The 55,050-nt window shown below is 45.9% G+C and overlaps 5 protein-coding genes across 6 annotated transcripts; all 5 read right to left on the bottom strand.

The window, feature by feature from the left end:
* Window positions 1-8,964: 8,964 nt before the first annotated feature.
* Window positions 8,965-9,781, bottom strand: LOC115207159 (nanos homolog 3-like). Its single transcript, XM_029774142.1, has one exon. It carries the CDS (start codon window positions 9,639-9,641, stop codon window positions 8,967-8,969), a length of 675 nt encoding a protein of 224 aa, XP_029630002.1. The 5' UTR covers window positions 9,642-9,781; the 3' UTR covers window positions 8,965-8,966.
* A 6,712-nt stretch (window positions 9,782-16,493) lies between these two features.
* Window positions 16,494-17,324, bottom strand: LOC115207160 (nanos homolog 3-like). Its single transcript, XM_029774143.1, has one exon. The coding sequence runs from the start codon at window positions 17,168-17,170 to the stop codon at window positions 16,496-16,498; it is 675 nt and encodes a 224-aa protein (XP_029630003.1). The 5' UTR covers window positions 17,171-17,324; the 3' UTR covers window positions 16,494-16,495.
* An 11,723-nt stretch (window positions 17,325-29,047) lies between these two features.
* Window positions 29,048-29,864, bottom strand: LOC115207161 (nanos homolog 3-like). The gene has a single exon (XM_029774145.1). The coding sequence runs from the start codon at window positions 29,722-29,724 to the stop codon at window positions 29,050-29,052; it is 675 nt and encodes a 224-aa protein (XP_029630005.1). The 5' UTR covers window positions 29,725-29,864; the 3' UTR covers window positions 29,048-29,049.
* A 3,708-nt stretch (window positions 29,865-33,572) lies between these two features.
* LOC115147634 (uncharacterized) lies at window positions 33,573-34,432 on the bottom strand. Its single transcript, XM_029689917.1, has one exon. The coding sequence runs from the start codon at window positions 34,407-34,409 to the stop codon at window positions 33,765-33,767; it is 645 nt and encodes a 214-aa protein (XP_029545777.1). The 5' UTR covers window positions 34,410-34,432; the 3' UTR covers window positions 33,573-33,764.
* A 3,862-nt stretch (window positions 34,433-38,294) lies between these two features.
* si:ch211-286b5.4 (afadin- and alpha-actinin-binding protein) lies at window positions 38,295-50,805 on the bottom strand. Of its 2 annotated transcripts, none has more exons than XM_029774147.1 (12): window positions 50,661-50,805; window positions 50,017-50,135; window positions 49,253-49,321; window positions 49,041-49,164; window positions 46,593-46,662; window positions 46,332-46,452; window positions 43,579-43,732; window positions 43,316-43,419; window positions 41,309-41,470; window positions 40,856-40,967; window positions 38,890-39,073; window positions 38,295-38,524 (listed from the first exon to the last, which is right to left on the bottom strand). In XM_029774147.1, the coding sequence occupies exons 1-12, from the start codon at window positions 50,728-50,730 to the stop codon at window positions 38,425-38,427; spliced, it is 1,389 nt and encodes a 462-aa protein (XP_029630007.1). In that variant the 5' UTR covers window positions 50,731-50,805; the 3' UTR covers window positions 38,295-38,424. The 2 variants fall into 2 exon arrangements, with proteins under 2 accessions (XP_029630007.1, XP_029630006.1); XM_029774146.1 differs by having other exon boundaries at window positions 38,295-38,527.
* Between the last annotated feature and the right edge of the window lie 4,245 nt (window positions 50,806-55,050).

Genomic DNA, 55,050 nt, shown 5'->3' on the forward strand with positions numbered 1-55,050 from the left:
GCTCCATAACGCTCTCCAGACCCTGGATGTGAACTGGGAACCTCGATCAGAGACAATGTCCTCCGGCACCCCGTAGTGCCGGAAGACGTGGGTAAATAGGGCCTCCGCAGTCTGCAGGGCCGCAGGGAGACCGGGCAATGGGAGGAGACGGCAGGACTTAGAGAACCGATCCACAACCACCAGAATCGCCGTGTTTCCCCTGAGAGGTGGGAAGATCTGTCAGGAAGTCGATGGACAGGTGCGACCATGGTCGTTGTGGAACGGGGAGGGGCTGTAACTTCCCTCTTGGTAGATGCCTAGGAGCCTTACTCTGGGCACACACCGAACAGGAAGAGACATAGGACCTCACGTCCTTAGCTAAGGTGGGCCACCAGTACTTCCCCCGTAGACTCCGCACTGTCCTCGCCTCACCAGGATGACCCGCAGTGGGTAGCGTGTGCGCCCACCGAATCAAAACGATCACGAACACCGAGCGGCACATACATGCGCCCCACGGGCACCTGCGCAGGCGCAGGTTCCAACACCAATGCCCGCTCGATGTCCGCGTCCACCTCCCATACCACAGGTGCCACCAGCCTAGACGCTGGAATGATGGGAGTTGGATCGATGGGCCGGTCCTCCGTGTAATAGAGATGGGACAGCGCGTCGGCCTTAGTATTCAGGGAACCCGGTCTATAGGAGATGGTAAAACCTAAACCGGGCGAAGAACATGGCCCACCTCGCCTGACGTGGATTCAGTCTCCTCGCTGCCCGGATGTACTCCAGGTTTCGGTGGTCGGTCCAGATGAGAAAGGGGTGTTTAGCCCCCTCAAGCCAGTGCCGCCACACCCTCCAGAACTTTGACCACTGCTAGCAACTCCCTGTCCCCCACATCGTAGTTACGCTCCGCCGAACTGAGTTTCTTCGAAAAGAAAGCGCAGGGGCGGAGTTTCAATGGCGCACCCGAGCGCTGTGATAGCACGGCACCCACCCCAGCCTCGGACGCGTCCACCTCCACTAACGAACGCTAAAGACGGGTCCGGGTGCGCCAACACGGGTGCGTCGGTGAACAGCGTCTTCAACTTCTTGAAGGCTCCGTCCGCCTCCGTCGACCATCGCAAACGCACCGGCCCCCCCTTCAGCAGTGAGGTAAATGGGAGCCGCTACCTGGCCAAAACCCCGGATAACCTCCGGTAGTAATTGGCAAAGCCTAAAAAACCGCTGGCACCTCCTTCACCGTGGTTGGAGTCGGCCATTACGCACGGCCTTAACGCGGTCACACTCCATCACCACCCCCGTGGTGGAAATGCGATAACCCAGAAAGGAGACGACTCGCTTGGAAAACTCACACTTCTCAGCCTTAACGTATAGGTCATGCTCCAGGCAGTCTACCAAGCACCTTGCGCACCAGGGACACATGCGCGGAGCGGGTGGCGAATATATCAGAATGTCATCGATATAGACTATCACTCCCTGCCCGTGCAGGTCCCTGAGAATCTCGTCAACAAAGGATTGAAAGACGGCTGGAGCATTTTTCAACACATACGGCATGATGAGGTACTCATAATGGCCTGATGTGGTACTAAAGGCGGTTTTCCACTCGTCTCCCTTCTTGATACGCACCAGATTATACGCGCTCCTGAGATCCAGTTTTGTGAAGAACTGTGCTCCGTGAAATGATTCCACCGCCGTAGCGATGAGAGGTAGTGGGTAACTAAACCCACCGTAATAGCGTTTAGACCTCGGTAATCAATGCACGGACGCAGACCTCCCTCCTTTTTCTTCACAAAAAAGAAACTCGAGGAAGCGGGTGAGATGGAGGGCCGAATGTACCCCTGTCCCAGGGATTCCGTGACATATGTCTCCATAGCCCGCAGTCTCCTCCTGTGACAAGGGGTACACGTGACTCCTGGGAAGCGCAGCGTCAACCTGGAGATCTATCGCACAATCCCCCTGTCGATGAGGTGGTAATTTAGTCGCCCTCTTTTTACAAAAAGCGATCGCCAAATCGGCGTATTCAGGGGAATGCGCACGGTGGACACCTGGTCTGACTTTCCACCGACGTGGGCACCTATGGAAACTCCTAGACACCTACCTGAACACTCCTCCGACCCCCCTGGAGAACCCCCTGTTTCCACGAATACGGGGATTGTGACCAGCCAGCCAGGGGACCCCAGCACCACCGGAAACGCAGGCGAGTCAATAAGGAAAAAACAATGCGTTCCTTATGATTCCCCTGCCGTTACCATGTCCAGTGGCACCGTAGAACTCCCTGACTAACCCTGAACCCTAATGGTCAGATATCTAGGGAGTGCACGGGAAAGGGGAATCTATCGGCACCCGCGGAATGCCCAGCTTAATGGCAAGTCCACGGTCCATAAAATTCCAGCTGCGCCTGAATCGACTAGCGCCCTATGCTGGGAAGAGGAAAAAATGTAGTAAACAAAACAGGTAAAAACACGTGACCAACAGGGGGTTCTGGGTGAATCTGGTGCTGACTCACCTGAGGTGACCGGAAGTGTTCTGCCTGCCATCTCAGACTCCCAGACTGGCTCCTCCAGCACCGGTCCGGCCGTGTGACCTCTCCGACCACCAGCTGGTGCAGGAGGAGCCACTTCCTCCGGTGCCCCGTGGCACGGCCCCCCCTACCTCCATAGGGGTAGGGGCGGGGGGTGCACGGGGCTGGAACGGGCAGGACCCTCTCCGAACGCCGCGGACAGCCAGCAATTGTCCAGTCGTATGGACATATCTATGAGCTCGTCAGGGACAGAGCTGTATCCCGACAGGCCAGCTCCCTGCGGACGTCCGCCCGGAACTGCAGCGGTAGTGGGTCTAATGAGGGCCCTGTCGTTCCACCGCGCCCCCAGCGCCAAGGTCCTGAACTCCAGCGCGAAGTCCTGGGCACTCCTCGTCTCCTGCCTGAGGTGGAAAGCCGGTTCACCCCCGCTCTTCCTTCCGGAGGGTGGTCGAACACGGCCCGAAAGCGGCAGGTGAACTCTGGGTAGTGGTCCCTCGCCGAGTCTGGACCGTTCCAGACCGCATTAGCCCACTCCAGAAGCTCGGCCCGTCAGGCAGGAAACGAGGGCACTCACGCTCTCCTCCCCCGTGGGAGCAGGTCTGACGGTGGCCAGGTACAGCTCAGCTGGAGCCAAAAATCCCTGGCACCCAGCCGCCGCCCCATCGTACTCCCTCGGGTAGCGCCAAACGAAGCACGCCAGAGCCAGACGTCATGGGAGGCGAAAATGGCTGTATCGGGGGAGGTGGAGGTGGGAGAGAGGATATCACTTCTCTCCCATCGGTCCATCCTCTCCATCATCTGGTCCATTGCCGATCCGATGCGATGGAGGACTGTCGTGTGGTGGAGTACGCGTTCCTCCATCGAGGGCAGAGGAAGTGGCCGCTGCTCCCGCTGATTCCATGACTTTTATCTTGGTGCGGGATTCTGTTACGGCTTGGTAATCGTGGAGGAGGAATGAGGCGCAGGAAGCAGCGAACCCAGGGTAGTGGTGTTTTTAATATACACTCACACAAAAAACAAATGTTCCCACACACAGGGGAGAAAATACATACGGCGTCAAACAACGTCGACACGAACATAAGCCGTCTGTCAAGAAACAATCATTAATCCCGCACGAACAGGAGCGGCCAGCTAAACTAAATAGCCCCTCTAATGGCTAATTTGACCACAGGTGTCACAAAATAAAAAATGGAGAAAGCAAAAGGGAATCGGTGGCAGCTAATAGGCCGGTGACGACGACCGCCGAGCGCCACCCGAGCAGGAGGGGGGCGTCACCGTCGGTGGGAATCGTGACATTATGTCAGCTTTTATTCCTTTCATCACTTCCCAGAGGGTCAGAAGTTTACATACCTCAATTAGTATTTGGTAGCATTGCCTTTAAATTGTTTAACTTGGGTCAAACGTTTCGGGTAGCCTTCCACAAGCTGGTGAATTTTGGGAGTGAATTTTGGCCCATTCCTCATAACAGAGCTGGTGTAACTGAGTCAGGTTTGTAGGCCTCCTTGCTCGCACACACCTTTCAGTTCTGCCCACAATTTTCTATGGGATTGAGGTCAGGCTTGTGATGGCACTCCAATACCTTGACTTGTTGTCCTTAAGCCATTTTGCCACAACTTTGGAAGTATGCTTGGGGTCAATGTCCATTTGGAAGACCCGTTTGCGACGAAGCTTTAACTTCCTGACTGATGTCTGAGATGTTGCTTCAATATATCCAGATAATTTCCTATCCTCAGTGCATGCCATCTATTTTGTGAAGTGCACCAGTCCTCCTGCAGCAAAACACCCCATAACATGATGCTGCCACCCCATGCTTCACGGTTGGGATGGTGTTTTTTCGGCTTGCAAGCCTCCCCCTTTTTTCCTCCAAACATAACAATGGCCATTATGGCCAAACAGTTCTATTTTTGTTTCATCAGACCAGAGAACATTTCTCCAAAAAGTACGATCTTTGTCCTCATGTGCAGTTGCAAACCGTAGTCTGGCTTTTTTGTGGCGGTTTTGGAGCAGTGTCTTCTTCCTTGCTGAGTGGTCTTTCAGGTTATGTCGATATACAGTGGGGGGGGAAAGTATTTGATCCCCTGCTGATTTTGTACGTTTGCCCACTTACAAAGAAATGATCAGTCTATAATTTTAATGATGGGTTTATTTGAACAGTGAGAGACAGAATAACAACAAAAAAAATCCAGAAAAACGCATGTCAAAAATGTTAAATATAGTGCCAGCCATCACTAGCCGCTATCACCCGGTTACGCAACCCTGCACCTTAGAGGCTGCTGCCCCATATAGATAGACTGCTGCCCTAGACTTAGAACCACTGGCCACTTTAATGTTTAAATAATGCTTACATACTGCTTTACTCATATCATATGTACTGTATTCATTCTACTGTATTTTTTGTCAATGTCACTCCCGACATGTCACAATGTCACTCACTTTCTCTGGACGGTTCTGACTTAGAATTTGTGGACAACTACAAATACCTAGGTGTCTGGTTAGACTGTAAACTCTCCTTCCAGACTCACATCAATCATCTCCAATCCAAAGTTAAATCTAGAATGGCTTCCTATTTCGCAACAAAGCATCCTTCACTCATGCTGCCAAACTTACCCTCGTAAAACTGACCATCCTACCAATCCTCGACTTCGGCCGATGTCATTTACAAAATAGCCTCCAATACCCTACTCAACAAGCTGGATGCAGTCTATCACAGTGCCATCCGTTTTGTCACCAAAGCCCCCATATACTACCCACCACTGCGACCTGTACGCTCTCGTTGGCTGGCCTTCGCTTCATAATCGTCGGCAAACACATTGGCTCCAGGTCATCTACAAGACCCTGCTAGGTAAAGTCCCCCCTTATCTCAGCTCACTGGTCACCATAGCAGCACCCACCTGTAGCACGCGCTCCAGCAGGTATATCTCTCTGGTCACCCCTAAAGCCAACTCCTCCTTTGGTCGTCTCTCCTTCCAGTTCTCTGCTGCCAATGACTGGAACGAACTACAAAATCTCTGAAACTGGAAACACTTATCTCCCTCACTAGCTTTAAGCACCAGCTATCAGAGCAGCTCCCAGATCACTGCACCTGTACATAGCCCATCTACAATTTAGCCCAAACTACTACCTCTTCCCTACTGTATTTATTTATTTTATTATTATTTTGCTCCTTTACACCATATTATTTATATTTAACTTTGAAGTTTCTTCAAATTATAATCTACCATTCCAGTGTTTTTACTTGCTATACTTTATTTACTTTGCCACCATGGCCTTTTTTGCCTTTACCTCCCTTATCTCACATCATTTGCTCACATTGTATATAGTCTTATTTTTTAAATATTTTTTGTTGTTGTCTACTGTATCATTGATTGTATGTTGTTTTACTCCATGTGTAACTCTGTGTTTTTGTATGTTGTCGAAACTGCTTTGCTTTATCTTGGCCAGGTCGCAATTGTAAATGAGAACTTGTTCTCAACTTGCCTACCTGGTTAAATAAAGGTGAAATAAAATAAAATAAATAAAAAACATTGTTCGATCTAATGTGTACATATTTCTTAATTACATTATATTACTTAGATTTGTGTGTATTGTTGTGAATTGTTAGATACTACTGCACTGTTGGAGCCAGGAACACAAGCATTTCTCTACACCCACAATAACATCTGATAAATATGTGTATGTGACCAATAAAATGTGATTTATTTGATATGCCGAACAACGCAGAAAGTAACCTTCCCTGCAGCCGATTGTGTTGACGAGCTGGAACGCGCTCTGCATTACATTGGGTTGAAAGTTGCCTATGTACAGCACTGATCTTGGGTCAGTTTTCCATTATTTTCTGGTCGGCTTGGGGAGAGAAAGCTGATCCTAGATAAGTTATTACACTGCCATTCAAAAGTTTGGTGTCATTAGAAATGTCCTTGTTTTTGAAAGAAAAGCCCAAAAAATTGTCCATTAAAATAACATCTGATCAGAATACAGTGTAGACATTGTTAATTATAGAGCATTGGTTAAAGGAGGACATTCATACTATGGAAGAGAGGAGTGGTTAGACTGAAAGAACTGTATTTAATGGAAAAGATCACCCATAACATAAAACTGCAGACAGGTGTAGACTATGTGAAAAAGATCTGAACCGCTCCTTGTAAATAATATTGTGTAGACACGACTCAGTCTCAAAGCAACCAAACATATGATAATTGTATATATATAATTATATATATATATATATATATAATTTTTATATATTATTATATATTTATTATTACTTTAGTTTCTTAGTTCTAAAGTCATCTTGTTTATTGTATAGCCTACTTGTTGGCACGTTCACGTTGCCATCGGAGGTTATCGGAAATTCCAAGTTCCGACTGGGAAGTTTCACTTGAATGACCCTCAAAATTGGGATAACAAGTGGGAAACGGAGGAAAATGTTGTTGCCAATCTATTGGGTTAAGAATTATGTCGGAGTTACGGCTTCCCATTTTCCAGTGTCCCAGGAGAATATGAAGCCAGCATGATACAGCATTCAAGTGCTAGTCGTTACTAGGAAACTGACATTTCTGACTCGCTGACATGATTGACACCGTAAAAATCATCATAAAACGGCCTTGGAAGAAACATAAGTGTAAACCAACATAATTCATTATTTTACAATAACCTGTTTAACTTGTATTAAATGTATTATGAAGAAAACTGTGTGATTTAGGCTCCACGAAATATTATATGCGTTATGTAGAATATCGTGTACTGTTGCCTTCACGAAAAAAAGGCCTTTCTGACTACAAGTGCACCAGTATCGCAAAGTATTAAGCGAAATCAATCATAGAAAACAGCATTGGAATTAATAAAATGGTTTTCCCACGGATTAAGTCGCACATAATGTGTGTCTTTTCTCACAAATTCCGTTCAGAAAGTCTGCTCAGAAACATCGAAAACAGTATATATAGCAATACAAACACCATTTATAAAACGGGATTAAATAAATACAACATTAAGGTATATTCATAACGTTCAATAATGAAGAAAAAAATGGCTATCGTGTTTAAATTCTTGTCTTTTTTCACGAATTAAGCAACAAAAAATGGGTCTATCGTGTTTGTCTTTTCTCACGAATTAAAACCACAAAAAACGCACGAAATCTGCTGAAATACATTATGTACATGCACGAATTGAATATGAGATTGTGTTGTCAAATTGGCCTGAACCGGTTTTGATTGACCATTTACAATTTATTTACATTAAATGTATAGAATAATAGCAAACCACTCAAGTCAATTGGACACATCAATTCACGGGAGACTTCCAGGGTTGGGTCACTAACCTTGATTTACAGAAAGTGATGATGAACGGCCCATCTCAGGGTCCTAGACTCATATGGTGATTGGGGCCTAGACAACAATGGTTTGATGACTGTCTATCTGTGGAGCATTCTAGAAGGACTGGGCTGATCCAGAAAGCTGGTTGTGTGTCTTGTACTGCCCTACTTAGTTTGTTCATTTGGGAGTTTAAAAAGATGGCCTATTGACAAGATTGAAACGTGTCTGTTTCCTTACATCAGTGTTTCCCAACTCCAGTCCCCCAACAGTACATATTGTTGTTGTAGCCCCGGACAAACTCACCTGATTCAACTCAATGAGGGCTTGATGATTAGCTGACAAGTAGAATCAGGTGTACTAAGTATTTTATAAAACACAATGGAAACAGAAAGTATTATAAAACATACAATGGAAACTATATAAACAGCCATCCTACTGAAATGACCAGTCCAGTCAGGGAAGGGGGACGACTGGAGCCCCTCTGCCCCCACATACTTGAGTAAAAGTAGACACCTTAATATAAAATGACTCAAGTATAAGTGAATGTCACCCAGTAAAATACTACTTGAGTAAAAGTCTAAAAGTAAATGGTTTAAAATATACTTCAGTTTCTAAAGTAAATGTAATTTATAAAATATACTTATGTATGAAAAGTAAAAAGTAAAGCAAACCAGATGGACCTTTTTGTTGTTCTTTATTAATTCACAGATAACCAGATAACACTCCAACACTCAGACATCATTTACAAACGAAGCATGTGTTTAGTGAGTCTGCCAGATCAGATACAGTAGGGATGTTCTCTTGATGTGTGTGTGAATTAAACTATTGTCGTGTCCTGGTAAGCATTCAAAATGTAAACAATAGTTTTGCGTATCAGGGAAAATGTACGGAGTAAAAAGTACATCATTTTCTTTAGGAACGTAGTGAAGTAAAAGTAAAAACCTTCATTTAATTAAGAATAAATTCGTTTTTACAATGACGGCCAAACCCGGGACAATTGTGCGATACCCTATGGGACTCCCAATCACGGCCGGTTGAGAGACAGCCTGGATTCGAACCACGGTGTCTGTAGTGACACCTCAAGCACGGAGATGCAGTGCCTTAGACCGCTGCGCCACTCGGAAGCCCAAGTAAAGTACAGATCCTCCAAAAACTACTTAAGTAGTACTTTCAAGTATTTCACCAAAGTACTTTACACCACTGGACATGACATAGACAGAGCTGTAGGTGGTTTCGACCAGGGGACAATGGTGCTTGGTGGCGGCTTGGGCCCCGGTGACCCCGCAGAGAGGGCAGACATACAGCCGCAGGTACAGGCACATCATGTCCCCATCCTGGTCCTTGAGGCTGTGGGACGAATACACAGACTCAGACTGCCCGTTGTATTTGCAGAAGCTGCAGAACTTTCGCTCAGGTGATGGCACCTCCTCCGGCGTGTTTCTCCCACTCTGGCCCCGGGTGCCCGCGGGGGATCTGGACGCTGCTGTAGGGGGCTCGGGACCCTCGGTGCTGCTCGGCCATAAAGGAGCGTCTTCATGCAAGAGGACGATTTCGGAATCCAGGGGTTCCATTTCGTGCCATAGTGGTGGTGTCGCCACAGGTGTTATCGGTGACAGCAAGGCTCGCGGCGGGAACTCTTCAAATTCCACCATGGTCGAGCATATCCCGGAGTCATGACCGTCAACGGTTAACGGTTCTGGGGTGAACTTGCCTAACTGCATCTCCCGCACTAGGTCAGCTAGCTTCATGTAGTCACGCCACGGTTGGAAACTCTTGTTTTCGGACTCCATGTAAGGCGGTAGGTCTTGGAGTTGACAAATCATAGCGTTCATACTATCACTTGTATTTTTTATATCCCAACAGACTAGTGTCTGATAACGATCAGAATGTACCAGAATAAAGAACGCTGGGTCTAAACTGACAACTCAACTGAAGGCAAATTTGACAACGTTCACGTTTTAACCTGTCAGTGTTTTGTTAAACAGCCAATCAGATGGCGTTGTGCGGAGTCCGTGGCACGTGACAACAGCCAATCAAATGGTTTCAACTGACAACTGCTAAATTGGCAATTTTAGAAGATCAACTATTTGGGATAAAATGTTACACCTCAACAGTATTAAAAACTTCAAATATAACTGTTTAATCTATTCTAGGATCTAAATGGATAGGATTTAGATTATAATTCTTAGTTATATGAAGCTGTTTGATAATAGCCAATTGTAATAAGAAAATATCAGTAAAATAACTGCTAAAATTCAAAACTGCTTTTTTTCTTTTTTTAATATTTATTTATTTCACCTTTATTTAACCAGGTAGGCCAGTTGAGAACAAGTTCTCATTTACAACTGCGACCTGGCCAAGATAAAGCAAAGCGGTGCGACACAAACAACAACACAGAGTTACACATGGAATAAACAAACGTACAGTCAATAACACAATAGAAAAAAAGTCTATATACAGTGAACTTCCTTGTTGTTCACTATGCTTCGACGTCCTTGCTGTTCACTACTACCAAAACGATGTTATAACACAATGGAAATGACAAAGAAACAACATCTGAAACAGACAATATTATAAAACACACAATGGAAACGACATAAACAGGCATCCTACTGAAATGACCAGTCCAGGCAGGGACGGGGACGGGAGTTGGGGTAATCGGGGTTTGGAGAGAGCGATGGGGGACGGAGGGGAATACCGGGATTAGAGGAATGGGGAGATGGAGGAATTTAGTTACACTCAAATAAATACACACGCAACACTCTATACAAAGTCCTTCTGTTATCATATAAGATCAATGATTACCTCAATCACCAATAATGGTTTTCCCTTGGGGGGGATCAATAAAGTTACGTTGAAATCCATCGAATTGAAGAAAGATGGCAAAGAAGGAAGGATTTAAACAGTTTAGTAACTAAATTACACCCCATTCCCATCCAAAGTATCAACCCAGATTTGAACTGAAAGTGTGTGAAGTTATATGGACACAACGTTATAATAATAATGCAGCTCTATAAATCACATTTTATTGTGTCACATACACATATTTATCAGATGTTATTGCGGGTGTAGAGAAATGCTTGTGTTCCTGGCTCCAACAGTGCAGTAGTATCTAACTATTCACAACAATACACACAAATCTAAAATTAAAATAATGGAATGAAGAAATATATAAATATTAGGACGAGCAATGTCAGAGTGGCATTGACTTAAATACAGTAGAATATAATATAGTATATACATATGAGATGAGTAAAGCAGTATGTAAACATTATTAAAGTGATTATTGTTCCATTATTAAAGTGGCCAGTGATTCCATGTCTGTGTGTACAGTTGAAGTCTGAAGTTTACATACACCTTAGCCAAATACATTTAAACTCAGTTTTTTACAATTCCTGACATTTAATCCTAGTAAAAAATCCTTGTTTTAGGTCAGTTAGGATCACCACTTTATTTTAAGAATGTGAAACGTCAGATTAATTGTAGCGAGAATGATTTTTGTCAGCTTTTATTTCTTTCATCACATTCCCAGCGGGTCAGAAGTTTACATACACTCAATTAGTATTTGGTAGCATTGCCTTTAAATTGTTTAACTTGGGTCAAACGTTTCGGGTAGCCTTCCACAAGCTTGGTGAATTTTGGTGAGTGAATTTTGGCCCATTCCTCATAACAGAGCTGGTGTAACTGAGTCACGTTTGTAGGCCTCCTTGCTCGCACACGCCTTTTCAGTTCTGCCCACAAATTTTCTATGGGATTGAGGTCAGGGCTTTGTGATGGCACTCCAATACCTTGACTTTGTTGTCCTTAAGCCATTTTGCCACAACTTTGGAAGTATGCTTGGGGTCAATGTCCATTTGGAAGACCCGTTTGCGACGAAGCTTTAACTTCCTGACTGATGTCTTGAGATGTTGCTTCAATATATCCAGATAATTTCCCTTCCTCGTGATGCCATCTATTTTGTGAAGTGCACCAGTCCTCCTGCAGCAAAGCACCCCCATAACATGATGCTGCCACCCCCATGCTTCACGGTTGGGATGGTGTTTTTCGGCTTGCAAGCCTCCCCCTTTTTCCTCCAAACATAACAATGGCCATTATGGCCAAACAGTTCTATTTTTGTTTCATCAGACCAGAGAACATTTCTCCAAAAAGTACGACCTTTGTCCTCATGTGCAGTTGCAAACCGTAGTCTGGCTTTTTTTGTGGCGGTTTTGGAGCAGTGGCTTCTTCCTTGCTGAGCGGTCTTTCAGGTTATGTCGATATACAGTGGGGGAAAAAAGTATTTGATCCCCTGCTGATTTTGTATATTTGCCCAGTTACAAAGAAATGATCAGTCTATAATTTTAATGGTGGGTTTATTTGAACAGTGAGAGACAGAATAACAACAAAAAAATCCAGAAAAACGCATGTCAAAATGTTAAATATAGTGCCAGCCATCACTAGCCGGCTATCACCCGGTTACGCAACCCTGCACCTTAGAGGCTGCTGCCCCATATAGATAGACTGCTGCCCTAGACTTAGAATCACTGGCCACTTTAATGTTTAAATAATGCTTACATACTGCTTTACTCATATCATATGTACTGTATTCTATTCTACTGTATTTTTTGTCAATGTCACTCCCGACATGTCACAATGTCACTCACTTCTCTGGACGGTTCTGACTTAGAATTTGTGGACAACTACAAATACCTAGGTGTCTGGTTAGACTGTAAACTCTCCTTCCAGACTCACATCAATCATCTCCAATCCAAAGTTAAATCTAGAATTGGCTTCCTATTTCGCAACAAAGCATCCTTCACTCATGCTGCCAAACTTACCCTCGTAAAACTGACCATCCTACCAATCCTCGACTTCGGCGATGTCATTTACAAAATAGCCTCCAATACCCTACTCAATAAGCTGGATGCAGTCTATCACAGTGCCATCCGTTTTGTCACCAAAGCCCCATATACTACCCACCACTGCGACCTGTACGCTCTCGTTGGCTGGCCTTCGCTTCATAATCATCGGCAAACACATTGGCTCCAGGTCATCTACAAGACCCTGCTAGGTAAAGTCCCCCCTTATCTCAGCTCACTGGTCACCATAGCAGCACCCACCTGTAGCACGCGCTCCAGCAGGTATATCTCTCTGGTCACCCCTAAAGCCAACTCCTCCTTTGGTCGTCTCTCCTTCCAGTTCTCTGCTGCCAATGACTGGAACGAACTACAAAAATCTCTGAAACTGGAAACACTTATCTCCCTCACTAGCTTTAAGCACCAGCTATCAGAGCAGCTCCCAGATCACTGCACCTGTACATAGCCCATCTATAATTTAGCCCAAACTACTACCTCTTCCCCTACTGTATTTATTTATTTTATTTATTATTTTGCTCCTTTACACCATATTATTTATATTTTAACTTTGAAGTTTCTTCAAATTATAAATCTACCATTCGAGTGTTTTACTTGCTATACTTTATTTACTTTGCCACCATGGCCTTTTTTGCCTTTACCTCCCTTATCTCACATCATTTGCTCACATTGTATATAGTCTTATTTTTTAAATATTTTTTGTTGTTGTCTACTGTATCATTGATTGTATGTTGTTTTACTCCATGTGTAACTCTGTGTTTTTGTATGTTGTCGAACTGCTTTGCTTTATCTTGGCCAGGTCGCAATTGTAAATGAGAACTTGTTCTCAACTTGCCTACCTGGTTAAATAAAGGTGAAATAAAATAAAATAAATAAAAAACATTGTTCGATCTAATGTGTACATATTTCTTAATTACATTATATTACTTAGATTTGTGTGTATTGTTGTGAATTGTTAGATACTACTGCACTGTTGGAGCCAGGAACACAAGCATTTCTCTACACCCACAATAACATCTGATAAATATGTGTATGTGACCAATAAAATGTGATTTATTTGATATGCCGAACAACGCAGAAAGTAACCTTCCCTGCAGCCGATTGTGTTGACGAGCTGGAACGCGCTCTGCATTACATTGGGTTGAAAGTTGCCTATGTACAGCACTGATCTTGGGTCAGTTTTCCATTATTTTCTGGTCGGCTTGGGGAGAGAAAGCTGATCCTAGATAAGTTATTACACTGCCATTCAAAAGTTTGGTGTCATTTAGAAATGTCCTTGTTTTTGAAAGAAAAGCAAAAAAATGAGTCCATTAAAATAACATCAAATTGATCAGAAATACAGTGTAGACATTGTTAATTATAGAGCATTGGTTAAAGGAGGACATTCATACTATGGAAGAGAGGAGTGGTAGACTGAAAGAACTGTATTTAATGGAAAAGATCACCCATAACATAAAACTGCAGACAGGTGTAGACTATGTGAAAAAGATCTGAACCGCTCCTTGTAAATAATATTGTGTAGACACGACTCAGTCTCAAAGCAACCAAACATATGATAATTGTATATATATAATTATATATATATATATATATATAATTTTATATATTATATATTATTATATATTTATTATTACTTTAGTTTCTTAGTTCTAAAGTCATCTTGTTTATTGTATAGCCTACTTGTTGGCACGTTCACGTGCCATCGGAGTTATCGGAAATTCCAAGTTCCGACTGGGAAGTTTCACTTGAATGACCCTCAAAATTGGGATAACAAGTGGGAAACGGAGAAAATGTTGTTGCCAATCTATTGGGTTAAGAATTATGTCGGAGTTACGGCTTCCCATTTTCCAGTGTCCCAGGAGAATATGAAGCCAGCATGAAACAGCATTCAAGTGCTAGTCGTTACTAGGAAACTGACATTTCTGACTCGCTGACAGGATTGACACCGTAAAAATCATCATAAAACGGCCTTGGAAGAGCCATAAGTGTAAACCAACATAATTCATTATTTTACATTAACCTGTTTAACTTGTATTAAATGCATTATGAAGAACTGTGTGATTTAGGCTCCACGAAATATGAAACGCGTTATGTAGAATATCGTGTACTGTTGCCTTCACGAAAAAAAGGCCTTTCTGACTACAAGTGCACCAGTATCGCAAAGTATTAAGCGAAATCAATCATAGAAAACAGCATTGGAATTAATAAAAATGGGTTTCCCACGGATTAAGTCGCACATAAATGTGTGTCTTTTCTCACAAATTCTGTTCAGAAAGTCTGCTCAGAAACATCGAAAACAGTATATATAGCAATACAAACACCATTTATAAAACGGGATTAAATAAATACAACATTAAGGTATATTCATAACGTTCAATAATGAAGAAAAAAATGGCTATCGTGTTTAAATTCTTGTCTTTTTTCACGAATTAAGCCACAAAAAATGGTCTATCGTGTTTGTCTTTTCTCACGAATTAAGGCACAAAAAACGCACGAAATCTGCTGAAATACATTATGTACATGCACGAATTGAATATGAGATTGTGTTGTCAAATTGGCCTGAACCGGTTTTGATTGACCATTTACAATTTATTTACATTAAATGTATAGAATAATAGCAAACCACTCAAGTCAATTGGACACATCAATTCACGGGAGACTTCCAGGGTTGGGTCACTAACCTTGATTTACAGAAAAGTGATGATGAACGGCCCATCTCAGGGTCCTAGACTCATATGGTGATTGGGGCCTAGACAACAATGGTTTGATGACTGTCTATCTGTGGAGCATTCTAGAAGGACTGGGCTGATCCAGAAAGCTGGTTGTGTGTCTTGTACTGCCCTACTTAGTTTGTTCATTTGGGAGTTTAAAAAGATGGCCTATTGACAAGATTGAAACGTGTCTGTTTCCTTACATCAGTGTTTCCCAACTCCAGTCCCCCAACAGTACATATTGTTGTTGTAGCCCCGGACAAACTCACCTGATTCAACTCAATGAGGGCTTGATGATTAGCTGACAAGTAGAATCAGGTGTACTAAGTATTTTATAAAACACAATGGAAACAGAAAGTATTATAAAACATACAATGGAAACTATATAAACAGCCATCCTACTGAAATGACCAGTCCAGTCAGGGAAGGGGACGACTGGAGCCCCTCTGCCCCCACATACTTGAGTAAAAGTAGACACCTTAATATAAAATGACTCAAGTATAAGTGAATGTCACCCAGTAAAATACTACTTGAGTAAAAGTCTAAAAGTAAATGGTTTAAAATATACTTCAGTTTCTAAAGTAAATGTAATTTCTAAAATATACTTATGTATGAAAAGTAAAAAGTAAAGCAAACCAGATGGACCTTTTTGTTGTTCTTTATTAATTCACAGATAACCAGATAACACTCCAACACTCAGACATCATTTACAAACGAAGCATGTGTTTAGTGAGTCTGCCAGATCAGATACAGTAGGGATGTTCTCTTGATAAGTGTGTGAATTAAACTATTGTCGTGTCCTGGTAAGCATTCAAAATGTAAACAATAGTTTTGCGTATCAGGGAAAATGTACGGAGTAAAAAGTACATCATTTTCTTTAGGAATGTAGTGAAGTAAAAGTAAAAACCTTCATTTAATTAAGAATAAATTCCTTTTTACAATGACGGCCAAACCCGGGACAATTGTGCGATACCCTATGGGACTCCCAATCACGGCCGGTTGAGAGACAGCCTGGATTCGAACCACGGTGTCTGTAGTGACACCTCAAGCACTGAGATGCAGTGCCTTAGACCGCTGCGCCACTCGGAAGCCCAAGTAAAGTACAGATCCTCCAAAAACTACTTAAGTAGTACTTTCAAGTATTTCACCAAAGTACTTTACACCACTGGACATGACATAGACAGAGCTGTAGGTGGTTTCGACCAGGGGACAATGGTGCTTGGTGGCGGCTTGGGCCCCGGTGACCCCGCAGAGAGGGCAGACATACAGCCGCAGGTACAGGCACATCATGTCCCCATCCTGGTCCTTGAGGCTGTGGGACGAATACACAGACTCAGACTGCCCGTTGTATTTGCAGAAGCTGCAGAACTTTCGCTCAGGTGATGGCACCTCCTCCGGCGTGTTTCTCCCACTCTGGCCCCGGGTGCCCGCGGGGGATCTGGACGCTGCTGTAGGGGGCTCGGGACCCTCGGTGCTGCTCGGCCATAAAGGAGCGTCTTCATGCAAGAGGACGATTTCGGAATCCAGGGGTTCCATTTCGTGCCATAGTGGTGGTGTCGCCACAGGTGTTATCGGTGACAGCAAGGCTCGCGGCGGGAACTCTTCAAATTCCACCATGGTCGAGCATATCCCGGAGTCATGACCGTCAACGGTTAACGGTTCTGGGGTGAACCTGCCTAACTGCATCTCCCGCACTAGGTCAGCTAGCTTCATGTAGTCACGCCACGGTTGGAAACTCTTGTTTTCGGACTCCATGTAAGGCGGTAGGTCTTGGAGTTGACAAATCATAGCGTTCATACTATCACTTGTATTTTTTATATCCCAACAGACTAGTGTCTGATAACGATCAGAATGTACCAGAATAAAGAACGCTGGGTCTAAACTGACAACTCAACTGAAGGCAAATTTGACAACGTTCACGTTTTAACCTGTCAGTGTTTTGTTAAATAGCCAATCAGATGGCGTTGTGCGGAGTCCGTGGCACGTGACAACAGCCAATCAAATGGTTTCAAACTGACAACTGCTAAATTGGCAATTTTAGAAGATCAACTATTTGGGATAAAATGTTACACCTCAACAGTATTAAAAACTTCAAATATAACTGTTTAATCTATTCTAGGATCTAAATGGATAGGATTTAGATTATAATTCTTAGTTATATGAAGCTGTTTGATAATAGCCAATTGTAATAAGAAAATATCAGTAAAATAACTGTTAAAATTCAAAACTGCTTTTTTTCTTTTTTTAATATTTATTTATTTCACCTTTATTTAACCAGGTAGGCCAGTTGAGAACAAGTTCTCATTTACAACTGCGACCTGGCCAAGATAAAGCAAAGCGGTGCGACACAAACAACAACACAGAGTTACACATGGAATAAACAAACGTACAGTCAATAACACAATAGAAAAAAAGTCTATATACAGTGAACTTCCTTGTTGTTCACTATGCTTCGACGTCCTTGCTGTTCACTACTACCAAAACGATGTTATAACACAATGGAAATGACAAAGAAACAACATCTGAAACAGACAATATTATAAAACACACAATGGAAACGACATAAACAGGCATCCTACTGAAATGACCAGTCCAGGCAGGGACGGGGACGGGAGTTGGGGTAATCGGGGTTTGGAGAGAGCGATGGGGGACGGAGGGGAATACCGGGATTATAGGAATGGGGAGATGGAGGAATTTAGTTACACTCAAATAAATACACACGCAACACTCTATACAAAAGTCCTTCTGTTATCATATAAGATCAATGATTACCTCAATCACCAATAATGGTTTTCCCTTTGGGGGGATCAATAAAGTTACGTTGAAATCCATCGAATTGAAGAAAGATGGCAAAGAAGGAAGGATTTAAACAGTTTAGTAACTAAATTACACCCCATTCCCATCCAAAGTATCAACCCAGATTTGAACTGAAAGTGTGTGAAGTTATATGGACACAACGTTATAATAATAATAATGCAGGTCTATAAATCACATTTTATTGTGTCACATACACATATTTATCAGATGTTATTGCGGGTGTAGAGAAATGCTTGTGTTCCTGGCTCCAACAGTGCACTAGTATCTAACTATTCACAACAATACACAGAAATCTAAAATTAAAATAATGGAATGAAGAAATATATAAATATTAGGACGAGCAATGTCAGAGTGGCATTGACTTAAATACAGTAGAATATAATATAGTATATACATATGAGATGAGTAAAGCAGTATGTAAACATTATTAAAGTGATTATTGTTCCATTATTAAAGTGGCCAGTGATTCCATGTCTGTGTATACAGTTGAAGTCTGAAGTTTACATACACCTTAGCCAAATACATTTAAACTCAGTTTTTTACAATTCCTGACATTTAATCCTAGTAAAAATTCCCTGTTTTAGGTCAGTTAGAATCACCACTTTATTTTAAGAATGTGAAATGTCAGATTAATAGTAGCGAGAATGATTTATGTGTTACGGCTTGGTAATCGTGGAGGAGGAATGAGGCACAGGAAGCAGCGAACCCAGGGTAGTGGTGTTTTTAATATACACTCACACAAAAAACAAATGTTCCCACACACAGGGGAGAAAATTCATACGGCGTCAAACAACGTCGACACGAACATAAGCCGTCTGTCAAGAAACAATCATTAATCCCGCATGAACAGGAGCGGGCCAGCTAAACTAAATAGCCCCTCTAATGGCTAATTGACCACAGGTGTCACAAAATAAAAAAAGGGAAAAGCAAAAGGGAATCGGTGGCAGCTAATAGGCCGGTGACGACGACCGCCGAGCGCCACCCGAGCAGGAGGGGGCGTCACTGTCGGTGGTAATCGTGACAGTACCCCCCTCCTGACGCGCGGCTCCCGCAGCGCGCCGACACCGGCCTCGAGGTCGACCCGGATGGCGAGGCGCAGGGCGATCCGGACGGAGGTTGTGGAACTCCCTCAACATAGATGGGTCCAGGACGTCCGCCGCCGGCACCCAGCACCTCTCCTCCGGGCCGTACCCCTCCCAGTCCACGAGGTACTGTAGGCCCCACTCCCGGCGTCTCGAGTCCAGTATGGCCCGTATGCTGTACGCCGGGGACCCCCCGATGTCCAGAGGGGGCGGAGGGACCTCCGGAACCTCATCTTCGTGAAGGGGACCAGCTACCACCGGCCTGAGGAGAGACACATGAAACGAGGGGTTAATACGGTAATAGGAAGGGAGTTGCAACCGATAACACACCTCGTTTATCCTCCTCAGGACTTTGAAGGGCCCCACACACTGCGGCCCCAGCTTCCGGCAGGGCACGCGGAGGGGCAGGTTCCGGGTCGAGAGCCAGACCCTGTCTCCCGGTGCGAACACGGGCGCCTCACTGCGGTGGCGGTCAGCACTCCTCTTCTGCCGCGCACTGGCCTCCTTTAGTGAGTCCTGGACGACTCTCCAGGTCTTCTTGGAGTGCTGGACCCAGTCCTCCACCGCAGGAGCCTCGGTCTGACTCCGGTGCCATGGTGCCAGGACCGGCTGGTAACCTAACACACACTGAAAGGGTGATATGTTAGTAGAGGAGTGGCGAAGTGAGTTCTGGGCTAACTCAGCCCAGGGAATATACCTCGCCCACTCCCCTGGCCGGTCCTGGCAATACGACCTCAGGAACCTGCCCACCTCCTGGTTCACCCTCTCCGCCTGCCCATTGCTCTCGGGGTGATAACCGGAGGTCAAACTGACCGAGACCACCAGCCGCTCCATAAACGCTCTCCAGACCCTGGATGTGAACTGGGAACCTCGATCAGAGACAATGTCCTCCGGCACCCCGTAGTGCCGGAAGACGTGGGTAAATAGGGCCTCCGCAGTCTGCAGGGCCGCAGGGAGACCGGGCAATGGGAGGAGACGGCAGGACTTAGAGAACCGATCCACAACCACCAGAATCGCCGTGTTCCCCTGAGAGGTGGGAAGATCTGTCAGGAAGTCGATGGACAGGTGCGACCATGGTCGTTGTGGAACGGGGAGGGGCTGTAACTTCCCTCTTGGTAGATGCCTAGGAGCCTTACTCTGGGCACACACCGAACAGGAAGAGACATAGGACCTCACGTCCTTAGCTAAGGTGGGCCACCAGTACTTCCCCCGTAGACTCCGCACTGTCCTCGCCTCACCAGGATGACCCGCAGTGGGTAGCGTGTGCGCCCACCGAATCAAACGATCACGAACACCGAGCGGCACATACATGCGCCCCACGGGCACCTGCGCAGGCGCAGGTTCCAACACCAATGCCCGCTCGATGTCCGCGTCCACCTCCCATACCACAGGTGCCACCAGCCTAGACGCTGGAATGATGGGAGTTGGATCGATGGGCCGGTCCTCCGTGTAATAGAGATGGGACAGCGCGTCGGCCTTAGTATTCAGGGAACCCGGTCTATAGGAGATGGTAAACCTAAACCGGGCGAAGAACATGGCCCACCTCGCCTGACGTGGATTCAGTCTCCTCGCTGCCCGGATGTACTCCAGGTTTCGGTGGTCGGTCCAGATGAGAAAGGGGTGTTTAGCCCCCTCAAGCCAGTGCCGCCACACCCTCAGAACTTTGACCACTGCTAGCAACTCCCTGTCCCCCACATCGTAGTTACGCTCCGCCGAACTGAGTTTCTTCGAAAAGAAAGCGCAGGGGCGGAGTTTCAATGGCGCACCCGAGCGCTGTGATAGCACGGCACCCACCCCAGCCTCGGACGCGTCCACCTCCACTACGAACGCTAAAGACGGGTCCGGGTGCGCCAACACGGGTGCGTCGGTGAACAGCGTCTTCAACTTCTTGAAGGCTCCGTCCGCCTCCGTCGACCATCGCAAACGCACCGGCCCCCCCTTCAGCAGTGAGGTAATGGGAGCCGCTACCTGGCCAAAACCCCGGATAAACCTCCGGTAGTAATTGGCAAAGCCTAAAAACCGCTGCACCTCCTTCACCGTGGTTGGAGTCGGCCAATTACGCACGGCCTTAACGCGGTCACACTCCATCACCACCCCCGTGGTGGAAATGCGATAACCCAGAAAGGAGACGACTCGCTTGGAAAACTCACACTTCTCAGCCTTAACGTATAGGTCATGCTCCAGCAGTCTACCAAGCACCTTGCGCACCAGGGACACATGCGCGGAGCGGGTGGCGGAATATATCAGAATGTCATCGATATAGACTATCACTCCCTGCCCGTGCAGGTCCCTGAGAATCTCGTCAACAAAGGATTGAAAGACGGCTGGAGCATTTTTCAACACATACGGCATGATGAGGTACTCATAATGGCCTGATGTGGTACTAAAGGCGGTTTTCCACTCGTCTCCCTTCTTGATACGCACCAGATTATACGCGCTCCTGAGATCCAGTTTTGTGAAGAACTGTGCTCCGTGAAATGATTCCACCGCCGTAGCGATGAGAGGTAGTGGGTAACTAAACCCCACCGTAATAGCGTTTAGACCTCGGTAATCAATGCACGGACGCAGACCTCCCTCCTTTTTCTTCACAAAAAAGAAACTCGAGGAAGCGGGTGAGATGGAGGGCCGAATGTACCCCTGTCCCAGGGATTCCGTGACATATGTCTCCATAGCCGCAGTCTCCTCCTGTGACAAGGGGTACACGTGACTCCTGGGAAGCGCAGCGTCAACCTGGAGATCTATCGCACAATCCCCCTGTCGATGAGGTGGTAATTTAGTCGCCCTCTTTTTACAAAAAGCGATCGCCAAATCGGCGTATTCAGGGGGAATGCGCACGGTGGACACCTGGTCTGGACTTTCCACCGACGTGGCACCTATGGAAACTCCTAGACACCTACCTGAACACTCCTCCGACCACCCCTGGAGAACCCCCTGTTTCCACGAAATACGGGGATTGTGACCAGCCAGCCAGGGGACCCCCAGCACCACCGGAAACGCAGGCGAGTCAATAAGGAAAAAACAAATGCGTTCCTTATGATTCCCCTGCGTTACCATGTCCAGTGGCACCGTAGACTCCCTGACTAACCCTGACCCTAATGGTCAGATATCTAGGGAGTGCACGGGGAAAGGGGAATCTATCGGCACCCGCGGAATGCCCAGCTTAATGGCAAGTCCACGGTCCATAAAATTCCCAGCTGCGCCTGAATCGACTAGCGCCCTATGCTGGGAAGAGGGAAAAAATGTAGTAAACAAAACAGGTAAAAACACGTGACCAACAGGGGGTTCTGGGTGAATCTGGTGCTGACTCACCTGAGGTGACCGAGAAGTGTTCTGCCTGCCATCTCGACTCCCAGACTGGCTCCTCCAGCACCGGTCGGCCGTGTGACCTCTCCGACCACAGCTGGTGCAGGAGGAGCCACTTCCTCCGGTGCCCCGTGGCACGGCCCCCCCTACCTCCATAGGGGTAGGGGCGGGGGTGCACGGGGCTGGAACGGGCAGGACCCTCTCCGAACGCCCGCGGACAGCCAGCAAATTGTCCAGTCGTATGGACATATCTATGAGCTCGTCCAGGGACAGAGCTGTATCCCGACAGGCCAGCTCCCTGCGGACGTCCGCCCGGAGACTGCAGCGGTAGTGGTCTATGAGGGCCCTGTCGTTCCACCGCGCCCCAGCAGCCAAGGTCCTGAACTCCAGCGCGAAGTCCTGGGCACTCCTCGTCTCCTGCCTGAGGTGGAACAGCCGTTCACCCGCCGCTCTTCCTTCCGGAGGGTGGTCGAACACGGCCCGAAAGCGGCAGGTGAACTCTGGGTAGTGGTCCCTCGCCGAGTCTGGACCGTTCCAGACCGCATTAGCCCACTCCAGAGCTCGGCCCGTCAGGCAGGAAACGAGGGCACTCACGCTCTCCTCCCCCGTGGGAGCAGGTCTGACGGTGGCCAGGTACAGCTCAAGCTGGAGCAAAAATCCCTGGCACCCAGCCGCCGCCCCATCGTACTCCCTCGGGAGCGCCAAACGAAGCACGCCAGAGCCAGACGTCATGGGAGGCGAAAATGGCTGTATCGGGGGAGGTGGAGGTGGAGAGAGGATATCACTTCTCTCCCATCGGTCCATCCTCTCCATCATCTGGTCCATTGCCGATCCGATGCGATGGAGGACTGTCGTGTGGTGGAGTACGCGTTCCTCCATCGAGGGCAGAGGAGTGGCCGCTGCTCCCGCTGATTCCATGACTTTTATCTTGGTGCGGGATTCTGTTACGGCTTGGTAATCGTGGAGGAGGAATGAGGCGCAGGAAGCAGCGAACCCAGGGTAGTGGTGTTTTTAATATACACTCACACAAAAAACAAATGTTCCCACACACAGGGGAGAAAATACATACGGCGTCAAACAACGTCGACACGAACATAAGCCGTCTGTCAAGAAACAATCATTAATCCCGCACGAACAGGAGCGGGCCAGCTAAACTAAATAGCCCCTCTAATGGCTAATTGACCACAGGTGTCACAAAATAAAAAATGGAGAAAGCAAAAGGGAATCGGTGGCAGCTAATAGGCCGGTGACGACGACCGCCGAGCGCCACCCGAGCAGGAGGGGGCGTCACCGTCGGTGGGAATCGTGACATTATGTCAGCTTTTATTCCTTTCATCACATTCCCAGCGGGTCAGAAGTTTACATACACTCAATTAGTATTTGGTAGCATTGCCTTTAAATTGTTTAACTTTGGTCAAACGTTTCGGGTAGCCTTCCACAAGCTTGGTGAATTTTGGGAGTGAATTTTGGCCCATTCCTCATAACAGAGCTGGTGTAACTGAGTCAGGTTTGTAGGCCTCCTTGCTCGCACACACCTTTTCAGTTCTGCCCACAAATTTTCTATGGGATTGAGGTCAGGGCTTTGTGATGGCACTCCAATACCTTGACTTTGTTGTCCTTAAGCCATTTTGCCACAACTTTGGAAGTATGCTTGGGGTCAATGTCCATTTGGAAGACCCGTTTGCGACGAAGCTTTAACTTCCTGACTGATGTCTTGAGATGTTGCTTCAATATATCCAGATAATTTCCCTTCCTCGTCATGCCATCTATTTTGTGAAGTGCACCAGTCCTCCTGCAGCAAAGCACCCCCATAACATGATGCTGCCACCCCCATGCTTCACGGTTGGGATGGTGTTTTTCGGCTTGCAAGCCTTCCCCTTTTTCCTCCAAACATAACAATGGCCATTATGGCCAAACAGTTCTATTTTTGTTTCATCAGACCAGAGAACATTTCTCCAAAAAGTACGATCTTTGTCCTCATGTGCAGTTGCAAACCGTAGTCTGGCTTTTTTGTGGCGGTTTTGGAGCAGTGTCTTCTTCCTTGCTGAGTGGTCTTTCAGGTTATGTCGATATACAGTGGGGGGGAAAGTATTTGATCCCCTGCTGATTTTGTACGTTTGCCCACTTACAAAGAAATGATCAGTCTATAATTTTAATGATGGGTTTATTTGAACAGTGAGAGACAGAATAACAACAAAAAAAATCCAGAAAAACGCATGTCAAAAATGTTAAATATAGTGCCAGCCATCACTAGCCGGCTATCACCCGGTTACGCAACCCTGCACCTTAGAGGCTGCTGCCCCATATAGATAGACTGCTGCCCTAGACTTAGAACCACTGGCCACTTTAATGTTTAAATAATGCTTACATACTGCTTTACTCATATCATATGTACTGTATTCTATTCTACTGTATTTTTTGTCAATGTCACTCCCGACATGTCACAATGTCACTCACTTCTCTGGACGGTTCTGACTTAGAATTTGTGGACAACTACAAATACCTAGGTGTCTGGTTAGACTGTAAACTCTCCTTCCAGACTCACATCAATCATCTCCAATCCAAAGTTAAATCTAGAATTGGCTTCCTATTTCGCAACAAAGCATCCTTCACTCATGCTGCCAAACTTACCCTCGTAAAACTGACCATCCTACCAATCCTCGACTTCGGCGATGTCATTTACAAAATAGCCTCCAATACCCTACTCAATAAGCTGGATGCAGTCTATCACAGTGCCATCCGTTTTGTCACCAAAGCCCCATATACTACCCACCACTGCGACCTGTACGCTCTCGTTGGCTGGCCTTCGCTTCATAATCGTCGGCAAACACATTGGCTCCAGGTCATCTACAAGACCCTGCTAGGTAAAGTCCCCCCTTATCTCAGCTCACTGGTCACCATAGCAGCACCCACCTGTAGCACGCGCTCCAGCAGGTATATCTCTCTGGTCACCCCTAAAGCCAACTCCTCCTTTGGTCGTCTCTCCTTCCAGTTCTCTGCTGCCAATGACTGGAACGAACTACAAAAATCTCTGAAACTGGAAACACTTATCTCCCTCACTAGCTTTAAGCACCAGCTATCAGAGCAGCTCCCAGATCACTGCACCTGTACATAGCCCATCTATAATTTAGCCCAAACTACTACCTCTTCCCCTACTGTATTTATTTATTTTATTTATTATTTTGCTCCTTTACACCATATTATTTATATTTTAACTTTGAAGTTTCTTCAAATTATAAATCTACCATTCCAGTGTTTTACTTGCTATACTTTATTTACTTTGCCACCATGGCCTTTTTTGCCTTTACCTCCCTTATCTCACCTCATTTGCTCACATTGTATATAGACTTATTTTTTAAATATTTTTTGTTGTTGTCTACTGTATCATTGATTGTATGTTGTTTTACTCCATGTGTAACTCTGTGTTTTTGTATGTTGTCGAACTGCTTTGCTTTATCTTGGCCAGGTCGCAATTGTAAATGAGAACTTGTTCTCAACTTGCCTACCTGGTTAAATAAAGGTGAAATAAAATAAAATAAATAAAAAACATGGTTCGATCTAATGTGTACATATTTCTTAATTACATTATATTACTTAGATTTGTGTGTATTGTTGTGAATTGTTAGATACTACTGCACTGTTGGAGCCAGGAACACAAGCATTTCTCTACACCCACAATAACATCTGATAAATATGTGTATGTGACCAATAAAATGTGATTTATTTGATATGCCGAACAACGCAGAAAGTAACCTTCCCTGCAGCCGATTGTGTTGACGAGCTGGAACGCGCTCTGCATTACATTGGGTTGAAAGTTGCCTATGTACAGCACTGATCTTGGGTCAGTTTTCCATTATTTTCTGGTCGGCTTGGGGAGAGAAAGCTGATCCTAGATAAGTTATTACACTGCCATTCAAAAGTTTGGTGTCATTTAGAAATGTCCTTGTTTTTGAAAGAAAAGCAAAAAAATGAGTCCATTAAAATAACATCAAATTGATCAGAAATACAGTGTAGACATTGTTAATTATAGAGCATTGGTTAAAGGAGGACATTCATACTATGGAAGAGAGGAGTGGTAGACTGAAAGAACTGTATTTAATGGAAAAGATCACCCATAACATAAAACTGCAGACAGGTGTAGACTATGTGAAAAAGATCTGAACCGCTCCTTGTAAATAATATTGTGTAGACACGACTCAGTCTCAAAGCAACCAAACATATGATAATTGTATATATATAATTATATATATATAATTTTATATATTATATATTATTATATATTTATTATTACTTTAGTTTCTTAGTTCTAAAGTCATCTTGTTTATTGTATAGCCTACTTGTTGGCACGTTCACGTGCCATCGGAGTTATCGGAAATTCCTAGTTCCGACTGAATGACCCTCAAAATTGGGATAACAAGTGGGAAACGGAGAAAATGTTGTTGCCAATCTATTGGGTTAAGAATTATGTCGGAGTTACGGCTTCCCATTTTCCAGTGTCCCAGGAGAATATGAAGCCAGCATGATACAGCATTCAAGTGCTAGTCGTTACTAGGAAACTGACATTTCTGACTCGCTGACAGGATTGACACCGTAAAAATCATCATAAAACGGCCTTGGAAGAGCCATAAGTGTAAACCAACATAATTCATTATTTTACATTAACCTGTTTAACTTGTATTAAATGCATTATGAAGAAAACTGTGTGATTTAGGCTCCACGAAATATGATATGCGTTATGTAGAATATCGTGTACTGTTGCCTTCACGAAAAAAAGGCCTTTCTGACTACAAGTGCACCAGTATCGCAAAGTATTAAGCGAAATCAATCATAGAAAACAGCATTGGAATTAATAAAAATGGTTTTCCCACGGATTAAGTCGCACATAAATGTGTGTCTTTTCTCACAAATTCTGTTCATAAAGTCTGCTCAGAAACATCGAAAACAGTATATATAGCAATACAAACACCATTTATGAAACGGGATTAAATAAATACAACATTAAGGTATATTCATAACGTTCAATAATGAAGAAAAAAATGGCTATCGTGTTTAAATTCTTGTCTTTTTTCACGAATTAAGCCAAAAAAAAATGGTCTATCGTGTTTGTCTTTTCTCACGAATTAAACCACAAAAAACGCACGAAATCTGCTGAAATACATTATGTACATGCACGAATTGAATATGAGATTGTGTTGTCAAATTGGCCTGAACCGGTTTTGAGTGACCATTTACAATTTATTTACATTAAATGTATAGAATAATAGCAAACCACTCAAGTCAATTGGACACATCAATTCACGGGAGACTTCCAGGGTTGGGTCACTAACCTTGATTTACAGAAAAGTGATGATTAACGGCCCATCTCAGGGTCCTAGACTCATATGGTGATTGGGGCCTAGACAACAATGGTTTGATGACTGTCTATCTGTGGAGCATTCTAGAAGGACTGGGCTGATCCAGAAAGCTGGTTGTGTGTCTTGTACTGCCCTACTTAGTTTGTTCATTTGGGAGTTTAAAAAGATGGCCTATTGACAAGATTGAAACGTGTCTGTTTCCTTACATCAGTGTTTCCCAACTCCCCCAACAGTACATATTGTTGTTGTAGCCCCGGACAAACTCACCTGATTCAACTCAATGAGGGCTTGATGATTAGCTGACAAGTAGAATCAGGTGTACTAAGTATTTTATAAAACACAATGGAAACAGAAAGTATTATAAAACATACAATGGAAACTATATAAACAGCCATCCTACTGAAATGACCAGTCCAGTCAGGGAAGGGGACGACTGGAGCCCCTCTGCCCCCACATACTTGAGTAAAAGTAGACACCTTAATATAAAATGACTCAAGTATAAGTGAATGTCACCCAGTAAAATACTACTTGAGTAAAAGTCTAAAAGTAAATGGTTTAAAATATACTTCAGTTTCTAAAGTAAATGTAATTTCTAAAATATACTTATGTATGAAAAGTAAAAAGTAAAGCAAACCAGATGGACCTTTTTGTTGTTCTTTATTAATTCACAGATAACCAGATAACACTCCAACACTCAGACATCATTTACAAACGAAGCATGTGTTTAGTGAGTCTGCCAGATCAGATACAGTAGGGATGTTCTCTTGATGTGTGTGTGAATTAAACTATTGTCGTGTCCTGGTAAGCATTCAAAATGTAAACAATAGTTTTGCGTATCAGGGAAAATGTACGGAGTAAAAAGTACATCATTTTCTTTAGGAATGTAGTGAAGTAAAAGTAAAAACCTTTATTTAATTAAGAATAAATTCGTTTTTACAATGACGGCCAAACCCGGGACAATTGTGCGATACCCTATGGGACTCCCAATCACGGCCGGTTGAGAGACAGCCTGGATTCGAACCACGGTGTCTGTAGTGACACCTCAAGCACTGAGATGCAGTGCCTTAGACCGCTGCGCCACTCGGAAGCCCAAGTAAAGTACAGATCCTCCAAAAACTACTTAAGTAGTACTTTCAAGTATTTCACCAAAGTACTTTACACCACTGGACATGACATAGACAGAGCTGTAGGTGGTTTCGACCAGGGGACAATGGTGCTTGGTGGCGGCTTGGGCCCCGGTGACCCCGCAGAGAGGGCAGACATACAGCCGCAGGTACAGGCACATCATGTCCCCATCCTGGTCCTTGAGGCTGTGGGACGAATACACAGACTCAGACTGCCCGTTGTATTTGCAGAAGCTGCAGAACTTTCGCTCAGGTGATGGCACCTCCTCCGGCGTGTTTCTCCCACTCTGGCCCCGGGTGCCCGCGGGGGATCTGGACGCTGCTGTAGGGGGCTCGGGACCCTCGGTGCTGCTCGGCCATAAAGGAGCGTCTTCATGCAAGAGGACGATTTCGGAATCCAGGGGTTCCATTTCGTGCCATAGTGGTGGTGTCGCCACAGGTGTTATCGGTGACAGCAAGGCTCGCGGCGGGAACTCTTCAAATTCCACCATGGTCGAGCATATCCCGGAGTCATGACCGTCAACGGTTAACGGTTCTGGGGTGAACTTGCTTAACTGCATCTCCCGCACTAGGTCAGCTAGCTTCATGTAGTCACGCCACGGTTGGAAACTCTTGTTTTCGGACTCCATGTAAGGCGGTAGGTCTTGGAGTTGACAAATCATAGCGTTCATACTATCACTTGTATTTTTTATATCCCAACAGACTAGTGTCTGATAACGATCAGAATGTACCAGAATAAAGAACGCTGGGTCTAAACTGACAACTCAACTGAAGGCAAATTTGACAACGTTCACGTTTTAACCTGTCAGTGTTTTGTTAAACAGCCAATCAGATGGCGTTGTGCGGAGTCCGTGGCACGTGACAACAGCCAATCAAATGGTTTCAAACTGACAACTGCTAAATTGGCAATTTTAGAAGATCAACTATTTGGGATACAATTTTACACCTCAACAGTATTAAAAACTTCAAATATAACTGTTTAATCTATTCTAGGATCTAAATGGATAGGACTTAGATTATAATTCTTAGTTATATGAAGCTGTTTGATAATAGCCAATTGTAATAAGAAAATATCAGTAAAATAACTGTTAAAATTCAAAACTGCTTTTTTTCTTTTTTTAATATTTATTTATTTCACCTTTATTTAACCAGGTAGGCCAGTTGAGAACAAGTTCTCATTTACAACTGCGACCTGGCCAAGATAAAGCAAAGCGGTGCGACACAAACAACAACACAGAGTTACACATGGAATAAACAAACGTACAGTCAATAACACAATAGAAAAAAAGTCTATATACAGTGAACTTCCTTGTTGTTCACTATGCTTCGACGTCCTTGCTGTTCACTACTACCAAAACGATGTTATAACACAATGGAAATGACAAAGAAACAACATCTGAAACAGACAATATTATAAAACACACAATGGAAACGACATAAACAGGAATCCTACTGAAATGACCAGTCCAGGCAGGGACGGGGACGGGAGTTGGGGTAATCGGGGTTTGGAGAGAGCGATGGGGGACGGAGGGGAATACCGGGATTAGAGGAATGGGGAGATGGAGGAATTTAGTTACAGTCAAATAAATACACACGCAACACTCTATACAAAAGTCCTTCTGTTATCATATAAGATCAATGATTACCTCAATCACCAATAATGGTTTTCCCTTTGGGGGGGGATCAATAAAGTTACGTTGAAATCCATCGAATTGAAGAAAGATGGCAAAGAAGGAAGGATTTAAACAGTTTAGTAACTAAATTACACCCCATTCCCATCCAAAGTATCAACCCAGATTTGAACTGAAAGTGTGTGAAGTTATATGGACACAACGTTATAATAATAATAATGCAGGTCTATAAATCACATTTTATTGTGTCACATACACATATTTATCAGATGTTATTGCGGGTGTAGAGAAATGCTTGTGTTCCTGGCTCCAACAGTGCAGTAGTATCTAACAATTCACAACAATACACACAAATCTAAAATTAAAATAATGGAATGAAGAAATATATAAATATTAGGACGAGCAATGTCAGAGTGGCATTGACTTAAATACAGTAGAATATAATATAGTTTGAATTTTTTTTATTTATTTAGCTAGGCAAGTCAGTTAAGAACAAATTCTTATTTTCAATGACGGCCTAGGAACAGTGGGTTAACTGCCTTGTTCAGGGGAAGAACGACAGATTTGCACCTTGTCAGATCAAGAGATTCGATCTTGCAGCCGTTCGGTTACTAGTCCAACGCTCTAACCACTACGCTACGCTGTATAGTATATACATATGAGATGAGTAAAGCAGCATATAAACATTATTAAAGTGGCCAGTGATTCCATGTCTGTGTGTATTGTGCAGCAGCCTCTAACTAGCAGGGTTGAATTGGCATAAAAAGCTACCAGCTGGTTTAAGGGTATCAGTACCGAGTCAATGTGCGGGGGTACAGGTTAGTCAATGTGCAGGGGTACAGGTTAGTCAATGTGCAGGGGTACAGGTTAGTCAAGGTCATTTGTACATTTAGGTTGGGGTAAAGTGCCTACGCATTGATAATAAACAGCGAGTAGCAGAAGTGTAAAAACAGAGGGGGGGGAGGGTGTGAATGTAAATAGTCCGGGTGGCCACAGCAGTCTTATGACTCGAGGGTCGAAGCTGTTAAGGAACCTATTGGACCTAGACTTGGACCTAGACTTGGGTCTCTGGTATCGCTTGCCGTGCAGTGGCAGAGAGAACAGTCTATGATTTAGATGACTGGAGTCGTCAACCATTTGTTGGGCCTTCCTCTCCAATCTAAGTAGCATACACGTTGGAAAGTCAAAAGAAAATAAACCACACTTCTAGATCTATTAAAATACAAGTATTACACTAAAATAATAGCTAGCATGGTAAATTACAATTACACAAAAGTAGCTCTGCACACCACGTCATAAAACAGCAGTTGTCTTGTTGTCAATAGTGATGTTCTTATAATAGTGATATTAGGCCTGTAGACTTACAGATGTACAGTTAGATTTGAGCATATAGTTTTAAAATAATAGTCAGGAAAACAAGCCTCAAAACAAGACAACACTTCCGTTTTTCCTCCCAAAATAGCAGGGAGAAACGTGGATAAACGTCTAATTCTGCAGTGAGAGTTTGTTGATAAGGGCGGTTTATTAGTTGACACAGTAAGAGGTTGAGGTTTTACAAAATCTCACAGCAACATGTAAAGAAGCAGTTAGTTTGTCACAGACAGAGACATTTACACTTTAAAGTAAAAAAAGAAAACTCAAAGCCAAAATGTGTTGTAAAGAACACGTGCATGCAAATAATCAAAAACCACACGTCATAAATACATAGAAATAAGCTACAATAGTTGAAAACACACGAGAAAAAGTAAAGGCAATAAATAATACAAATCACACGACTAACAGGCTATTTATTACACAGTCTACAAACTAGTCAGTCTATTCCAAACGACTTCTAAGCTAAATATCCACACCTAAATCGTCTTACAATTGTCCGCATAAAGTGCGCTAGAGACGCTAAAGGAAGTCGCCAACACAACAGCCTGAACAGTCTCCTCAGTGCTTCTCTAGCTCTGGTCCCACCCATCTCGCAACAACGAGTTGCCTCTGTTAGTAAGTCTAGAGGGGAGCGCAGTAACGGCATGGACCAGAGCTAGCGCTTCTATCACTTGACATAGACAGAGTTGTAGGTGGTTTCCACCCGGGGACAGAAGCGCTTGGTGTGGGCTTGGGCCCCGGTGGCCCCACAGAGAGAACAGTCTATGATTTGGATGACTGAAGTCTTCGACCATTTTTTGGCCTTCCTCTCCAATCTAAGTAGCATACACGTTGGAAAGTCAAAAATACACAACAAGAAACCACACTTCTAGATCTATTAAAATACAAGTATTACACTAAAATAATAGCTAGCACGCTAAATAACAATTACAGAAAAGTAGCTCTGCACACCACGTCATAAACTAGCAGTTGTCTTGTCAATAGTGATGTTCTTATAATAGTGATTTTAGGCCTGTAGACTTACAGATGTACAGTTAGATTAGAGCATATAGTTTTAAAATAATAGTCAGGAAAACAAGTTTCAAAACAAGACAACACTTCCGTTTTTCCTCCCAAAGTAGCAGGGAGAAACGTGGATAAACGTCTAATTCTGCAGTGAGAGTTTGTTGATAAGGGCGGTTCAGTAGGCGACACAGTAAGAGGTTGAGGTTTTACAAAATCTCACAGCAACATGTAAAGAAGCAGTTAGTTTGTCACAGACAGAGACATTTACACTTTAAAGTAAAAACAGAAAACTCAAACCCAAAATGTGTTGTAAAGAACACGTGCACGGGCACGCAAATAATCAAAAACCACACGTCATAAATACATAGAAATAAGCTACAATAGTTGAAAACACACGAGAAAAAGTAAAGGCAATAAATAATACAAATCACACGACTAACAGGCTATTTATTACACAGTCTACAAACTACTCAGTCTATTGCAAACGACTTCTAAGCTAAATATCCACACCTAAATCGTCTTACAATTGTCCGCATAAAGTGCGCTAGAGACGCTAAAGGAAGTCGCCAACACAACAGCCTGAACAGTCTCCTCAGTGCTTCTCTAGCTCTGGTCCCACCCATCTCGCAACAACGAGTTGCCTCTGTTAGTAAGTCTAGAGGGGAGCGCAGTAACGGCATGGACCAGAGCTAGCGCTTCTATCACTTGACATAGACAGAGTTGTAGGTGGTTTCCACCCGGGGACAGAAGCGCTTGGTGTGGGCTTGAGCCCCGGTGGCCCCGCAGAGAGGACAGACATACTGCCGCAGGTACGGGCACACCACGCCCCCATCCTGGTCCTTTAGACTGTGGGACCCAAACACAGACTCAGACTCCCCGTTGTGTTTACAGAAGCTGCAGAACTGACGCTCGGGTGATGGCACCTCCTCCGGCGTCTTGGAGCGGGTCGCCTTCTTTCTCTCCCTCTGGCCCCGGGTGCCCGCGGAGAGTCTGGACGCTGCTGTAGGGGGCTCGGGACCCTCGCTGCTGTTCGGATGTAAAGGAGGGCCTTTACGCACGCGGACAATTTTGGAATCCAGGGGTTCCTTTTCGTGCCATAGGGGTGGTGTCGCCGCCGGTGTTATCGGTGACAGCGAGGCTCGCGGCGGGAACTGTTCAAGTTCCACCATGGTCGAGCATATCCCGGAGTCATGACCGTCAACGGTTAACGGTTCTGATGTGAAGTTCCCTAACTTCATCTCCCGCACTAGGTCAGCTAGCTTCATGTAGTCACGCCACAGTTGGAAACTCTTGTTTTCGGACTCCATTTTCGGTAGGTGTTGGAGTTGAGAACTAAACGATACCATTGTTCAATGAATTGAGAACTAAACTGAAGGCAAGTTGGACAACACCGCACGTTTTGACCTGTCCGTGTTTTGGAAAGCAGCCAATCAGATGGCGTTGTGCGGAGGCCGTGGCAAGTGATAACAGCCAATCAAATGGTTTCAAACGGACAACCGCTAAATTGGTCATTTTAGAAATAAACTATTTGGAATACAATTTAACACCTCAACAATATTAAAACATTTCAAAGATAATTGTTTAATCTATTCTATGATCTAAATTGATAGGACTTAGATTATAATTATTATTTATAGGAAGCTGTTTGATAATAGCCAATTGTAATAAGAAAATATCACTCAACGGGTCGCCTTGTTTCTCTGTTAAAATTCAAAACGGCTCCGACTAACTTGCTGTTCACTACTACCACCATTAAGTTTTTGTAACATTTCTCCTGGCTCATCGAATCAATTCAGTAATCATTAGTATTGGTACTGCGGAGTTGGAGGGATGGCTGGAGGGAAAGGGGTGTGGAGGAGAGGTTGGCGGGATGGAGAGTTGGTGCGGCTGGTTTCCGGGTAAGGGAGCAGTGTGTCAGGAAGCAGTATGGCTTGGCAGGGTCACGTTTCGAAGGACGCATGGCTCTCGAACCTCGCCTCTCCCGAGTCCGTACTGGAGTTGCAGCGATGGGGTAAGACTGTAACTACCAATTGGATATCACGAAATTGGGGAGGAACAGGTGTAAACAGTAAAACAAAATAAAGAATGGCATTACTGAAGAGCTCAGTAACCTCAATTATTATTATTTTTGGAAGATTGTTTTTTATCCCTCCCAAATTGCGGACCACCTGCAGTACCCACGATAACCACTGATCTAGATATTTCATCTTGTTTCAGTAACATTACTGGTCAGATATATTTATCCATCTTCCTAGAACCAGTACACTATTTTAGAAGATTGTATTCGCTTGTTGTAAAGCCTACGATGAACCATTATTCCCCATATAGCGCACGTGGCCCTGGTCAAATGTAGTGCATTATATAGGGAATGGTGCCATTCTCCATCTCTCTCTTCCCCTTAACTAGTGAGAAAGAGGAAGAGGAGAAAGAGGAAGGGCATGAAGACGCTACAGAACTGGTCTGTGGCCTAATCAGAGAACTCTCCTACCTAAAGTGAGTCTTCCTCTCTTTTCCCTCCTCTCCCTCCATCCTTCTACTTCTTCACCACTTTCTCCTAGTGATGACCTTTGACCTAATGAACTTTAGAAGTCAGCCTGATCCGCCCCACAGATCTCTGAGCTCTGATTGGCTAGATGGCTGTCTGCTCAGATGGACACATAGATTAGGATCTCTCCTCAGTTAACACAGGAGAGGAGGAGTTGTAAACTCTTCAAGCCCTCCTCCATCTCTTCTCTCTCAATTCAAGGTTTCAAGTTAAATAAAAATGAACAGTAAACTTTGTATTTATGTTTTGACTTGAATACTCAAGATCAGTTTGAGAACAATGATCCAAAGTATCAACCCAGATTAGAACTGAATGTTTGTCAAGTTATATGAACACAACATTATAATAATAGTGCTGGTCTATAATACCATTTAAGGGTTATTTTCTCCTCTGTCTTTCCTAATGCTGAGGACATCAGTTTGGAACAGTATGTAGTTACTGTGTTTTGTAGAATGTGTTATTGAATAAATCATTACTAAGGTGAATCTTTGGTTATTGTACATCTCATGTCAGTCGTGGCTCCATGAAACATGTTGCTTTTATAACTAACCAGTCTGAAAAGATTCCCAACATAAAGATCACCTTTACCACTAAGATCTAAAGTCCACCTGTAGACAATGCCCTATATAGTGCACTACTTTAGACCACAGCCCTATATAGTGTACTACTTTATACCACAGCCCTATATAGTACACTACTTTAGACCACAGCCCTATATAGTGCACTACTTTTCACCACAGACCTATATAGTGCACTACTTTAGACCACAGCCCTATATAGTGCACTACTTTAGACCACAGGCCTATATAGTGCACTACTTTAGACCACAGCCCTATATAGTGTACTACTTTAGAACACAGGCCTATATAGTGCACTACTTTAGACCACAGCCCTATATAGTACACTACTTTAGACCACAGCCCTATATAGTACACTACTTTTCACCACAGCCCTATATAGTACACTACTTTTCACCACAGCCCTATGGCCCCTGATCAAAAGTAGGGCACTATTTAGGAAATACAATGCCATTTGGGATACACACATGGTGTGCAGACAGGGACACTTTTTTAGGGACACCTCACTGATAATTAAGACACACAAGAGTAGCCAATGCAGATATTATTGTTATTATTATAGAAGACATGCATAATAATAAACAAACATTCTATTTAAAAATAAGGTTCTTTAAAGTGAGATTAGATTTAACATTAAAGTCCTGTACAGCCAATGTAAAGGGCATCGAGGTTGAAAAGTAAAATTTAAAATAAAAAAATAACAGATCTATTAAAGTAATTAAAATACAAGTATAACAGTTTAAAATAGTAGCTAGCACGGTAAATGAGAAATACAAAGTAGCTCTGCACATCACGTCATAAACTAGCAGTTGTGTTGTTGTCAATAGCGATGTTCTTATAGTGATATTAGGCCTGTAGACTGTAGATGTACAGTTAGATTAGAGCATGTCGTTTTAAAGTCAGGAAAACAAGCCTCAAAACAAGACAACACTTCCGCTTTTCCTCCCAAAATAGCAGGGAGAAACGTGGATAAACGTCTAATTCTGCAGTGAGTTTGTTGATAAGGGCGGTTTATTAGTTGACACAGTAAGAGGTTGAGGTTTTACAAAATCTCACAGCAACATGTAAAGAAGCAGTAAGTTTGTCACAGACAGAGACATTTACACTTTAAAGTAAAAAAAGAAAACTCAAACCCAAAATGTATTGTAAAGAACACGTGCATGCAAATAATCAAAAACCACACGTCATAAATACATAGAAATAAGCTACAATAGTTGAAAACACACGAGAAAAAGTAAAGGAAATAAATAAAACAAATCACGACGGAATCCAGGGGTTCCATTTCGTGCCATAGTGGTGGTGTCGCCACAGGTGTTATCGGTGACAGCAAGGCTCGCGGCGGGAACTCTTCAAATTCCACCATGGTCGAGCATATCCCGGAGTCATGACCGTCAACGGTTAACGGTTCTGGGGTGAACTTGCTTAACTGCATCTCCCGCACTAGGTCAGCTAGCTTCATGTAGTCACGCCACGGTTGGAAACTCTTGTTTTCGGACTCCATGTAAGGCGGTAGGTCTTGGAGTTGACAAATCATAGCGTTCATACTATCACTTGTATTTTTTATATCCCAACAGACTAGTGTCTGATAACGATCAGAATGTACCAGAATAAAGAACGCTGGGTCTAAACTTCTGAACAATGAGATGGGTTCAATTAATTGAGAACTCAACTGAAGACAAGTTTGACAACATGCATCTTTGGGCTTGTCCGTGTTTTGGAAAGCAGCCATTCAGATGGTGTCGTGCGCCAGCAGTGCAGAGTCCGTGACACGCGACAGCCAATCAAATGGTTTCAAACTAACTGCAAAATTGGTCATTTTAGAAGAACTGTTTTGGATACAGTTTAACGCAACAATATTAAAAAACTTCAAATATAACTGTTGAATCTATTCTAGGGTCTAAATTGATAGGACTTCTAAATCTTAGTTATAGGAAGCTGCTTTATAATAGCCTATTTTAAGAACAAAATGTCACTGAGCAGGTCGCCTTGTTTCTCTGTTAAAATTCAAAACGGCTCCGACTAACTTGCTTTTCACTACTACCACCATTAAGTTATTGTAACATTTCTCCTGGCTCATCGAATCATTCCAGTAATCATGAGTAGAGAAGGAACGTGTCAAACAATTCATCTTTATTAATCACATTGAAAAAACGATTTCATTAAACACAATAGAAACAAAGGAACAACTGAAAGACAATATTATACAAACATACAATGGAAACTAGATAAACAGCCATCCTACTGAAATGACCAGTCCAGGCGAGTACCAGGGGCGGCGAACTGGAGCCTCTCTGCCCCCACATCCCAGCACTCTGACTGAGCATCACTCTCACTGGACCTGCTGGGTTGGAGGGATGGGAGGGGGCGGGGTAATGGCGGAATTTAGATATCTATCACACACACACACACCAATCTACAACAAAATTCCATCTGTAATCATATAGTATCTGTGATTACCTCAATCCCTAATAATGATTTTCCCTTTGGGGATGATTAATAAAAGATGTTTAAAATCAAATCTTATTGAAGAAAGAGGACAAAGACTGGATGGATTGAACAGTTAGTAACTAGGGTCCACATCTTAAATGACACCCCATTCCATATATAGTGGCCTACTTCTGACCAGGCCCTGGTCAATAACAGAGCACCAAATAGGGAATAGGGGGCCATTTGGAACAGAGCCAGGACATGTCTGGGCCTGACCTGCAGCTGTAGGGCAGTTGGAGGGCAGAGTAGAGCTCTGGGGTGCTGGGGGTGTTAACTTTGACCCTGCCATGAACCTGCAGAGACCCCGATGACCCTAACCAGGGCATGATCCCAGACTCGGCGGAGGAGGGCGTGGCCTGGCGGCAGCCGGACAGGATCATGTGATCAGAATCTGAGAGATCTGCGAGCGTACACACACACGAATCCCCTGAAGTGACTAAAAGACGACGCTATAGACAAACCTGTTAGTAAAGGAATAACTATAGCTGAAACCAAACTAGTAAAGCTTTTACAAATATCTAGCAGTATGTAGTGGTCATTGTTGATTATAAACGGGATAGTTGGAGCCTAAATACTGATTGGCTGAAAGCCATGGTATATCAGACTGTATACCATGGGTTTGACAAAAAATAAGTACAATTTACTGTTGTAATTACATTGGTAACCAGTTTATAATAGCAATAAGGCACCTCAGGGGTTTGTGCTATATGGGCCAAAATTGTAAATATAACTAGGCAAGTCAGATAAGAACAAATTCTTATTTACAATGACGGCCTACCCCATCCAAACTCAGACGACGCTGGGCCAATTGTGCGCCGTCCTATGGGACTCCCAATCACGGCTGGTTGTGATACAGCCTGGAATCAAACCAGGGTGTCTGTAGTGACGCATCAAGCACTGAGATGCAGTGCCTTAGACCGCTGCGCCACTCGGGAATCCCCAATATACACTACATGACAAAAGTATGTGGACACCCCTTCAAATTAGTGGCTTCTGCTTTTTCAGACATGTCCGTTGCTGACAGGTGTATAAAAATCGAGCACAGAGCCATGCAATCTTCATAGACAAACATTGTCAGTAGAATGGCCTAACCCTGACTTTCAACATGGCACAGTCATAGGATGCCACCTTTCCAACAAGTCAGTTCATCAAATTTCTGCCCTGCTAGAGCTGCCCTGGTCAACTCTAAGTGCTGTTATTGTGAAGTGGAAACATCTAGGAGCAACAACGGCTCAGCCGCAAAGTGGTAGGCCACGCAAGCTCACAGAAAGGGACCACCGAGTGCAGAGGCACGTAGCGAGAAAAATCATCTGTCCTCGGTTGCAACACTCACTACTGAGTTCCAAACTGCCTCTAGAAGCAACATCAGCACAAGAACTGTTCGTCGGGAGCTTCAGGAAATGGGTTTCCATGGCCGAGCAGCCGCACATAAGCTTAGGATCACCATATACAATGCCAAGCGTCGGCTGGAGTGGTGTAAAGCTCACTGTCATTAAACTCTGGAGCAGTGGAAACACGTTCTCTAGAGTGATGAATCACAGTTCACCATCGGGGAGTCCGATGGACGAATCTGGGTTTGGCGGATGCCAGGAGAACGCTACCTGCCCCAATGCATAGGGCCAACTGTAAAGTTTAGAGGAGGAGGAATAACGTTCTGGGGCTGTTTTTCATGGTTCGGGCCCCTTAGTTCCAGTGAAGGGAAATATTAACGCTACAGCATACAATGACATTCTAGACGATTCTGTGCTTCCAACTTTGTGGCAACAGTTTGGGGAAGGCCCTTTCCTGTTTCAGCATGACAATTTCCCTGTGCACAAAGCAAGGTCCATACAGAAATGGTTTGCCGAGATCGGTGTGGAAGAACTTGACTGTCCTGCACAGAGCCCTGACCTCAACCCCATCGAACACCTTTGGGAACAATTGTAACGCCGACTGTGAGCCAGGCCTAATTGCCCAACAGAGTCCGAACTCACTAATGCTCGTGGGTGAATGGAAGCAAGTCCCTGCAGCAATGTTCCGACATCTAGTGGAAAGCCTTCCCAGAAGAGAGGATGCTGGTATAGCAGCTCCATATTAATCACCATTATTTTGGAAGGAGATGTTCGACCAACAGGTGTCCACATACTTTTGGTCATGTATGTATATTCAGTAGATGAATAGAACAAGATTGTTGCTGACTCACTGAGGACGGTGCTCTCTCTCCTGTTGTGACGCTGCAACGTCTTCCCCAATGGAGAGTCAAACAGATACTGCTGCTTCACCACACAGGCCCTCTGCTGCTCAAACTCACGCCTCTACACACACACGCAGGCAGACACTTTGCAGTATTTATTGTATGTATTACAAGCATTTCGCTTCACTCGCAATAACATCCAACATCTGCTAACCATGTGTATGTGACCAATAAAACTTTGAATTGATTTGAGACACACTGTAAGTACATAATAAAATAACCACAGTCAAACACTTCACTAAGAGGGGTTGGGTTAAATGCAGAAGACACATTTCAGGTGACTGCATTCAGTTGTACAACTGACTTGGTATCCCCGTTTCCCTAACCACCCATCCCTCTAATCTTTCAATCCAAGGAGACCGTTTTCACTCCCTCCCCCTTCCTGTCTCTCCCGCCCCTCACCTCGTGGCCCAATCGGATAGCGGCGTTGGTGAAGGCCCGTCTCTCCCTATGGAAGCTCCGCTTCTGGTGTTCTAGCTCCGCCCAGCCGCCCTGAAGCCGCTCCCACTCTTCCAGGAAGTAGCAGTCTGTCAGAGCGGCTGGGACCGGAGTGATCACACTGTCCTGGGGAGGGGGAGATGACATGGAGAGATGGTGAGGGAAGGTAGGTAGAGATGGAGGAGAGGAGATAGGGCATGGAGAGAGGTAGAGGGCATGGAGAGAGGTAGAGGGCATGGAGAGAGGTAGAGGGCATGGAGAGAGGTAGAGGGCATGGAGAGAGGTAGAGGGCATGGAGAGAGGTAGAGGGCATGGAGAGAGGGTAGAGGGCATGGAGAGAGGTAGAGGGCATGGAGAGAGGTAGAGGGCATGGAGAGAGGGTAGAGGGCATGGAGAGAGGTAGAGGGCATGGAGAGAGGTAGAGGGCATGGAGAGAGGTAGAGGGCATGGAGAGAGGTAGAGGGCATGGAGAGAGGTAGAGGGCATGGAGAGAGGTAGAGGGCATGGAGAGAGGTAGAGGGCATGGAGAGAGGTAGAGGGCATGGAGAGAGGTAGAGGGCATGGAGAGAGGTAGAGGGCATGGAGAGAGGTTAGAGGGCATATGGAGAGATGTTAGAGGGCATGGAGAGAGGTAGAGGGCATTGGCGAGAGGATTTAGGGCATGAGAGAGGCCATGGAGTCAGCATGGAAGAGAGGTTAGAGGGCATGGAAGAGAGATAGAGGGCATGGATGAGAGGTTAGAGGGACATCATGGAGAGAGGTTTCGAGGGCAACATGGCGAGAGGGTAGAGGGCATGGAGGAGGTAAGGTAGAGGGCATGGAGAGAGGTTAGAGGGCCTGGAGAGAGGTAGCGGGCCTGGAGAAGAGAGTAGAGGGCACATGGAGAGAGAGGTCGATGGCATGAGAGAGAGGTAGAGGGCATTGGAGAGAGGGTACGAGGGCATGGAGAGAGGTAGAGGGCAATGGAGAGGAGGTAGAGGCCATGGAAGAGAGAGGTAGAGGACATGGAAGAAGCGGCTAAGAGGCCCGGGAGAGAGGGTAGCGGACATGGAGAGAGAGTAGAGGACATGGAGAGAGGTAGAGGACATGGAGAGAGGTAGAGGACATGGAGAGAGGTAGAGGGCATGGAGAGAGGTAGAGGACATGGAGAGAGGTAGAGGGCATGGAGAGAGGTAGAGGGCATGGAGAGAGGTAGAGGACATGGAGAGAGGTAGAGGACATGGAGAGAGGTAGAGGACATGGAGAGAGGTAGAGGACATGGAGAGAGGTAGAGGACATGGAGAGAGGTAGAGGACATGGAGAGAGGTAGAGGACATGGAGAGAGGTAGAGGACATGGAGAGAGGTAGAGGACATGGAGAGAGGGGGATGACACGGAGAACCAGAGAGAAAGATGACTAAGTAACTTTGTCCGAAATTTCAAAGCTTGCATTAGCTGCCAAGTTACTGCCTAGACTAGCTCAGCGGATTAACATTCCTCTGTTTCACGGGTTTGAACCCAGCTGGACACATACCTGTGTGTTTCTATGAACCCCAGTGTGTGTCGGTTTCTTTAGTAACGAGCCGTAACATTGTAGCGCGTGTCGGTTTCTTTAGTAACGAGCCGTAACATTGTAGCGTGTCGGTTTCTTTAGTAACGAGCCGTAACATTGTAGCGTGTCGGTTTCTTTAGTAACGAGCCGTAACATTGTAGCGTGTCGGTTTCTTTAGTAACGAGCCGTAGCGTCTCGGTTTCTTTAGTAACGAGCCGTAACATTGTAGCGCGTGTCGGTTTCTTTAGTAACTAGCCGTAACATTGTAGCGCGTGTCGGTTTCTTTAGTAACGAGCCGTAACATTGTAGCGCGTCGGTTTCTTTAGTAACGAGCCGTAACATTGTAGCGTGTGTCGGTTTCTTTAGTAACGAGCCGTAACATTGTAGCGCGTGTCGGTTTCTTTAGTAACGAGCTGTAACATTGTAGTGGGTGTAGTCCACCTGTAGTAGATGCTGCTGCAGTTTGACCAGCTGTTGACTCTGATCCAACTCTGTCTCTAGCTGGGCCAAGAGCTTATCCTGGTCAGTCCCCACAGCCACGTGACCTATACACACACACAAAAACCACTGAATATTTCTTTAGTCATAAACAAATTCATGTTTTTCTCCTACAAGTCGCTATGTGCAGCCGAAATGGCCCTATGTTCATAAGTGGTGCACTCCATAGGGAATACGGTGCCATTTCGTGCTTCATCCCCTCTCACCCTGACTCAGGAGGTCCCCTAGTCTCCTCTGCACACTCTTCCATCCCTGGACCACACCCCCTGTCACATGGTCGCCCAGGGACTCCTCTGACTGGACCAGCATCTTGGCGTTGTCTCTGTCCTCTTCCTGGTCACCCACAGTGTCCAATAGGGTCTGTGGGAAAAGTGACAAAGTAGTAGCTTTCGGCCAATCAGCTCAATCCTCTCACTATACCCAGGCTTGGGTTCAGTTGCCAAATGTTGCTGAATATTGCAGATAGAAATGCCATGAATAGAGCTGACATGATTCCTTATTCTATGTATCGAGAGGCATGTTAGTTCTACGTGACATGTTTATAGCTGAACGTTCCAAAATGTTGTCTCCTGCTGACCGTGCCCAAGTTCCAGTTCCCATCTGTAGCCCCTTCCTCCCACCCCAAGACCCTGCCCCTTCCTCCCACCCCAAGACCCTGCCCCTTCCTCCCGCCCCAAGACCCTGCCCCTTCCTCCCACCCCAAGACCCTGCCCCTTCCTCCCACCCCAAGACCCTGCCCCTTCCTCCCACCCCAAGACCCTGCCCCTTCCTCCCACCCCAAGACCCTGCCCCTTCCTCCCACCCCAAGACCTCACCATCTGTAGCTTTTTCCTCCCGCACCATCTGAAGGGACTTGATAGGAGGGTTATTAAGTTGTTGCTCTACTGCTTCCACACATCTAGTCCTCTCAGATCTGGGCACTATGAAGGGTTGTAGGGGCTACAGCAGTGCTTCCAGTGGTGTAAAGTACTTAAGTATAACGTTTTTTTGGGGTATCTTTACCATTTATATTTTTGACTACTTTTACTCCACTACATTCCTAAGAAAATAATGGATGTCTTACATTTTCCCTGATACCCAAAAGTACTTGTTACATTTTGAATGCTCAGTAGTAGAGAACATCCCTGGTCATCCCTACTGCCTCTGATCTGGAGGACTCACTAAACAGAGAACATCCCTGGTCATCCCTACTGCCTCTGATCTGGAGGACTCACTAAACAGAGAACATCCCTGGTCATCCCTACTGACTCTGATCTGGAGGACTCACTAAACACACATGCTTCGTTTGTAAATGATGTTTGAATGTTATACTGTGACCCTGGCTATCCATAAATTAAAAAAAACTAATGATTTATACTTTGAGTTTTCATACTTAAGTATATTTAAAACCAAATACTTTCACTCAAGTAGTATTTTACTGGGTGACTTACCTTTTTTTTTTAAAGACATGACTCAAGTATCTTTACTTTTACTCAAGTAGGAAAATTGGGTACATTTTCCACCACTGAGTGTTCCCCAATCCTGGTCCTGGGAACCAGGATGTGTTAGTGCTGAGGCAAAAATAAAGTGCACCCCTTTGGTGGAGACCTCTCCCCAGGACCAGGAAACACACCTGGAGGGGTTTCCCCTAGGTACAGATCTAGGACCAGGAAACACACCTGGAGGGGTTTCCCCTAGGTACAGATCTAGGACCAGGAAACACACCTGGAGGGGTTTCCCCTAGGCACAGATCTAGGACCAGGAAACACACCTGGAGGGGTTTCCCCTAGGCACAGATCTAGGACCAGGAAACACACCTGGAGGGGTTTCCCCTAGGCACAGATCTAGGACCAGGAAACACACCTGGAGGGGTTTCCCCTAGGCACAGATCTAGGACCAGGAAACACACCTGGAGGGGTTTCCCCAGGTACAGATCTAGGACCAGAAAACACACCTGGAGGGGTTTCCCCAGGTACAGATCTAGGACCAGGAAACCCACCTGGAGGGGTTTCCCCTAGGCACAGATCTAGGACCAGGAAACCCACCTGGAGGGGTTTCCCCTAGGCACAGATCTAGGACCAGGAAACACACCTGGAGGGGTTTCCCCTAGGCACAGATCTAGGACCAGGAAACACACCTGGAGGGGTTTCCCCTAGGCACAGATCTAGGACCAGGAAACACACCTGGAGGGGTTTCCCCTAGGCACAGATCTAGGACCAGGAAGCACACCTGGAGGGGTTTCCCCTAGGCACAGATCTAGGACCAGGAAACACACCTGGAGGGGTTTCCCCTAGGCACAGATCTAGGACCAGGAAACACACCTGGAGGGGTTTCCCCTAGGCACAGATCTAGGACCAGGAAACACACCTGGAGGGGTTTCCCCTAGGCACAGATCTAGGACCAGGAAACACACCTGGAGGGGTTTCCCCTAGGTACAGATCTAGGACCAGCATCCCCTCCCCCAATCATAACCTTAATCATTAGTGGAAGAAATACAAAACAGTGTCTAGGGCCACCTTAACCCTGCTCTGAGCTATAGGAGCCGTCTAACCCGGTCCGTGTCTGCTCTGAGCTATAGGAGCCGTCTAACCCGGTCCATGTCTGCTCTGAGCTATAGGAGCTGTCTAACCCGGTCCGTGTCTGCTCTGAGCTATAGGAGCCGTCTAACCCGGTCCGTGTCTGCTCTGAGCTATAGGAGCCGTCTAACCCGGTCCGTGTCTGCTCTGAGCTATAGGAGCCGTCTAACCCGGTCCGTGTCTGCTCTGAGCTATAGGAGCTGTCTAACCCGGTCCGTGTCTGCTCTGAGCTATAGGAGCCGTCTAACCCGGTCCGTGTCTGCTCTGAGCTATAGGAGCCGTCTAACCCGGTCCGTGTCTGCTCTGAGCTATAGGAGCCGTCTAACCCGGTCCGTGTCTGCTCTGAGCTATAGGAGCCGTCTAACCCGGTCCGTGTCTGCTCTGAGCTATAGGAGCCTTCTAACCCGTTCCATGTCTGCTCTGAGCGCGTGCAGTAGCGTGGTGAGTTTGTGTCGGAGCTTCATGGCCTCCCTTAACTCCGCCTCTCGCCGCTCCAGCATCACACGTAGCGCTGCCTCCTCCTTCCTGGTGTGTGAAGGTTAAATCAGGTGCATTAGTGCTGGGCTGGATCAGAATAGGTGACCTCTGGTGTCCCAACCTGAGTCTACAGCCCCAGTAGTGCACTATAATGGGAATAGGGTGCCATTTTGGACTCAGCCTCTTACCTTCTGTTGGTCCTGGCTTGTCTGTCCCTCTTCACCTGACCTCTGGGCAACGGGTTCAACAGCTCCATGGCTACAAAGAGCGGGAGAGAGACAGGGATGCAGTTAAGCCCCGCCTTCTTCAACATATCAAAGATGTGGCGAGGGCACTAGAACAGTCTGCAGCACCCGGCCTCACCCTACTAGAATCCAAAGTCAAACGTCAACTGTTTCCTGATGACCTGGTGCATTTTTCACCAACCAAGGAGGGCCTACAGCAGCACCATGATCTTCTGCACAGATTCTGCCAGACCTGGGCCCTGACAGTAAATCCCAGTAAGACAAAAATAATGGCATTCCAAAAGGTCCAGTCACCAGGCCCACAAATACAAATTTCATCTAGACACCGTTGCCCTAGAGCACACAAAAAAACTATACATACCTTTGCCTAAACATCAGCGCCACAGGTAACTACCACTAAGCTATGAACGATCTGAGAGACAAGGCAAGGGCCTTCAATGCCATCAAAAGGAACATAAAATTCGACATACCAATTAGGATCTGGCTAAAAATACTTGAATCAGTTATAGAACCCATTGCCCTTTATGGTTGTGAGGTCTGCTCACCAAACAAGAATTCACAAAATGGGACAAACACAAAATTGAGATTCTGCAAAAATATCCTCTGTGTACAAAGTAGAACACTAAATACATGCATAGCAGAATTAGGTTGATACCCGCCAATTATCAAAATCCAGAAAAGAGACGTTAAATTCTACAACCACCTAAAAGGAAGCGATTCCCAAACAAAGCCATCACCTACAGAGATATGGACCTGGAGAAGAATCCGCTAAGCAAGCTGGTCCTGGGGCTGTGTTCACAAACACAAACACACCCCACAGACCCCAGTACAGCAACACAATTAGACCCAACCAAATCATGAGAAAACAAAAATAATTATTTCTAATGTGTCAAGTAATTAACAAAAAAACTAAGCAAACTAGAATGCTATTTGGCCCTAAACAGAGAGTACACAGTGGCAGAATACCTGACCACTGTGACTGACCCAATATTAAGGAAAGCTTTGACTATGTACAGACTCAGTGAGCATAGCCTTGCTATTGAGAAAGGCCGCCGTAGGCAGACATGGCTCTCAAGAGAAGACAGGCTATGTGCACACTGCCCACAAAATTACGTTGAAACTGAGCTGCACTTCCTAACCTCCTGCCCAATGTATGACCATATTAGAGACACATATTTCCCTCAGATTACACAGATCCAAAGAATTTGTAAACAAACCCAATATTGATAAACTCCCATATCTATTGGGTGAAATACTGCTGCCATCACAGCAGCAAGATTTGTGACCTGAAATGTCTTCTTTAGTAACTTGAGTGTAATGTTCACTGTACATTTTTGTATTGTTAATTTCACTTTTGTTTAATTATGTTTCACATGTGAACATGTTTCCCATGCTAATAAAGCCCCTTAAATTGAAATTGAATTGAGAGAGAGCTAATCATGTTTAGTCTGAAGTTACTTTCAAAACCTCTACAGGATTGGTGGGTCCCCCGCAGGACAGTTGAGCTAACATAGGCTAATGCGATTAGCCTGAGGTTGTAAGTAACAAGAAAATTTCCCAGGACACAGACATAGCTGAAAGCTTAAATTCTTGTTAATCTAACTGCACTGTCCAAATTACAGTAGCTATACAGTGAAATAATACCATGCCATTGTTTGAGGAGAGTGCACAGTTTTGAACTGGAAAAGTTGTTAAACAAATTAGGCACATTTGGGCAGTCTTGATACAACATTTCGAACAGAAATTCAATGATTCATTGGATAAGTCAAATAATGCACATATACTGCTGCCATCTAGTGGCCAAAATCTAAATTGCACCTGGGCTGGAATAATACATTATGGCCTTTCTCTTGCATTTCAAAGATGGTACAAAAAGAACTTTACCAGATCTAATGTGTTATATTCTCCTACATTCATTTCACATTTCCACAAACTGTTTCCTTTCAGATGGTATCAGGCATGTGTATCCTTGCTTCAGTTCCTGAGCTACAGGCAGTTAGATTTGGGTCATTTTAGGCAAAAATTGAAAAAAAGGGCAGATCCTTAAAGCCAATAAGAAAAAGTAAAATATATTACTGTAATTTATTTATAAGGACTGAATGCTAAGGTTACCTTGGTTGCTAGCAACTTCAATTAGCACTGAGGTGTGAAGTGAGGTGTCAAAGTCCATGAGTCCAACAATGGCAGGAGAGTTTCACAGCCTCCCCCACCCAAATGCAGAGGCCTTTGAAGCCCTCTCCCTCTGTGCAGAGGTCATTACAATAGGTAGGTACAAGGAGAGTGATAGAACGGTGTGGGTGTGAGACTGGGAGAAATTTAGAGAGAAAGATAGAGTGGTATAGAATATGAGCGAGCACATTAAGTGTGAGAGCTGGTTAGACAGATCCTTACAGGCTCCTCTCTCTCTGTGTCTCTCTGCAAGTTGGGTTAGTCTCTCCTTCAGTCTGGCGCTGTGCTGCTCTCTACGCCTCAACTCTGACCCCTGCTGATTACACCGAGACTGCAGGCTGGAACCCTTCAGTGTGTGAAAGAGAAAAGAGGGAAAAGGTTATTCATCAACATGGTTGATATTTTCCATCAAACTCGTGATACATGAGACACACCTTCTCTCGCTCGCGTCTCAGTGCTTCCTGTAGTCTGGCAACGTGCTGATTTCTCTCAACCAGTTGCTCCTGTGAACAAAATACTTCCTTTATCAACCCATATTTTACCAGGTAAGTTAACGGAGATCACATTCTCATTTACAGCAACGACCTGGGGAACGGAGGGAGGGGACGAAGGAGCCATTTCTAAGCTGGGGATGATTAGGGGCCATGATGGTATGGGGGCCAGATTGGGTATTTAGCCAGGACACCAGGGTTAACACCCCTACTCTTATGATAAGGCCCATGGGATCTTCTTGCCTTGTCTCTCAGATCGTTCACAGCTTTGTGGAAGTTACCTGTAGCGCTGATGTTTAGGCAGAGGTACATATGTCCCATCCGAAAGACAGCACAGGGCAATGTCCTCAATCACTGCCCTGGGGCATTGGGATATTTTTTAGACCAGAGGAAAGAGTGGGTCCTATTGGTTCTTCAACACCACTTCAGCAGCATCTGGTCTCCCATCCAGGACCAACCCTGCTTAGCTTCAGAAGCAAGCCAGCAGTGGGATGCAGGGTGCTATGGAAGCCAGCAGTGGGATGCAGGGTGCTATGGAAGCCAGCAGTGGGATGCAGGGTGCTATGGAAGCCAGCAGTGGGATGCTGCTGGCATAAGTCGTTAACCCAGAAAAGACACTATTCTATCACTCACATTCTCACCTGACTGACTGACTCTCAAACACACAATGTTTATTTGTTAAGTACACACCACACGCACAAGCTTACCCCAAGGGAGGACCCAGTCTCTCTGTGCTCGTCCCTGCCGGACCACCAGGAGGCATGGAGAGACAGGTTACTGAGAGGAGGGTTTGGCTCCCCATGGAGGAGGTATGTGTCCTGGAGGTCTGGGGACAGAGAGAGAGGAGAGGGAGGGGATTGGAGGGTGGTATGAGTGGAAAGAGGGAGGGGATTGGATGGTGGTATTAGTGGAGAGGGGGAGGGGAAAAGGAGTAAGAGATTATTTTTTATTAAACTAGGCAAGTCAGTTAAGAACAAACAATTATTTACAATGACGGCCTACACGACGTTGGGCCAATTGAGCGCCGCCCTATGGGACTCCCAATCACGGCCGGTGAGATGAGGGAAAGAGGTATACAGTGCTTGACTTGGACTGAAATAGGTTCCGGTACTCATTTTAGGTGACAGTACTGTTTATATTTAGGTGCAGGAGCTCCACAATACTTGTGAACTAATATTTTATAAGAGGAACAGGAGCTCAAGCAGTAGAACATTTGAGGTGCCGGTACTCAGCTCCCGTGAGCTCCTGCCCAAGTCAAGTACTGGGTAGATAGATGCAGAAGTGAGAGAAGGGGCCACGTTCAGTAGATTTTCCTCCCACGTCAAGGTGTGTGTTAATATAAAAACTTTACCTGAGCACTCCTGTCGTCTTCTCTGGGGCTGGGATCCTGCTGCCTGTCCCTGCCCACATCTAGAAGCCATCTGTGTTAACGTTTGCTATCACGGACAGTAAATAGCTTAACAGGTATTCAGGTGTGTGTACTGTAGGTGTTGTGTTGGCCGTTCTACCTGAGCAGAGAGGTCTGCTACTTCATTGGCAGCCATCTTTAATTGCCAGCTGGAAAGTGCAACCAGGTGCTAGCATTTCAGCTAATCAATAACCTCCTTGATTGACATGCTCACAGCATTCTTTTTTCATACTGTTTGGTCGTGTTCCTCTGCTCAGTTATTGGTATTGCTGACGCATAACAGACCTTACAATGCCTGGATAGGTATTTTACGTACACTATATATACAAAAGTATGTGGACACCAAAATTAGTGGATTTGGCTATTTCAGCCACACCTGTTGCTGACAGGCGTATAAAATTGAGCACACAGCCATGCAATCTCCATAGAGAAACATTGGCAGTAGAATGGCTTTACTGAAGAGCTCAGTGACTTTCAACGTGGCACCGTCATAGAATGCCTCCTTTCCAACAACTGTAAGTGTTGTTGTTGTTGTTATTGTGAAGTGGAAACGTCTAGGAGCAACAACGGCTCAGCCGTGAAGTGGTAGGCCACACAAGCTCACAGAACGAGACCCCTGAGTGTTGAAGTGCGTCAAAATGGTCTGTCCTCGGTTGCAACACTAAGTAACGAGTTCCAAGCTGCCCCTGGAAGCAACGGCAGCACAATAACTGTTCGACGGGAGCTTCATGAAATGGGTTCCCACTGCCAAGTACACAATGCCAAGCGTCGGCTGGAGTGGTGTAAAGCTCTCCGCCATTGGACTCTGGAGCAGTGGAAACACTTTCTCTGGAGTGATGAATCCCACTTCACCATTTGGAAGTCCGACGGGCAAATCTGGGTTTGCCGGATGCCAGGAGAACGCTACCTGCCTGAATGCATAGTGACAACTGTAAAGTTTGGTGGAGGAATAATGGTCTGGGGCTGTTTTTCATGGTTCGAGCTAGGCCCCTTAGTTGCAGTGAAGGGAATTCTTAACGCTACAGAATACAATGTGTATCAGCTAACCACGTAACAGCAATCTGGTACCCGACAGCACAGTTGATGACATTGCACGCAACCATTGGTTGATGCATGCAACATCTGAGCAGGGGAACACGACCTACGTGTGTAAAACGATTGGCGAAATGTAAGCCATTTTGATCACTGACAATCCATTTAAAATGGCTTGGAATAAAATGATGTAGGCCTATAATAGTGTGTAATGTAAATGTTGATTATCTATATCAAGGGTGTCAAACTCAAATCCTGGAGGGCAGGAAAGTACAAGGGAGGAGTGAAAAGCAGCAGACACTCGGCCCTCCAGGAATTGAGTTAGGCACCCTGCTTTATATTCTATGGCAGACGTATTCAACTCTTACCCTACGAGGAGCCTTCTGGTTTTCTGTTCCACCTAATAATGAATTGCGCCCACATGGGGTCCCAGGGCTAACTCAGTCCCTGATTAGAGGGGAACCACCCACATGGGGTCCCAGGGCTAACTCAGTCCCCGATTAGAGGGGAACCACCCACATGGGGTCCCAGGGCTAACTCAGTCCCTGATTAGAGGGGAACCACCCACATGGGGTCCCAGGGCTAACTCAGTCCCTGATTAGAGGGGAACCACCCACATGGGGTCCCAGGGCTAACTCAGTCCCTGATTAGAGGGGAACCACCCACATGGGGTCCCAGGGCTAACTCAGTCCCTGATTAGAGGGGAACCACCCACATGGGGTCCCAGGGCTAACTCAATCCCTGATTAGAGGGGAACCACCCACATGGGGTCCCAGGGCTAACTCAATCCCTGATTAGAGGGGAACCACCCACACGGGGTCCCAGGGCTAACTCGGTCCCTGATTAGAGGGGAACCACCCACACGGGGTCCCAGGGCTAACTCGGTCCCTGATTAGAGGGGAACCACCCACACGGGGTCCCAGGGCTAACTCGGTCCCTGATTAGAGGGGAACCACCCACACGGGGTCCCAGGGCTAACTCCGTCCCTGATTAGAGGGGAACCACCCACACGGGGTCCCAGGGCTAACTCAGTCCCTGATTAGAGGGGAACCACCCACACGGGGTCCCAGGGCTAACTCAGTCCCTGATTAGAGGGGAACCACCCACACGGGGTCCCAGGGCTAACTCAGTCCCTGATTAGAGGGGAACCACCCACACGGGGTCCCAGGGCTAACTCAGTCCCTGATTAGAGGGGAACCACCCACATGGGGTCCCAGGGCTAACTCAGTCCCTGATTAGAGGGGAACCACCCACATGGGGTCCCAGGGCTAACTCAGTCCCTGATTAGAGGGGAACCACCCACATGGGGTCCCAGGGCTAACTCAGTCCCTGATTAGAGGGGAACCACCCACATGGGGTCCCAGGGCTAACTCAGTCCCTGATTAGAGGGGAACCACCCACATGGGGTCCCAGGGCTAACTCAGTCCCTGATTAGAGGGGAACCACCCACATGGGGTCCCAGGGCTAACTCAGTCCCTGATTAGAGGGGAACCACCCACATGGGGTCCCAGGGCTAACTCGGTCCCTGATTAGAGGGGAACCACCCACATGGGGTCCCAGGGCTAACTCGGTCCCTGATTAGAGGGGAACCACCCACATGGGGTCCCAGGGCTAACTCGGTCCCTGATTAGAGGGGAACCACCCACATGGGGTCCCAGGGCTAACTCGGTCCCTGATTAGAGGGGAACCACCCACATGGGGTCCCAGGGCTAACTCGGTCCCTGATTAGAGGGGAACCACCCACATGGGGTCCCAGGGCTAACTCGGTCCCTGATTAGAGGGGAACCACCCACATGGGGTCCCAGGGCTAACTCGGTCCCTGATTAGAGGGGAACCACCCACATGGGGTCCCAGGGCTAACTCGGTCCCTGATTAGAGGGGAACCACCCACATGGTGTCCCAGGGCTAACTCGGTCCCTGATTAGAGGGGAACCACCCACATGGGGTCCCAGGGCTAACTCGGTCCCTGATTAGAGGGGAACCACCCACATGGGGTCCCAGGGCTAACTCAGTCCCTGATTAGAGGGGAACCACCCACATGGGGTCCCAGGGCTAACTCGGTCCCTGATTAGAGGGGAACCACCCACATGGGGTCCCAGGGCTAACTCGGTCCCTGATTAGAGGGGAACCACCCACATGGGGTCCCAGGGCTAACTCGGTCCCTGATTAGAGGGGAACCACCCACATGGGGTCCCAGGGCTAACTCGGTCCCTGATTAGAGGGGAACCACCCACATGGGGTCCCAGGGCTAACTCGGTCCCTGATTAGAGGGGAACCACCCACATGGGGTCCCAGGGCTAACTCGGTCCCTGATTAGAGGGGAACCACCCACATGGGGTCCCAGGGCTAACTCGGTCCCTGATTAGAGGGGAACCACCCACATGGTGTCCCAGGGCTAACTCGGTCCCTGATTAGAGGGGAACCACCCACATGGGGTCCCAGGGCTAACTCGGTCCCTGATTAGAGGGGAACCACCCACATGGGGTCCCAGGGCTAACTCGGTCCCTGATTAGAGGGGAACCACCCACATGGGGTCCCAGGGCTAACTCGGTCCCTGATTAGAGGGGAACCACCCACATGGGGTCCCAGGGCTAACTCAGTCCCTGATTAGAGGGGAACCACCCACATGGTGTCCCAGGGCTAACTCAATCCCTGATTAGAGGGGAACCACCCACATGGGGTCCCAGGGCTAACTCAGTCCCTGATTAGAGGGGAACCACCCACATGGTGTCCCAGGGCTAACTCAGTCCCTGATTAGAGGGGAACCACCCACATGGGGTCCCAGGGCTAACTCAGTCCCTGATTAGAGGGGAACCACCCACATGGTGTCCCAGGGCTAACTCAATCCCTGATTAGAGGGGAACCACCCACATGGGGTCCCAGGGCTAACTCAGTCCCTGATTAGAGGGGAACCACCCACATGGTGTCCCAGGGCTAACTCAGTCCCTGATTAGAGGGGAACCACCCTTATGGTGTCCCAGGGCTAACTCAATCCCTGATTAGAGGGCAACCACCCACATGGGGTCCCAGGGCTAACTCGGTCCCTGATTAGAGGGGAACCACCCACATGGTGTCCCAGGGCTAACTCGGTCCCTGATTAGAGGGGAACCACCCACATGGTGTCCCAGGGCTAACTCGGTCCCTGATTAGAGGGGAACCACCCACATGGGGTCCCAGGGCTAACTCGGTCCCTGATTAGAGGGGAACCACCCACATGGGGTCCCAGGGCTAACTCAGTCCCTGATTAGAGGGGAACCACCCACATGGGGTCCCAGGGCTAACTCAGTCCCTGATTAGAGGG

Source organism: Salmo trutta, chromosome 14 (genome assembly GCF_901001165.1).
Source record: "Salmo trutta chromosome 14, fSalTru1.1, whole genome shotgun sequence".
Lineage (NCBI taxonomy): Eukaryota > Metazoa > Chordata > Actinopteri > Salmoniformes > Salmonidae > Salmo > Salmo trutta.

What these genes read in the sequence shown, in the direction of transcription:
- LOC115207159 (XM_029774142.1), bottom strand. Translation starts at nt 9,641, where the DNA reads ATGAACGCTATGATTTGTCAACTCCAAGACCTACCGCCTTACATGGAG.
- LOC115207160 (XM_029774143.1), bottom strand. Translation starts at nt 17,170, where the DNA reads ATGAACGCTATGATTTGTCAACTCCAAGACCTACCGCCTTACATGGAG.
- LOC115207161 (XM_029774145.1), bottom strand. Translation starts at nt 29,724, where the DNA reads ATGAACGCTATGATTTGTCAACTCCAAGACCTACCGCCTTACATGGAG.
- LOC115147634 (XM_029689917.1), bottom strand. Translation starts at nt 34,409, where the DNA reads ATGGTATCGTTTAGTTCTCAACTCCAACACCTACCGAAAATGGAGTCC.
- si:ch211-286b5.4 (XM_029774146.1), bottom strand. Translation starts at nt 50,730, where the DNA reads ATGGCTTCTAGATGTGGGCAGGGACAGGCAGCAGGATCCCAGCCCCAG. An exon ending in ACACAGAGAGAGAGGAGCCT is followed by an intron (nt 46,663 to 49,040) that starts GTAAGGATCTGT and finishes CGCTCTTTGTAG; the next exon opens with CCATGGAGCTGTTGAACCCG. An exon ending in AGGGGACCTCCTGAGTCAGG is followed by an intron (nt 43,420 to 43,578) that starts GTGAGAGGGGAT and finishes GTGTGTGTATAG; the next exon opens with GTCACGTGGCTGTGGGGACT.